Below are 66643 nucleotides of genomic sequence, written 5' to 3' on the forward strand. Positions count from 1 at the left end.
AAGTTATGTTATACCATGAGTATAATCCCCTTTTTCTTACAAAGTTAACTATGTTTTTTGGCAAGATAGTAAAAGAAAATCCTTCTAAAATACACTGCAGTATGAAAATACATCAACTTGGATTTCTAAACAAGCTTCCTGAAGATCTAGGAGAGCAAGTTAATCTTCAATAGGCTGCAGCAGAGAAGACTCTTAAATGCAGGGTTTCATTTTTCCTACTTACTCTAAGAAAACAAATATTTGTATTTGTTCCTAGAGGCCCTGCTCTCATTGACGCACTTAACTGTTTTAATAATTTTCAAAATACACTGTTGGGTTTTTTTTTTTTTGTTTTTTTTTTTACATCCCCACACATCAGTTTGATTAGCATAGAAACAAAAAAGCTAATAAATATTAAAAAGCTGAATAGATGCTTTAGTGGCCACACAAACACCAATATTTAAGTAAATTAATTCTTGTTTTTCTTATCTCTCACAGTACACCAAAGAAATGTGAAAGCAAACAGTAAGCTTTAGAACATAAATTGGGATAGAAAGCGACTCAAGGGCTAGGAGAAAGCATCTGCATAAAATTTTGTTGCATAGTAAGTATCAAATACATTAAGTAAATCGAAGGAAATTCAGTTGTAAAAGATTCCTCTCAACTACCATTTGTTAAATTGGAAAAAAAAATAACTCCCAAGAAAAAACTGGACAGTAAACCCCAAAATGTTAGTTTGACAATACACTAGTACTACAGACTAGCAATTAATTAATCATCACCAGTCACGGCAATACTGTTAAATGAGAAAAAGGACCTCAGATAGTTTTGCAGCCAATCACAGAACCATAAAGAGACGCTCTATAAAACAAATCTTTAAGATTTTATTACATTAGCAGATAAAGCCACTTCTTATTGTAGCTGAAACAGCACATAACAAAGCCCATTTCATAACTCTGCACTTGGACACCACTCATTTAGAGAGTTCTCAATCCCTTCATGCTGCAGAACATTTCACCCATACCTGCACATTGTTTTCACACCTCCCTTACCCTCCAGCACTGTCCTTTGAACAATGTAACCTCACTACTGCCTCTTTGTCCTCTGGACCTGCAATACTGTAACAGTTTCTTGAGAAAGCAGCATGTAGAAGAGTTAGAAACAGCCATCTACCTAAAGATGAATGCTTAAAATACTTTTGAGCATTACTGCACTAGTCCCCCAGATGATCATATCAAGAAGCAGGGCAACTTATTAACTAATGGGCAAAACAGAGTAAGTCAGTAATCAATACCTGAATTCTAGATCAGTCTACAGACAAAGACTCATTGTGGTGCTCTCCAACAGAGACACAATACATTTTCATTTAGATGATACATTTATTAACTTAGAATGAAAAACTTTATGTACTTCAGAGTGCAAGAAACATTTGGACACTGGACCTCGATACAGAGAAATAATGTCTTCAGAATTATTACAGCAAAAAACACCCTCTGTATGGTATTACATATCAACCAAACAAGCAATAACATTTGTTAGGGAAAAAACATTCAGTACCATCAGCAGATGCAAAGAGCAGTAGAGAAGAAAGTAGCAAGGATCTAGCTAGACAAAAAATGTTCCTACCTTTAGTAAGATTAGGCTCTTGGCAGGACTCAAGCTAGTATAAAGAGCACTAACTTTTAGCAGATGCCTGTCTGATACAGCTGGCTTTGGCTCCAAGCTGCTTGAAGTTGAGTATAAGAGCAGCATCAAACACATTATTATCCAATTAGCATTTTGTCAAAAGCTACAATCATAATGAATGACATTTATTTTAAATCAAGACACAGACTTTCAGTTCCACAGACCCGGACTTTTTGTTTTACAGACCCCAGAATAACTAAACACTCCCTGCCTTTTTTCATCTTTCTCCAACACAAACCTGGCAATGAATAGTTTGACTGAGAGGGTATGTACGGTGAAAAGCTGAGTAGGCTTACAATCAGTTTTTTGTTCTTTTTAACAAGATAAAGTAGCATACCTTAAGAGTTTCAGCGTTAATGTTTAATTAAATCAAGACAAAAAAATCCCCAGAGCAGTATTTACATATAGTGTGGCATGTTGAAATCCATCTACCAGCCATACTACTCCTACATATCCCATCTTCAACTCATACCCTGTTTTGCATAACATTTACTTAGAACAAAACAAAGACCAGTAGCTGCTCACAGAGGCCCAGAGCCTAGTCTATGAATAAACCTGGCTAACCTAGCATTCACACTTACCCCTTCTGGTGGTTAGGATTGAAAAGGTGTTTATTCTGTGCTTGAAATTGAGCTGTAATAGGATGCAGTACAATTTACCAGCCATTAAGTTGAACCATGACCACTTGCTTTTATAAAAAGCTGTATTATGGATCCCAACATTTTAATATAAAAATTTAAATATATACATTTTCCCTGAATTGTTTTGTCTCTAGCAATTCATTCTGTGTAAAAGTCAGAGCAAGGGACTCTTCCTGGAGATATTTAAGCATTTAATCCTTACCATGATTTATCATTTGGGTGACAGCGTCACAAATCATTGTGCTATAAAGACCAAACGCCTCTATACCTACTCAGTCACAAAATTTACCATGATTGTAGGGAATGGGCAAGAGTAGTTTCTTGAGTAACACTCATTTTATTTTAGAAAATAAAAACGTGGTGACTGTACAACTAAAGCACAGAAACTATAGCCTTGAATCTCATTACTGAAAAGCCAATTGGAGAATGTATAAAGACATGTTTTCAACAATAAATTCAAGATGGTAAGGGATTCATAACAAAACAAAATCATACATTACAAGAAGACAGCTTTAAAAGGTCAGAAACTGGGGTGATTTTTGGTGCTGCATTTTAAAAGTTTCAGTATCAATTTTAATAATAAAAAAATAAATATTCATGCTCTATTACCAGTACTACCTAAAGGCTTCTCCTATGGGGGGAGAAAAAAGGTTTTTCAGCAGATAAGAAAGTATTTTAAGCATGGGACATGAAATGAAACATGGTGAAGAGAATATGGGTCCCTTTTCCTTATTCCAAACCTGGCTTTAATGTTCTCATGAATCACTCAAGAGTCTAGATTTCAAGTGTACATTCATTCCAACTCTTGAAAATATAAAGGTCTATGGCTATTACAGAAAGTATTTGAAATCAAATATTAAAAAGATAAAACAGCAACATTGCACATCACTGGAAAAATAAACTGGTGCATACTATTTAAAGTGCATTACTTCACCATCTACAAAAACATACTGCAGAAATTTATCCAACAGGTGTAACTGATGCATACTGTAAGATTCTGCAGCTCTAAAATGAACTGTTATCTGAAAAAATAATACTAACAATAAATACAAGCAACCTCCAACCTCCTCTGAGGATCAGACTATATAAACAGATATGTCAAATTTTCTCTCACAAAGAATTGATTTCCATCTGCATTAAATAATGATAAACTGGCTACAGCAACTGTAGTCTTAAGTCACTGTGCAACTCATAATGCCATTCAAAGATTCTGAAGGTACTTTTCATGATTCTTATTTCAGATTACAGGAAAAAATACAGTAAGTTTTCAACTAATATAAAATAATTTTGCTAAAATACAGGTGTAATAGACCTTATTTAATGTGTATTGCTTTTTTAATGAAAAAGAACACCTTCAATAATTGTTTACAGCTTCAGTAATTATCTAGGTAAAAAAAAAATCTTTCCTTCTGCACTTATCCTTTGAAATAGCCATAGGAATGTTATTAGCAGTTAAGAGTGCAATTAACTGTGGGAGTACATTACGGCTCAATCCTGTTCTCTGCTACAGCAATACCTACTGTACAAGTTAAAAGTTACCTGTAAAGATTTTACAGGTACATAACAATACTATATGGGAGGATAAAGCCCAAAGTGCACACCATATTGCTTTGGTGCCCGATGACTAGACTGAACAGAAAATGCTTATTACAAATATCAACAGTGCAACCTAAGAAATTTAGCTTATTAAAAATGTTCAATCAGAAAATTAAATATATCACGGCAATAATGAAACATCATAGGACAAAGAAAGGGTCTTTCTTTTAAATTCTGGAAGAAACGGGCTGCTTGATGAAACCTAAATACTTCAATAAATCAGTTATATTTGAAGAGCAAACCCTCCACAGATTTTTTTTTTACTTTTCAATCTAACAAACAGTAGTAAATCCTGTACTGCATAGAGTTACTTTGTGAGAACAAATTTATGAAAAGGGGCAAAGAAAAAAAAAAAGCAGCATTACTCCCCACCCCATCAGAGTACAGCCACACAGGGCACAGCTGATAGTAAAGAGCTTCAATGCTAAATTGTAGGGCATAAGCTAAACTGAGTATGTACAGATTGAGAAATAAGTGAAAAAGATCCAAATGTCCAAGGAGAAAAGGGGTATAATCTTTCACACAGGATACACTAACAGAAAGCTGTTGGGAAATTATTCCTCTAGCTAAATCCCTGGCTTGGCAAGTAAAAATAAGTGGCATCAAGGATGGGAACTATGCAGGAAGTGGGGATCTAAGACTCTTCAGCCATCTGAAGCAATGAGTTGATAGCTGCATCCTTGTTCCCCCTCTGAGCTTCAAGAACTGAGCGAATTACTTCCCTGTCCATGTTGGGAAACATGTCCTGAATAGATTTCAGGTCCTCTTCATTACACAGGTGCTGAGGATTGACCGCAGGAGGTGGTATTGCCAATGGTACCATGCCTGGACTACAGACTGCAGGCATCCCTGCAGGGGAAAAAAAAAAAAAAAAAAAAGGGAAAAAAAAGGGAAGAAAAGAAACCAAAACATACATGAGTGAGGGAAAAGGAAAAAAAAAACAAAACACAAAAACCAAAAAACCCAACACCAAACCCAAAACAAAACCCAGTTCAATGGATATGAAGAAGAAAGCAGCTCATGACTCAACCCAACCCAGCAACTTGAGCTTTTTTTTTTTTGACAGTACTACATAGTCCAGGAAAATAAAAATTCAACAACAAAAAAAATCATTGACATTATACCTAGGCTGTTGCAATCAGAATACATTTTTCGGAACAAACCCCCTGCACAACTTATGTTTCAGAAGTGGTAAACTACACTATAATAACATGTACAGCTCAAACTTAGTTAAAACTTGCCATCAACCAGGTTTACATATGAGCCACTACCCAAACACGAAGCACATCACAGAAGGGTGTGGTTGTTTTTTTACCCATTCTCATCACTTTTTACTTCCTAGTGAATTTATATCACCATTAAAAACATGGGTTTACATCAGCAGTATACATAACATATTCAGAAATTCAATGAATGCCATCTCCATTGCATTCAAAAAAGAACCCAAACACAAAGTACTTGTGTCCACTAAGAGACTGGATCACACTCATAATGAGATTTAAAGAAATTTTTTCCCTGGTTAAAAGTTCCATACAGTTCAGCTGCAAAGTCACAGAGTGGCAAAAGAGCAATTCCTTTCATACCCATAGGAGTATACACTGCTTTTCCCTATTCCTCTGCCAGAGGATAAAATTTATGTGACATTTTCCACAAACTATTTGTATGTCTGTGTAAAATTAAAGTGTTTTAGAATTTTCAAATTCCTGTTGAAAGGAAATACTAGGCAAAGGTTCATTTTCATCACTTAACTTTCATCATTAATTAAGCACAGATCCATTGCTGAAAAAACCCTAGCATTTATTTTTATAAAACTGAAACCAGGTATAGTATATACATCTAAAGTCTTTTGTTATCACTTCTGAAAATGCCCTATTCCACTTTCCTCAATAGTTTCAGACCCCTGATTATTTTAGTCAGGCACCTTTGTTGCTTTTCCAGTTGTGCTGTATTGTTACTAAGGTAGAGCAAGGAGAATTACCTGCATCTAGATGCAAACATGGCCCCACTTCATACAGCAAAATGTTAAAGTTTTTGTATTTGTTCTCTATTTGCTTTCAATCACTTTATCCACTGTTTCAAACACTACTCCTCTGGTATTTTCATGGAATAGCCTATCATAATTCAAAGATGTTTATGTATGATAATGACCAACCAAGAAATGATGAGTTAAGGTTTTTCTTTACACGTAACATTTTACTACCTCAATTGATTTTATTTCCCTTTTACTATACCGAGATCCTTCCACAACCAGCTGCCATCATTACTTAGAAAAGCACTGAGGTTTTGTTTTGATAAATTGTCTACTAGTCCTCTTCCCTCGATTAGTTTTTTAAAAATATGATGAACCCCACCAAAGGCCTCCCTCCATTAGGGGACGGTTTGTCACTTATTTTTATCTGTTCATCAGCTCTTCAAATAGCTATTAAACCACAAAAGGACCTTTATTGCATCAGAGTATCATATGACAGGAAGAGTCCTTAGCAGATAACATTAATAACATTTTCAAAAACGCAGCTGACAAGGTGATACATAAGACCACATCGTTCTTACCAACATACTCATTCACCTATAATTCCTAAGGTATAAGCTTTCCCTACATAACCACGTCACCTCCTCCTAAAGTTTACCTAGTTAGTTTTTGTTTTAAATCAAATCTCCATAGGTTTTAATCAGTTTATACAACAGGAAAAATGATTACTTTGGAATGGTCTAAAACAAGAAATAAAATGGAAAGAAATCAGTCTGCTATCCCCAGTTGTCTGAAAGCAAGACTATTTAAGCAACAGGTTACATATTGCATTTGGTAAAAACAATCCTAAATACTGGGAATAAACGATATCTTACCTGAAACTTTTTACTGATCATTTTAACAATTACTGTTAAACTCTAAAATCTGAGGCTCTTTCTGCACAAAAAAACAACAAACCAACACCCTACCCCAACTCACCTCAAAATAAAAAGGATGGAATATGAGGGCTGCTAAGAAGGACAAACCCAAACACTTTTTTCTTCTCCCATTATGGTCTCACATTCAAACTCTGGGTTTTCTTTTGTACTCCCTTACATACTTCTATCTTTATAGTCAACTACCTAAACAATACCAGGTTTCCTGCTTCTTTAGAAAAAATAGTTCTCAACTCCTTACACGAGTGCCTTTTTTTTTTTAATTTGGCATACATTTAGTTAGAGCAGCTAACAACTTTTTTAATATAGCTTTTAGTTTACCTGTCTAACTTTCTGTGACCTTCATTACTTCTCCTTAAGTTAAACAGAGGGTTAACTATTTGTGTCAGCACTATTATACCTCTTCAAAATAAAATACTTTTTAAACCAGATTTCATATATTACCCAGGAGTACATCAAAAGCTCCTTCTCTTCTACTGAATTCTGATTAACTGATCAAAAAGCGTAACACAAAGCAGATCTACAACTGACAATTTTCAAGTGTGCCTTTTTACAGTCTAATCTCTTAGCATAATGACTAAAGCACTTACACATCAAAAATATTGCAACTATACTATATTACTTCTATTTAGACTTAACATCTTCCCCCAAAAAAGCAAAGAGCAATTCCAATAATTACATTGTCTCTTTGAGATTTTTTTTTTAACCTGCAATTATTTCATCACTCTAACTTGTACAAATATTTCAGCATCTCCATTATTATCTTTTCTATCCGATTTAAATATGCTATATTAAAATTCACATTCAAGGTTGGATCTGCTAAACCCATCATAACTTTCATCAACTCTGGCTGACAAGGTACGATAACTGAATATAGTTTGACTGTATGCACTGCAACTGTGGTTTTACTTAAGGTTCTCTTTGCTATTTCTTTCCTCAACTTGCACTTCTGTCGTATCTTAAGGTATGAATCCTGAATAGCAAGCACTCCATACTAACCAATGTTTTCTAATTTTTATTTTAAAATTCTGCTTGTAATCATCTTAAGTTTTATTATAAGCAGAAAAGGAACCTAGATGCTTTAAGTCATACATGCTGCATCTATTAAAAAATGTTCATGCTACCAGCTCAAGAAATGTCTCACCATAAATTCACTACCTACACAATAGAACTATGGCTTTGATCAGCCATCTGCATCACAGCACTACCAACCAATCAAACAAGTACATCACACCACTACCAACCAACTGCCAAGCAATTATCTAGCACTTCTTCTGCAGCAACGTAAACTTTAGCTCTAGAGATTCTTATGCCACTTGAACTATGGTCACTGGAATTCTGCCTGGCACAGTATGTTTGAACACATGGCAAGTCAGACCATGTGTGCACCCTGGGTGCAAACCACTGTGCAGTCCTCACCAACACTGCAAATACACTCTACTCAATAATCATATCCAGCAGCATTTCAGCCTACCTGAACTCACTCCTCACACTTCCTACGATCTACGTATTTACCACAGGTGAAAAAAATACATATGTCCTAAAAAAATGAAGCTGCAAAGCACCTGGAAGAACAGAGAAACTGAAGTTATGTTTCACTTTTAACACAAGCTTCCTAATATTCTTTAGTAAGTCATCAGCACCCTAACATTAATCATTAACCAGCCTAAGTGGGAACTGCCCATACAGGAGGTCAGTGTAACATACTAATCCAAATAAAACAAGAGGCTCACTTCTTGAGGACTACAGCACCCTAACAGCTTTACCAATAATTTGCCCTGTTATGGTCAAGGAAAAAAAAAAAAAAAACAAACAAAAACTCACACCAAACCAGCACACAGATTTTTTTTTTTACTGCTTTCATCAAAACAAGATAATTATGACGTCAGACATCTGCACCGCATTGTTTTTCACTAATGATTTTAAAAATCCTTTTTCTCCGCTCTTACAGTTCTAAAATTAATTTATGCTGCCTAAAACTACACTGTACACAAATGAAAGTTAGTATCACTGATGCTTAATTAATACCTCCAGGATGTAAAGGCTAACTTTCCATAAAACCCAATATTCAATCTTTACAAATACCAACTTCAAAGAGTACCTTGGTGTGTTGCTTTGTTCCACACTCAGGGTAAAAGCATCCATATTTCTGATTTACGAAACAGTAAGCAAGACTTAAGCATAAACTTAAAGAACTGTGCACTAAAATTAGCAAATATACATACATATGCATTCATTCAAGATAGTTATACTAAACTTCAGAATTATCAATGCTCAGGAAAAAGCTGCTTTACATCCTGAGCACCTCCTTTCCCTAACAGGTTAAACTAAACTAAACCACATAAGAATCCATTATCAGTGGAATTGCACACTCCTGCGTTGCTCTCGGATGTTAGGCAAGTGTTACATGTCAGAAGAATGAAGCATTGTTGTCCAATTCAGTGAAATGGCAGTGGCAAACATGCTAGCATAAGCAATGACATTCCAGTACATGAAACAACTATGAACAATAGCAAGTCAATTGCTACAAGCAGCAATGGAAGCATCACAGCAGAATTAAGAGGGTAAACGTTTTCTAACTGCACACAAGGCATTACACACATTTTATTTTTTTGTCCAGTCAAATGACCTATGTTTAATTTCTTAGCTCATTATTCTGTCCCATGAACAGACCCTTTCAGATTAAACTCAGGAACTTTCTCAGCACAAATGCTTTCATTTAAATGAAGAAATCGGCAACTCCTTTTTTAAAATACACAAACAGGTCTTGGTGACATTTGCTTCGAAAAAAAAAAGACAGTGCTAAAATATGCACGTCACCATCTCAATTTTTAAAGTGTTGTTTCTTTGCAAACTACTAGGAAATTGAAGCATATGGACCCACAGAATAACTCTACAATTCCACTGCTCTGAGTAAACCAAATACGTTGTGACAACCACATCAGTTTTATTTACAGCACCTTTCTGAAATTTAAAGCATCAAGAAATTACATTTTATCTCACAAGGAGTAGTTCTAGAATTTTCTGAACATACTTTTGAAGTATTGAAGACCGATGCTTTTATCAAAGTTAAGGATGTCATAATATCTCTGCACAGTTCAAAATCAAAGGGGTCATAGTAGTTAAGTCTAAATAGAAGGACAAAATGGTTTCCTGTAACATAATTTGCCTTTAAAATAATAGTCAGATGCTTAACTTGACATGGGTTTTATAGTTTTATTAAATATGAAAAAGGCTTACTTGAAGATTAACAGAAGGCTGTTTGTCTTCTCAATGTTACTGCTACTTCTTTGCTTTCAAATTTACAAAGAGTTGTGACATTACCTCCTTCTCTCCAAACCTTGCAATAGCAGATCAACTGTAAAATCTGTTTCTCTTCTAAGAAACCAGTACTATCACCTCACTGCCTCACTGCCACACACCACCTTCAGATGAATATTAACGTCACATTTCATGTATCAGCACCATTATCACCAATTATGTTAATCATTAATAGCTTGATGCTGAGCAGACGCCTTTAAAGAGTTTCCAACAGGTTAGAGGGACTTTAACAATTTCCAGGAGATGAATTAAATTGTTCTATTGTGACATTCAAGTGGCAATACCTTGTGATGCAGTCTGCTGTAACAACTGAAGCTGTTTGGATGAGTTCATGCAAAGATTCTTGAGTTCATCATAATGGGAGTGAGAAAAGAGCTTGGAAACTTACCCAGAGCAAAGTATTCAAGCCCTAAAGATAAGTGAAAATGGAGAGGCAAGCGGAAAGGAACAAGATATGGGAAAGAGATATTAATCTATTTTCAAAAGGAAATGAATCATTTAGTGTCCAACGGTGAATGTTGGGTAAACTGAGGCAATTGGATAAAATCTAAACTACCTAATGTCAAAATGCCAATGCTGCTGGGATTCAGTCTCCCAACTAATTTGCCTCAGGCTCTGAACAAGTTTCCTAAATGGATTGTTTGTTTTACAGAAATGTCAATTAGAGGAAATGTTTTCAAAACAAGAAACACACCAGGTGTTTGCAGCAAGGATTATATTTTATAGCCCACAAAGGACAACATACATCTATAGTTTTCTGAATAAGCAGCAAAAAACATCACAAGCTCGCCTACTAAACTCAATACAGACACCTAAAGGAGTAATGTACATATACACACAACTTTGCCTCAATTAAAAAAAAAATAATTTGTATTCTGGACTCTGAAATACAGGTTTTCAATATATTTTTTACACAGGTGTTTAGAAGTACAAATACACTTCCTGTGTAGGCCACAAATACTTAGCTGGTAAGAAACGTAGCTTGCTTATTGGAACTTTTTTGCTTACTCTCTTTGATACATTATCAGTAAGATCAGCTTGGACTGTACACAACCAGTATACCACAATATCCTACAGCCTAAATTAAGTAATTTTTAGAAAAAGAAATAGGAAGAGGTAGATAAACTCAATTTCTAGAAAAGCAAGAGGACTGGTAGGTTCAAATTTTCCCAAACCAAACCCATGGCAGCCAATTTGTAACAACTAGTGCTGCTGTTAGAAGTGTTTTATTTAAAAAAAAAAATTGAAATTAAGTAACATGGTGCAAGAATATTCTATGGCTATTTCTGTTCTCATCACAGGTCTGTAACATTTACCATCAAATGTGGGAAAAAGAGCATTACTTATGCTGGCATTTCAAGCTTCATCTGCTTACCGCAGTGCTTGCTACTACCATTTATCTCAATCATACACAAGCTGAGGTATGGGAGGAATTAGGTGGTTTGACTTTAATGAGAAGGGTAGTTATGTACACTAAGTTTTGAACAGAAATCTTCCCTTAGAGAAGAAACAGCTTGGCCTTCATAACACAGCTATATTTGACTGAGCACGATCTCTGTTTAAGCACAATTTAGACAAGTTAATAAATAACTGGTCAACTGTCTGCACAGCATTTTAGTCCGCCCACTATATTTCCACTATAGATAATACTTAGAATCTAACAGTCTTGCCAAAATCAGAATCCCTTCCATTTCAGATGTAATAAACTATTTGGTGCTGCTCTTCCACTCTTCTGAAGGAAGCAAATAGAACTTGCTTATTTGACGATACTCATTTAACTGGACAGGTGAAAAACACGAACTGAGCTCAGGTTCAGGCTCCTGCGGAGCCTACTGATGTCCTACCATTGCCCTTCTTGAAGCAGCCTCAAAAAGAGAGGAAACTGTACAGGGTTCCAAAGAAAGCGCGGCAAGAGTTTCCCCAGAAGATACGATCAATTCAGCTGGGAAGGGAAGGCCTGCAATTTGCATACATCTTTCTGAAAGGCCTTCCAGAATTCAGAAGTAACATCTAGTTCAGTATATTAAAAAACATGCTATATACTGACAGTACTATGTTTTCCAAGATGCATATTAACTACTATTTTAATTTCAAATTAAGCTACACCATTAAATGTATGAAAGAGTAGAAGTATTCTGAAGTCACTTTCAAAATCCAAACCTAACCATCCATCTAATTATTATGAGACATTGATTAGCGGAACAGGCAAAAGCTTTAAAACTCACAAGTGCTTTTGAGAAATTTTGATGGTGTCCACAGAAATTCTAGAATAGCAAGTACAAAGTAAAGTAATATGTTAAAAAAAATAAATTAGGTCAAGCATCGCTTGTAGCAAGTTTGACATTTATAAAGTCAAGGAGGTACATTCAAGCATTCCCAGAACAACAAAATAAAAGTTCAAATCCAGGGGTGGGACTCTGCAAAGCTTTAAAAATACAAGTCATAGAATCAGGAAAATTTTTAATGCAGAAGATTATCATAGCGATAATTAAAACAAACATGCTGAATCTTTGCAGAGGGCAATGCTCCAACATACAGATCAATAAAATTGTTACACAAAGGCAAATTCTTACATGCTAAAATGCGAGGCATTACTAGCACTTGCTAAATATTATTTGTTCACCTGTCCAAGCAGATTTAATACGTATTACTGAAAAGTGAAATACAAAACTTACAGAACACCAAGATCTGAGCACCAAGATACACCACTGTTGGATTTTTTTTAGCTTTGAAGGCCTAGTATCAGCTTTATCTGTTCACTTATAGACCTAGTTTTAATGAGGCCTGAAACTAGTCACTTCATTTCTACTGTCTGTACTCTGCACAGTAATTCTGCAAGACAAATATTTTCATTTTTATCTGTTCAAGAAATGCTATAGCATCTTCTATTACATTGCTGTAAGTACCACCCCAGCTATTTTCCTTTTAACCATACACAAGCTGGTATGTTTGAAGTTCAGTATATAGGGATGAGATGAACCTACAAGAAAAAAAGATATGGCATCTAATTCAATCAGAACAGCTACACAGAAGCCTGGCTTACCACAACGGAATCACACTTCAGGATGCACACATTGAAACTAGTTCCTTAGCAAAACAAACAAGACTTAAATCCTGACAATTCAGCTATAGAGATAAAAGCACTTTAATTTAAGCAAACTGCATGTTGTCATAAGGGAATAAAGTACATAACCAAGTTTTCCACATTTTGCCCTAACAACTCTCTAAACATGGAAGCATGCTTCTTTATGTTACATATCAAACCTTTTGAGGGGGTTTGCTTTAACACAGAATGAAATTTTAAATCGTGAGTCTTTAAAAAAAAAAAAAATCTGTAATCTGTGCCAGCTCTTAGCACTACAATTATGTCCCACACATTCTCTCACTCACTCATAAACTTGTGCACAAAGAAACACAAAATATGTAAATTTGCATCTTATTTTCCCTAAAAAAGACACACATTACTGAATACATATCCTTATAACAAACCGCAGCTTTTAAAAGCTACAGATAAAACACATAAACCCCACAACTTTACTTATTAATTATCTAAGTAGGGCAAATTCAAGCTTATTTACATACTTTAAACTTTTCATCCTTGTTAGAAAAATTACAAAATTTAACATCTTTCTATACAAGTCCAAAACTTACTTGGCATAAATCAAGAGAACTGACAAAACCTGCTTTAGGTCTTCTTTATGTATTTAGATAACTACCTGAGAGTTCCCTAACATTTTTCATTTACTGCGCTATACACATGGTCTAAAGCAAACTTCCAGCAAAGCATCTTCAAAGACCACAGAAGATTAAATCCTTTTATGGGCTACTTAAGGTGCAGATCTGACAACACAAGTCATTTGGTGCACTTCCTTAAGTCTGAGGTTTCACGCATGGATTGCTACCACTTAAATAGGCACACACTGTATTAAGAGTACAGCCTGCTAGATATTCAGTGACCTGACATAAGCCTAAAATAAATACTCAAAGAGAAGCCTTCAATCTACTTGTGCCAACATTTTAATTCATTTAATCAAGCTCTCACTGCTCCCTTAAACAGGATGAAAGACTGAAAGCAGACCTACACTTAATTTGCTCACTCTTCTCCCCCCAAAATATGGGAAAAGTGGTTATGGATAAAATCATTTATAGCTGTCTTTACATTCTGAAGGAGCAGGAGAAATTTGGTCGTTAATTCTACAAAATCCTTCATCTGGAAGTTCTGAGTCTTAAAGGAGAGAGAGAACATACCTGCTATAGGTACATATCCAACTCCTTGCTGATACACAGTGGGCATCAGGACTACTGGCTGGGGCTGCATCATCATGGCAGCTGGCAAAGACTTGACACAAAAAGCACAGATCAGAACCACCCAAGAAATAGAAAAAAAAAAATAAATCAGCAATTAAAACAGTAATAGCAAGCAAGCTGCCATATTGCAAATCCATGTTCCATGTTACAATGAGTATATTCAGTGATAATCTATATTAAGCAAAATCTCTGACAAATTTACTGAACACCGTCCTTTTAAATGAGTTAATTTGCCTGTAAATCAATACAAACACATCATGTCAAACTAGCCTTTTGAAACAGTTTGATAAATTTTGTCACTGAAGTGAATTATTTTCAAATACGGGTTTAATCAGCTTTCATGCTTTATTTTTATGAAATGAATATACAACATATTCATCATTAATTAAATCTTAGAGCAAAACCAAGTTTTATTATAAGCAGTATACTTCTCCTAGAAACAAACTTTAGTTCAAATCAATTATTTTTGAGGTAAATTAATACTTTAAACAAAATATCAATTTAACTCCATTCCCTCTTACTACCACAGTTCCTGTTCAGTTTAATCCTGGAAAATATTAAATGGCCAGATTCTGTGTACAGTACATCCATGGGCAGACAGTTTTAAAGGTATATTCCAAACTCATTTTTGCTAGGGGTGATGGAATAACTGCTCAGATATGGTGCAGAATGTGAACTTCAAACAGCTGGAAACATCCATTCCCAGTTGTAGACTCAACAGTAACTTGGAACTTTTGATGATGTACAAGCGTAATAGGAAGTATTCAGGGCTGCACATGCTACAGGGCTGCTACTTAAGACAAAGTTGACAGGTAAGAAGACACTCCATAACCTGCTAAATGGACCAATGTAAGTCAACAGTTAGGAGCACAAAATGAACAAGAATGGAAGTAAAAAACGAAGCCATTGGAAAGAGAATTCAAAATAGCCAAGAAAAACCTAAGACAGAGGAGAGTTTCCATTACTTTTGCTAATTTCTTATCAATTTCTAAAGTTTCAGGGGAAAAGGAAATTAAGTTATGGTTAGATTACACAAAGCTGTTTTAAAATTATTATTAAATTAGAAACTACAATGCACCATTTGACTGGGGATTTCTTTTTTATACTTGTGTTAGCACAGGAGCAACCTGTATTTTTGTCATCACAAAACCAGATAAATACATACCCATTTACCACATCACCAAAAAGCCTCAATTAAATTAGCACTTTTGACTGCTATTCCCAAAGTATAATTATTCTAAATGCTAACACACATAATCACCAAGTAAGAAACTACTTCAATCTAAAATATCTCCCTTCCACTAGACATAAAGCTCTCCCTCCCTCTTCTCACCCTCTACTTGGCTTACCGTATATGACATAACCAGATTAATCATTCCTTCCTTGTCATCACCTTGCCTTCCACTCAAGCTATACCATTCATCCTCCACGTTTCCTTGTTTCAGAGATTCAGGAATTGTAATGTGCGTCCAAGCAATGCGGTCATCCATTGAAAAGGCCCGCTGGAATATAATTAAAAAAAAAATATAAAGTTGACACTCCTGAAATAAATATAGAGAAATATTAAAATCATTTTTGTCTAACATTTCCTTCACCTTTATGCTATTCCATTTTGCCATTTTTAAGTTACTCCTTTTGCAGCTACTGAAGTATCAGTAATATTTTAGCCATCTCCTTTCAAAAATGAATGATGCTTTAAGTGGGATTACAGATTGATTACAGGTACTAAGTAAGAAATTGAAAATCTGAAGCAGAACACTTCTAGAAATATAACATGCCAACTTCAGCACAGTCTGCATGCATCTAGTGACATCATATCAGAGGCCATTAAATGAATGTAAACAGCTTCTGTTTACATTACTACCATGGGCTGTGAACTCCAGTAATTCAGGAGCAGATGCAAGTACTGCTCTGCCACCTCTGTTGCAGCCATGAAACAGATACTTCAACCAATTAAGCAAGCCCACAAAATAGTACCCAAAAGCCTCCCTTGTATAATGAGCACACTGCTGCTGTGGCGTCAAGTTTTACTACACACAGTAAGACAGGCAGCAAAAAAGAGGCAAACAGACTTTGGCTTCAGTTGCGGCCTCTTAGTTTCTGCTAATAAGTCCTAGTCACTACAGTCTATACTTGACAGCTTTATTCTCAGCATTTCTGAGCTTGAGAAAACTTCCGAACTCCTCCTAAGTTAAGATAACACTGAAAACTTTGACTAAACCAGCACTGTATAAGCAGGCTATTTTTAATAGGGACAGTGCAAAATATAAGGCTGCAGGGTATTTTGATACTGAAGGGGAGCTTAAACACCACTCAAGACATTTTTGCTTCTCTTCTTTTGCAGGGAATGCTGCTAATTCCCCATATCAGCTACCAAAGGAAAAGTAACAGCTCTGACATTCTCAGGGAAGAGGGAAATATATAGCAATTCTGACCTCGTCAAATATCTCTAGATAAAAAGAGTCCACACCCGGAGGAACAGTGCACTGAATAACTTTGTTCCAGCGCGGGTTCTTGGCTCCATTATGTGCTGTTGGAGTTTCATACACAGCATACCCCAGCCGTATTCGACAATATGGATCCATGCGCGTCATCCCATAGTTTTTTGCTAATTTTGCCTGGAAAGAAAAGAAAGCCTTTATTTACATTAACTTGAGAAGTTAATCACTATTAATTCACAAAGAGAAACTAATATTGAACAAAGGACAAGAGGTGGATATTTCTGAGACAGACAGGAAGGTGGGGGGCACCACCAAGGAAAAACAGCATTCAGATTAAAACATAAGCCAATTGACACCATTAAATGCCTGGTAGATGTTTAAAAAGGAACCTTATTTTTATTGTCTGTTGTAGAAAATACAGATCTTTACCACAGCTAAAATAGGTTACCTCATACCAAATCAAAAGACACACAATTACAAGGAAATAGTAGCAAGTTCAATTTTTGCCTAAGTATCTGCTCTCCAATATACAATCATAAACTTAATGTGATCCATAGCCTGTCCTTTTTCACTGAAGTACTTTTAAACTATGAAATACAGAAAACCAGTACCTTCAAAAATATCACACAATACAAAATCACAAACTGCAAAAGCAGTTCAACTGAGGTAGAATCTAAATCTTGCTTTTCAAAATTATTGAAAAATTTACTTAATCCAGTGTGTACTTTGCTATTACTTAATTCAGTGGGCAACTTAAGTTCTACTTTACTATAAAAACACATGCTGTATAGAATCGGAATATATAAAACATGCTTTTTCTGTAACATCTAAGGAATAGAACAAAACAAGTTGATAACACTCCTGAAGACAACACTCAGTACTGTTACACAGATATGCCAAAGTAGAAATTGGACTTTTTAGACATGCTGTTTCTCTGACCTGTACTAAGCAGCCTGTAGTTGCCATTATGTAAGACAAGTGACAAAATATGGTGCCTAGGATGCCTCCCACTTACAGGACATTTAAAGAACTGAAAAGTTGAGACTTGCATAAGATTTAGAAGCAATGGCAGCAGCTCTGGCCTGAAAATCCCTTTTCTCCTTCAGTGCACATACTGGTTCAGCAGTTCCTACATTAGATCTGGTGAGAAAGGTCTCAAACTGTTTCTTGTAAATGTGGCCTTAACTATTAAAGTAGGAAAGTTGGCACTCAAATTATGCACTCTCTAGACTCTGATGTCCTGAAATTAAGCAGTTTATCATAAAATTTCACCTAAAGAAAAGTACACTATCAACTGTGCTTAGACAAACTTACCACTGTTTCTATATATCTGCAAGGAAAAAAAAAACCAGGAAGTTGCCTCCCCAAAAACATTTTTTAATCTAAAGCATGCTGCTCTTACACTTTATCAACACATATTTAAATACAAAAGCCTTACACCAGCTTTTCATGTTGCACAGGTTAACGATGCCATCCTACGTCTCCTATGCAGAATGCTACATGTCCCAGTTATGCAGCCAAGATTCCCACAGCATTCCTGCATAAACTCCCACGCAGTACAGAAGACTATCTCTCGGGATACCACAGGATTGTACTGCCATTCACAAGGGGACAGGTTTGGATCAAAACTGCAGAGGTCCCCTCTAACCTCAGTTATGCTGTGATTTTATAATAAGTGGTTATTTACAGACATGGCATCACAAATAGCCATTAGTTTTTTATTCTTCAAGCAAGATTTTTTTTATTGTCTGCACAAACACCTTAAAATAAACAAGGATCAAACCTGATCAAGGCCAGTATCAACTCCATCAGTTCACCCATCCAAACAGTAACCTGGATGTTTCTGTACAAAGACACTCAAATGAGATGCAAAAACTCTTTCCTGAATACTGTACTGTCTGCCCCCTTAATTGCTCCAGGAACATCTACTATCTATACTGACTGGATCAACAAACCATGACAAAAGGCACTTTAAGCTGTCCAAGCAAACAGCCAAAGATGAATCATCTATGGAGTAGCATACAAGTTGCTAGAAACTACCAGAGAGTTAAGAGACATGGTATGTTGTTTGATAAATAGTTTGTATTCTTACGGGCTTGAGGTTTAACCTGAATCATCTATTCCTAGCTCCAAAAAAAAATTATACTAAAGCTTCTTCCACCATGCTCCAAAAGCAATAACATTTTTCTGCTGCTTCCAGTCTTAAGCTTCTCTGAACACAGACTGGGAAACTCAGAGCTAGAAAAAGGGCTGCAACTGAATGCAATTGATGAGTTCAACTATCTAGACTTTAGAAGTAATAAGCCTTGAAAAAGCATTACTCAGTTTTCAAAAGAAGGATATAACCTGTGAAGGAACAAACTACCAGCTGAAAGACATAAAAAGGAAGGATCAGTGCCTCTTTTCCTGACAGACCTTATATAGGTTTACTCCCCAGTAAGGGCCCCACCATGGAAGCTCTAGCCATACACATACTATTGCAGACTTGGTGCTGAATCTGAGCTAAGCATCTCTTTGGTATGTTTATACAGAGAAACTTAAAAACAGCGCCTGTAAATAGATGAAGTGTGTTAGTTAATATGAAGGACATCTTGTGTGCTAGTGCAGATAAACAGAAACGTGTTGAGACAGACTAATTTTAAAACCTGAAATCCACTACCAAGAGGTAAAAGAAAGGATAACAATGGAAAAGAGGAAATAAAGAGCCAGGACTACACACTTGCAATTAATAAAAAAGCTTGCATAAAGCACTAAGAAAAACAGCAAATGCATTAGAGGAAATAGGGATGGAACAAAGCAGTCACTTAAGGCAAACTGCAGTTCCCTACAATATTAAAAAAATAAATAGATAATTGAAGTTGCTAATGTCTTCCAAAATTAAGTGTTTCTACAGGAAGCCTTAACAGAAATTTTCAGAGAAACCTATTCACTGCAAAAAAAAAAAAAAAACAGGAGTTTAGTTGATTATGTGCTATTAATAGCAAAGTTTACAGGCAATTGCTGCACAATACAACCAGGAAACATGAAACTGAACAAAATGCTCATGCCACAGAAACATAAGCTAAAATTTGAAAAATTATTCATTCCTTATATACAAGTAATTTAGTAACTCAAATTCCAACACAAAATCTTTGTGGCCACTGGTCAAAAAAGACTGTATTAATTAATAAATGGTACAAAGATGGTACAATTTATACCTGTACTACAGTAATGCTGAGTCTGCCTACTGTACCCATTGGTCCTCCATATTGTAGCTGCTGAGCTGCCTGGGCATCCAGCTGGATTTGTTGTTGCTGCTGGGTTGGGGTAATGCGAAGAAAATCTTGAGGAAGCTCACCAACATACACCTTAAAAAGGAAAAAAGAGACAAATTTTCAAATCTAAGTCTTTCACTATCATGATGAAAAAGAGATAAGAATGTAAATAAAGAAAAGCTAGCAAAAACATTCAGCAGAATTTAGTCTAGTTTAGTACAAAGAACTAATTAGATTACAAAGCTGCCAACTCCTGTAGAGAATATTCTCATACTCACTTTCAAAAATGCTAGTTTCCAACATAAGCCTCCAAAAAAAAGTAGTACATACAAAGGCTGCTGTGCAGCTAAACATTTAAGCAGCCTACACAAAAGTCAGAGCTATAGAGTTTTATATCCCATTCACATATGACACCTGATGGCACCCTGCTCTTTCACTTGTCCACCACTCATGTTGCATCCAACCATTCCTGTGACAAGACCTAGTACACTGCTTTATTTGAAAGGGTCACTTCCACAGTCACCTTGAAAAATTAGAAAGACACTTCCTACAAACCAAATCTTTTAACATAACTAAGAATTCTTCAATATCAAAAAGTTTTTCAAATGTTAAACACAGCCTGCACCTAACCTTAGGGACAAAATCCTACCATACTCCAAACAGTAATAGGCAAATTCAAAATCTGGTCTACCACAAGAAAGAGCCATAATGAAAAATTCAAAGTAGAAATATACTACAGGAACTCTGCCCTATGTGCCAATAAGCATTAGTAGTCACTATGTATTTTTCTCTTATCTTTACAGCAGGGGAATGTTTCTGCCTAGTTACTTGTTAACTACTGTTAATTCAACAACCATTCAGGTTTTAAATGCTCAATAAATATTATCAGTAACATATTTAGAGAGATCATCACATTAAAATAGCAAGTATATTATAACTAAGTTTTAAAAAGCAAAGAGAGTGGCATAGAAAATACATAATTAAGCTGTACTCCTTTCTGTTGTCTATAGAGTTGCTTACATATTTAATACAAAATGGCCACCTTTTCAAGAGAAAAAATGGAGCAATTTCTTATGTCGCAATCCCAGGCAAGGTTACTCAATTTTGTATCTGGCAGATGCATGCCTACAGAACATAATTTAAGAAGTTAACAGGCCTCTAGGGTGTAGCTTTTGAAGATCAGATGGCACTTGTATGTCAAGATTGCATCTTGGAGACAGAAAGTGCAGCTCTTTCCAAAAATCACATTTTGTATGACTACTGCTATTTGAGAGCTTCAGGATCCTGGCAACAATAGGTGTTACATGCCAGAAAGGAAGTTTATGAAAAAGGCTAAAGAGGAAGTACTGAATGCTTGCTGCTAGGCTATTGGGAGGGAGAAGAGGGAATCAGTTTTGCTTACAAGCATCTTAAAATATTGCAATTAGGATCCTAAATAGCTTACATTTAAAAAAAAAAGGGTGGAGGGAAATGGGGGCAGAGAGGGGGAAGACTAAGCTAAAAGACAGTGCTAATATAAAAAGAAAGCTTATCTAAGGCTGGAAAACTAGACAGGGTCTTGTAATAGCCTTCTCGTTAGAATACATGTTATAAAAAAGGAGTTTGTTTTAAAATTAAACATAATCCATTTATATTTGGAACAGCACCAGAATTAACAAAGCAACAGCATTTACAACACAGCAGGACCCCTCCAACCCCTGACCTCCAAGAAGTTTCAAATCTGGTAACAGTATTTCTAAGGACACATATCATAAAGATTTTCCATAGTCAGAAGCAATGGCCGCAGCCCTGAAATTACATTCCTATATGCACAAGCTCCCTCTGTCAACTTAGAAAAGAGGATAGCATATTTTGCCTCCACCATCTTAACATGGACATTGAAATGCTTAATTCATTCACAGCAGAAGTTCAGTATCATTCACTTTTTAAACTTTAAGACATCCAAGTGCTGCTCCAAAATAAAATACATAAGCTAGTATCTCTAAGGTCCAAAAGAAACAAATTAAATTTGTAAGGGAGACCAAAGTTTACTTAGAGCATCTAAGCTGATTTTAGGCCATTCAGTTATCTCACACAAAGCTACGTTCTTATCATGGAATTGCAGACAAACACAGTAACTGAAAACAGCTAGTGTTACTAAATTCTCAAAAGACCCAGGTGGTAAACCCCTCAAAAAAAGTAGAGTAGGGAACAGATGCATACACTCCCATCCTGAGTGTTCAGCTCTGACAGAGATCTGGTATATGTCCTGCTGATATAGTCAGCAAAATATCTAGAAAAGATGCTTATTGAGGAAGATAAGACTACTCAGTAAGTTCTTATGCTAATTATCAGTTGATTCCATATTGATGGCAATAAATCAGTAGTGTGCCATCTTTTTATCTGTAAAGAAAATAAGCTAATTTATACCTTCCTCAAAGCATTTAAAAGCAGGCACATAATTGCCACCTCCCAACCCAAATCAAAAATATAAAATTACATAACAAGAGGTGAACCACAATTTTTCTTTTTTAAATATGGAGAACATGAGTGACAAGCTTGTATCACTGATCCTACTCAACACCTATTTTAAACCAAATGCACTTCCCTCTACTACAGTGTTATTTAAGGAAGAAAGTGAAATTCAAACCTGCTTTGCCATCAACTTGAGAACAAAGTATTAATTCCATTGGACATTTGAATTTTCCTACAACTCTCTTCAAGCAAGACAGCAACATGACAGGGCTATGACAGAACTACAACTGGAATACAAATGTTGAGCAGGCATTCATATAAAATAAGCTCGCCTTGTAATTACTTCCCAATAAACTTTACTGACAGCACTGTGTATCAAAAATATGAATTATCTAGAAATAGAATATTGCCCTTCCTATCTGCTAGCCACCCAAGAACTGGTTTTCAGGATCTTCTAAGTAAAATGCTGCAGGTATAAAAATTGCATCTCAACTTCCTCAGATTGAATGTGGCATGATGTTCTACAGCTATTTGAGCTAATTTAGGACTGGGCTATCTCAGTCTCACCTTTGTAATTCTTTTCACACCCATTTCTTGTGCAACATTAAACAAGGCGAAGGCAACTGTAAAGTATGCTTGTGCAGGGGGCTGAGCAGAAGAAAATTTAAAAAGTTGGCAGTAAAGGGAAGAGGATGCAAGTCATGAGGACCCTTACGTCACTAGCTGAACATCTGAGCTACTGGTACCTACATAGCAGAGGGAAAGGGAATGCAGAGCCAAAGACAACCACAAATGCCCTGACTCATGGAACTATACACTGACACGATACATTCAGGGAACCAAGGCTTCCACACCAGCAATTACCAAGAAACTCTGATAACAGGTTTCAAAGAAGTTTCATGTTAGAGCTTTAAATACCTAGCTACTCAAAAAACTTGTAATGATTACTGTTTTAAAGAAAGACTGAGTGAATGAGAGGTTTAATGCGAAGTGTCCCTGCCCATGGCAGCTGGAATTGATGATCTTAAGGTCCTCTCCAACTCTAACTATTCTATGATTCTACGCTTTGCACAGCAAAGAAAAAATTAGGACAAGATAGGACTTCTGGATGCATCCTAAAAACAGTTAACTGATGTTTTTTCCAAGGCTATTCTCTATCACCTTTGTAACAACATGGAGATTTGAGGAAGTTCCCTATAATCAGAGAAAGGCAAATCTCACACCTAGCTTTCAAGAGGGCAAGAAGAATGACTTGAGGAACCACAGGCAAGTCAGCTTAATTTCAGTTGCTAAGAAATTCACAGAGCAAGTCCTTCTGAAAACCATTTCTAAACACACAAAGAGAAAAAAACACAGAACAACCACCAACAAACAAACCAACAGGGACTAGGAATAGCCAGCCGTTACCAAGGCTTTAAAAAGAAAATAAAAAGTCCAATGAGCCCAACTGCCTTCTACAATAAAATTATTATAATCTGTGAATAAAGAGAGAGCTGCAGATACCAAATCTGGGTCATTACAATCCAAATAGGTGGACCACTGGATGGATGAAAACCAGCTGGGTCACTGAGCTCAGAAGGTGAAGTTCAGTGGTTAATGACACTGGAGATGGTCAAAAGCAAAGTTTCTGAGAGGCCTATACTGAGATTAATTTATATGTCTAGTATGTTTCCTTAGCAGTAACCAGAGGTGAAGACAGAATGCACACTTACCAGTTTTGAGCATGACACTAAATTTGAGGGGGAATGACTGGGATATTTGAGAACAGGACCAACCACCAGTGCCAGAGAATTCACTGACAGGCATCTAATGAAATTCAACAAGCGAAAGGCCTGTATTTTGGAAGGAATAATCCTTGGCACTGGTACAGACTAGAAAACAACTGGCAGGGCTGCAGCTGTGCAGAGAAAAACATGTGGATCCAGGTGGAGAGCAAGCCAGACATGAATAAGCAGAGCACTCCCACAACAGTGAAGCCTAACAGCTCACTACACTGCCTCAAGAAAAGCCTAGCCAGCAGGCTGAGGAAAGCAATTGTTTCCCTTTACTCAGCGCTCATTAGACCACATCTGAAATACTGCATTTGGGGCCCAGCAGTACATTAAAAATCATAAACCTGAGTTAGTCAAGCAAAGATCCACCAAGATGGCCCATGGGAAGCATTGTGAAGACAGGCTAAGAATTTGTTTAGAGTAGAAGAAACTTAGGATGCACTTTGTAGCAGCTTACCAGTGTCTGTGAGGAGAGAAAACAGTCAGGTTCTCTTCTGAGATGCAAGGCAAGAAAAAAGGAGACCTCAACTGTCAAACTGAAATGGGAGATTTGCCATGAAATAAAGAAAAAATAAAATATCACCACAGGGACAACCACAAATCAGAACAGATTTCCCAGCTAGACTGCAAAAACTCTTACCTTAAGAAGTGTCCTATTAGACACTTGGTGAGCACCCTGGTCTGAATTAAACACTGACTATATCTTTAGCAATAGGCTGGACTACACGGCCTCCTGACACCCATTCTAAGCTGAACTGTTCTATGATTCTACAGAACTTACTTTATAGCATGACATATGCCCAGTTAAACTCCTGTAGAATTAATTGTAGCCAAAAGCTCTACTTCAAATTTTCAATTTAGAGATGGACAAATAAGAGAATGTAACATGTTGGGGGGGTGGGGGGGGTGGTGGTGTTTGCTTGTTTGATTTGTTTTTTTGTTTAGGGATTATTTTCTTTTTCCTAATGTCACCAAAGTGTTGTGGACTGCAAGGTACTAGACACCACTTCTCCCATTCTTATGATTTTTCTCCTGTTACTAGAAATTTTCCTGTCTCATTTGTCACTTCCATACATCTGTCTACCTGCAAAGGTTTTCTGATTCTATAGTCTCAATCTTAATAGTATTTTCTCCTCCCAAGAATGTCACCTATAGGCTTGACTAAGCACTCTGCCACAAGCTATTGCCTCTGAATTCTCCCAGCACAAATAAATTTGTCCAAGACATTAACACTTGAATATTTTCCAAAACATTCTACAGTGCAAAAGCACAGCTGTTAATAGTTTGGTTTTACTGAAAAAGAAATATGAACTATTTGACTGCAATCAAAAAAGATGCCCTTCTTCACTAAATCAATAATTTGAATTCCCACTAAGTATCACAGTACTGTATACAAACAGGAATTAAGGAGAATGAGCACCTATATACACCTCAGAATCATGAAGCATTTACAGCATATTTGAGCTAACATACCTTTGGTCTGCCATCAGCGTAACAGAGGAATAACATTGGGAAAACCATTCAAATACCTCAAAATAAGGAAACCCACAAATTCACATTAGGATTACAATTAAGGAGAATGAAAACTGCTACCAGTTCTAGGAACAGATTTCTGAATTTTTCTACTCTGCCACTAGATTGAGCAATACAGATCTTTCCTCCAAGTCTTGGTTAAACAAAAATGTCACTGGAAGCAACAGAAAATAAGTCACTTAGTGCCTTAAGGCACTCTTATCTGTGAGAAAGTTTCAAAGCTGCCCTCAACATTTTCTGTCAAAGGAACACGTGCCAGGGATCTGATCACATCACTTAAAAATTGCTTAACATTTTGCTTAGAAACACTCAATGAGGTCTTTCTCCCTTAGCTTTTTAAACAATTTCTGAAATCCAAATTGATTGCAGCAATGCATCTTTATTAATTTTCCACCTTCACAGATCAGGATTTGAAAATTACATACATCCACACCCTAACATGAAACAAAATATTTAATAAAATATTCAATTATACCCAGAATTATCAACACAAATTTTTTGGTGATCAACTTTGATTTCAAAATTGCTCATGTAACAGCATAACATACATCAATACTGGACAACACAAACAGGAATTGCTTCTTTGTCACCTTTGTTCTGAAAAAGGTAAAAGTTCTGAAGACTCTCAAGACAAAACTTCAAGTAAAATCAGAAGCATAAATAAATGACAGTATTAGGACAAGAAAAGCAATCATAAATAAAGCCTGCCTACTAGAAGATACCAAATCATCATAACAATTACTATTACTGAAATTAGCAGCAGAAATTTAAGTAGTCCTAGTTTGGTGCTTGATCTGTTTTGGAGGACCTGATATATTTGCCAGCGGGGTGAATAAACACAGAGATTGATTCCTCAGGTAGCCAAGCAGATATAAATTTATAAATACACACTTGTAAGGTTTTGGTGTCTCAGACTTAACCTGGAGCCTGATCAAACTGTTTATTAATACCTCTCATTTGGAAAAGGTATCATGTAGCAGCCCTTAGCTATTCAGCTGTAGTTTAGATTTCAAAAGCTGTTCTGTTCTTGAAAGATCACAAGATGTGAAAACATGCTCATGCCAGAACATCATGAAAACAGCCAGAGAAATTATGTTTTAACAGGATATTTACCAGTAATAGACAGGATGAATTCCAGCTCTGTTTCATCTGAAAAACTAAACAGCCATCAGAAAATTTAATTACCCACCAAATAAGCTTATTGTCACAAACTAGAAAGCACAGGTATAAGAACAAGACTGGCAACCATATAGTAGCATATTTCATTTTCTCACCTGCATGAAACAACCTGGAATATTTTCTTGCCTGTTCAGAGACAGATCATGTCTCTGCAGCAGCAGAGAAAATGTTTCCCAGTCCTTCAGCACCATTTAGTGGCTATTCACTTGTAGTACAGCTGTGTATGTATAAATAAGTAGATTTCCATCTCCTGCTCTAGAGAGAATTAAGAAAGGCTGGCATGTACCATCCCAACATCCTCCCCTGTGAATGGCAGCTTAATATTATGCAATTTATTCATTCATTTAAAAACATTCAAATCTTTAAAGTGGTTAAAACAAGGAAGAAAAGCATGTGCAATATGTTAGGAACACAGAAAAAGAAAAACAGAACAGAAAGCCAAAGTTGTACAAGATAAATCATCACACACTTTTCAATATGTCAGGCTTAAATCAATTTTAAATAACTAAAGATTGTCAGGAATTATACAGGAGCACCTGAGTAATTCTAAAATAAGACATACAGAAGAATAACATTCTAAGCCATCGAGATGCAGTTCCTTTAAGTTTTATGACTAGGCAGCTATGATATTCAAGCATCTGCAGAATTATAGCCATGTTCAAGGAGTTTTCACTAAAATCTTGTCTCAACCCAGGAAGAGGATTTCACCAGGCTAAAACAAGCAGACATTGGAAGTACTCCACTCACTACCAAAATAAGGTGTTTATCACCACATGCAAGTAAAACAAAAATAAATGCCAGTCCATTCCAGAGAAATATCTGCAGAGTTTCACCTCTGCAAATCAGGACTGCACTTGGGCCTACTGTTCAGATTTAGCAAAAATTATTTCTTTTATCCCTACTTCCCCATCAGTTCCTTCAATCTCCCCAACCTTTCCCAAACAAACTGAAGGATAACTAGAAATTAAGTTACTTTTAAACAAAGTCTATATTTTCAGGTATTTATATCGAGCTTTTCTGAGCAAAAGCTTTTACATAGTCACAGAATTCTATTCTTGTGCATGATTGGTGTGATCACCATTAGCTCCCACACACAAAGCCTTTGGAGATAGCAGCTACCTAATTCACCACAGATTCAACCAGAACAGCAGTCCTTGTCTTTTCATGATACCATCAAGAGAGGACAAAAAAAAACAAACAACAACAAACAAACCACCTTTTATTCCAACAAGAGAAACACCAGTACAATCCGTTGTAAAAGGAATCTATTTTGGGAGACCAAAATATAAGGCATTTTAAGGACTTAAATTAATGATCGTGTAATACTGATGTCATGAGATAGCAGTAGACAGTGATGCAGTTTTTCAAGTTTAGTAATTTAATAATTCACTCCTCTGATCTTTCATCAAGGCTTCATAGACACACACACAAACACACACAAAAGCAGCTGCTTCTAGGAAATAAAATACAGGAGTTTGAACTGCAAGAGCAACGATACATCATCAGTTACCGCCTGGTACTTCCAGACAGGAGGAACAGGGCAGCAGAGACTGGATGTTACAACGCAGTTACACACCACACAACAGAACATCCCAGTGTTGGGAGAGATTATTCTAGGGCAAAACTAGACAACAACATATTCCCAATAAACTACCTACGCTAACTCCAGAAGATTGTTAATGTGGTTTTAAGGCTGCTTAGCTCCACAACCCGTAACAAACATGTCTGAATATGCCTTCCGGCACGTTTCACGTTTCAGCTTTCAGGTGACAATTCCAGAGACAGCTACCTGAATCCGCCAGCCGAACCACGAAAACAGAGAGCCCTACTCCAAAGAGAAGGAAGCTTTGATTTAATTTAAGCCGTTCGCCCCTCTGGAAGGCCCTTAGACAAAGAATGGGGAGAACAGCCTCTTCAAGTCCTACACGCAGCTAGGAGGGGCTCTGCTCTGCCCTCCCCTTTCTCAAAGCCTTTTCGCAAAGCGGAGAACGGGGAGACAGGTTTTCCTTCCCTTGGCCCCTCCCCGCACCACGGCAGCCTGGAGAAAAGAGGTCTTTGCCTTCCCCTCTCCCTCTGCCACGGGCCGTGAGCGGGGGAAGGGAGACAGCCAAGAAAGGTGAGTCACCCTCGCGCCAAGGCGCACTAGCAGGAGCCAGGCCGAGGGGGAAAGGGACAGAAGACGAAGCCCAGAAGGGTCCCGGCCGGCCCCACCACCCACTGCGTTGCAGGGGCACGAACTAACAACAGCCTCCAGAGGCCCCTGCGGCTACACTCACCGGGCCGCGCTGAGTAGTGACTGTGGTCGCCATGGCGCCTTCCTCGGGCCCAGATTCTTCGTTGCGCCCCGCCAGACCGCCGCCACTACCACAGCTTCTACCGCTACCGTTACCGCTCCGGCGGCTACCGCCAGCCGTCACCCAGCGCGACGCTCGCGAGTCAGCTGACCACAACCCCGCCCCCAGCGCCGGCCGCGCCTGCAGCAGCACATTCCTCCCCCGCCCCTTCTGGCGCCTTCCAGAGCCGAGCCGTGCGCATGCGCTGAGGGAAGCGGGACTGGGACTGGGACTGGGACCGGGACCGGAACCGGAACCGGACCACCACCCCTCTCTCCCCCCTCCCCCCTTTACGCATGCGCCTAAGGACTCACTGGGAGGGGAGGGAGCGGGACGCGCGGAGCCACTTCTGCGCGTGCGGTGTGCTGCTCTGCAGGCGCCGTGACGGGAAGGAGTACTGCGGGGGTTCTGTTGTCGCTAGGGGATGCTGCGAAGAGTCATAGGCGGTGGGTCCGCCATCTTATGGTGGGAGGGAGCTTTCTCCGCCGGCTTTGGGGAAGTCGACCTCATCTTGCCGAAGGAAGAGGTGTGAGAGGTTGTGCTTAGCAGTTTGTGCAGCGCTTCCTACTAAATTTTCTGCCAGAGAATGCCATGTGTGTAAGGAATGGCTCTCTGCCTTCTCCGGCCTGGCCTCTGGACAGCTGGCCTGTTGTTAGTGGTTTTCCAAAGTGGAGACTCTGACCTCCTTCAGCTTGCTGAGCAAGTGCAGCCCTGTCCAGATGAACAAAAGCAGCTTTAATGTTCATCCGAGTGATACTCTTGAGAGAGAAAATCTGATCATTTCAAAGCCTATTTAACATAGCTGTTTCCTGTTGTTACGATTTGCTGCACTAATTTAGCCCTTAATTAAAATTCTAACGCAGATTTTGGCAGCTGGAAATAGAACAGTGCAATTAGGAATGCTCCAAATATAGCACCAGCTTTTTTTTTTCTTTCCATGCTACCCTAACTCCTTGCAGTGGGAACAGCCTCATCTTTTTCCATGTGTCTTGATACTCAGGAAAATGAGTACTACAGGATATAATTGATTGGGACCCATTGAATGAATAGAGTTGATGCCAGCTGAAAGTCAACCAGCCAGCTGAAAAGCTGTGACATTTTCTTACCCCTATCAACAGTTCCGCTGCTGTAAGCAGAACTCAGGTCAACCTACAAAACCATTAAAGCAGCAAATCACCCTTCCGTTCTTCCTGCCACTAGACAAGAAATCAAACCTCAAAAGACATTGATTTTTTTTTTTTTATTTATATAAAAAAAAAACCACCCTTTTTTTAGTTTTTTAGGTTTTTTGTTTAAGGCTATAAACTGTTGACATAGAGTTGGCTATTTTGTAGGGAGAAGGGGTTAAGTTTCTTGGAGGATGCTAAAGGGCTTAGATTTTTTCATTGCCTCCTGTATACGCCTTTCAGCAGAGATAGTGCTCTACATGAAGGGGCGATGTAATGATGCAATGTAAATTAAGCTAAGTGATTAAGAACATCCAGCACTTCATAATGTCAGATACATGGCTATCTGCACAAGGCTTCCGTACTAATACAGTTACATTAGTTTATAAAAGATGCTATCCTGATGTGGCCTCTTTCAGAAAATTCAATTTCCTTATATATGTGCAACAGAGTTTCAATGATTAAGTGATACATGTTTCCTGAGCCAATATGGTTAAAACAGTAAGAGAATGCCATAGAGGTAATGTAAGAAGATCAGTGCTTATCTCCATCACTACAATCTTTACATCATCGGGCCAGGTTAGAGGGAAGAGTGTTAAGAAGTCTCATTGCTATTCTTATTTGTATAACCATGTAAACTGGGAAGTTTGTTTCACTTACTGTGGATTTCATTCTAAGACCTGGTCTAGTCACAACAATTTCAAAGAGATCAGACATCAGAAAACATTATTGACCCTATAAAATTTCTATCAACACAGAAAAGTGGTAACATTAACAGAGATTCTTGAGATTTGTTTTCCTCATGCAGAAACACATGGTGACTAGAGTGAATGTTGTGCCTTCCTGACAGCACTCCCATTGTCTAACTGCATTTTTTATTTTCCTGTTTTATTGTTATTCCCAGGAAATCCACATGGCACCTTATCGTTTATTTTTAATCTATGCCGTAAAGGATTTGTTGTTAAACAAGCCCCCACTCTCTCCAGGGTAAAATATTTGAAGGTGTCCTGGAAACTCCACAAAAATGCCGGCTTTGCCATCTGGTGGACATCCACCAGAACAGCAAGTAACCTTCGACCGGGAGGGACAAGTCGTTTCGTTTCCCTAAATGCGGCATCACCACGAGTAGGAACCACTGCTGCAAAAACATTAGGCGGAGCATCTGTAGCAATTAAAGTGGGAATGTAAGCCATGGGAAAGGTGAGAGAACAAAAGTCATAAACCCCTGTTATTTGCAACATATGGGCATCATTAAAAAAAGGTTGAAAGGTAATTAAAGAAGCTATAATGACAATAAATTGTGTTTATCTTGTAATAAAAATTTAGACATCACTTTCCCTTGTATCATTCATTCATTCTGATTCCCAGTCTCTTCTCTGTTCTCCCCAGTTCTTTACCTGTCCCTCCCAGAATTTCCCCTATCCCGATTTTCTCCTTTTTCCCCTTGCCCCATTTGTTCATTCTTAAATGCTTCTGCCCCTTTTGCATATCCTCTCCATCCTCTCTTTTGCTTTGATGCTCTGGTAATCTCCTATGTTTTTCTATTTGACTTTGCTTCCTGTAGATTTGTCAGAAGCCACATATTCCTTGAAATTTCTCCTGGAGCTTTCTGTTCATATTTTTTATAACCTTATTTCCTTGCTCCCAGGTACTAGCTGGGAACACATGTTTCTGAGTTCTCCATGCTGTTTCCCCATTATCCAGGCCAAATGCCACAGATGAGTATTACCTTTGCTGAAACCTTTGCCTGGAAGGCTCACTAATGCTGTTTATTTTCTGTAATCAGTTGCTTGTTTTTATGAATTTTCTAAGAGCTTAATATCCCTGAATAAAAATGAATTGAAATTGGACAGCAGGTTGGAGATGGGTAGAGACAAACAAATATACGTCCACATAGCGTGGTTGCTTGAAAATTATCAAATAAGTATCATTCTGTCTGCCTTCAGAATCTGAAAGCACCTGTGCTTTTCCTCATAAAAGCAGAAACTAATGTCTCATGGGGGGTGGGGGGGGGTGGGGGGGGAAGGGAGAGGGAGAGAAATGCACATGACGCTGTCCTCACTGAAAAGCAGTTACAGCAGAATTCATGCCAAATTGATTTTGTGCTTGTCCCCAAAACCAGAAGGGACGCATCGAAGGCTGAGGAGACTGATGCTGTGGGGAGAGTGAGGGAACGTGATGCTCAGTGGGATAGTGTCTAAGTTGTGATAGGTATTTATTTAGCACTCAGCATAGGGGTCTAAAACTGAAGTCTGTCAGATCTACAAAAATGTAAACAGCAGTGATTAGTGTGGTGAGAAGACTACAGTTGTACCTCTGTAAAAATAGTGCCCTTTTAGGATGTTCAAGCCTCTCAGTTTATTTAGGTAAGATAATAGAATCCTGCAGTTAGAATGTGAACTTCAAACTCTTAGCTGATCTCTTTCCCAGGGATAGCTCACAAGTGAATTGGGTGGTTCCATTTTATGCATTTTTTTTCTGTCAATAATGAGTATCTGTCATAATACTGGGGGAGTTCCCACAGTCATTTGAACCCTGTTTGTTTATTGTGGCTTACAAAGACAGTGAAGTCACAGGGATGTGTTTTAAAATGCACTCTTAGCTGAACTAAAGCTGATACATAAAAGCAGAGTAACAAATCATGGCTGTAATTTTTTAGTTCACAGATATGCACCTGGCACTGCAGAAATTGCAGAAGTCACCTAGCAAAACAGTGTTAAGTTTTGTAGGTGTTACAAGCATGCAAGTATATTGTGGGATGGCTCTGCATTGCTTTACATCCCTGGCTTGGTTCTCAGGCAAGGTCAGCCCTTTTCGCCGTGTCCTCATAGGATTTAACATGACAAAGAGAAACAGCATGTTTTGCAAAATGCAGAGCCCAATTTCAAGGTAATTTCTTATGCAGTCTCCCAAAGCTGACTTGAAGTTAATGGCAGGCAAGGGTAAGAGTGAAAAAGGCCAAAGGGATCCACTGCTCTGTGGATAGAGCCCATGCTGGAGTGAAAGTGCAGAAAAAGGAAAGGGATGTTTCAGGCTTCATGCTACAGAAAAGACCTTGGAGTCCTAGCATGCCAAGAGCAGCTTCTCGGGATGTATGTGGTCTTATACAGGTGCTGGACATAGCACTGAACACACAACAGAGTGCAATGCTAATCTTCAATTTATGGTACCAACTCAAGCTTGGTGATGCACAAGAGAGCTGAAACAGTAACATGGAAATCCCAGATGGCATTCAGACTGGCTGTAACAAACAATAATTTTCATTTCAATAGCATGCAAGGTACTCACAGTACACTGCAAACTTTAATTAATCCTCGCAGTCCAGTTGGGATGCAGAAAGATTACATCCCTCATCATGACATGGCAACTCTGTAACAGCACACAGTAACACCACCCAGGAATTTCAGCCAGGATGAATACTGCATGGAATCTATGAGGGAATTCGATTGGATAGACCGAAGAGAGAAACAATTAAATACAAACTGGAGCTGAAAATCAGCATTGCATCCCTGCCGATACCAGGCCATGAAACAGAGATGTTAAACAGCAGGCAACTTACCCACCATTGCAACCACCACATAATTTCATACTCCAGCATTATAGCTACTGATTGAGCTAGATGAGTATTGGCAAAAGTGTTGTTTGAGCAATTGCGGGGGATTGTAGCAGAAAAGCAGAGAGCACTGCTGAGCAGCTAATAAGTGGCTGTTCTGCAGTCATGCTGCACTCAAAATAGCCTTCCAGCAGAGGAAAAGCAAATTCTATTGGCTTCAACACCTGATTGAGCAACTTAATAAGGACAAAATTGAAAGTTAGAGCTGAATCATTATTTATTTTATGACTGTATCTTCATCACACAGTCCATTCCAAAATGGGAGTTATCTTATTTCAAATCAAGCTTGTGCCAGGTTTTTCTGTAGCTTCATTCAGCACAGAGGTGAGGGGAAGGTTTTTTGAAAGCAGTTTCAACACAGTAGCTGCTTCAGAGGAAAGCAATCTACGATCATAAGGAGGAATTTTTCTCCTTTTCTCCAATTCTCCCATGCTTTTCCCAACTTGTATTTCTTAGGTGTATTTTTAATGCACCAGGAAAATGTTAGTCGTGCAAAGACTGTATTTAGTGATAGTTGGGTAACGTGAATTTCAGGACAGCACTTCAGTAGAGATAAGCAGTTGTGAGAGCAAAATGTTTCTGTCCTGTCCGCAACAGACACAGAGAACTGATTGTTCCTCTCACTGAAACTACATTTTCTGTATTTGAAAACAGCTATTGTTTTACCTCTTAGTTTTCTCTGAAGTTTAGCTGTTTAAGTGAATTTCAGTATAAACGCAATTCCTTTAGCTTTTCTTTATAAGTATACTTTATGAAGCCTGATAATTGTTGTCTTCCTCTGTTTTTTTCCCAGTAGGACCATACCATCCTTGAGTATTCAGAATTGGACACAGCATCCCATCTGTAGCACAGAGAGCTTCAAGGAGAGCTGAAGAATTACTTAATGGTTTTGTAGGTGGTAACACTGTCTATAAATTGCAATAAGGGTTTGCCTTTTTTACAGGAGTGTAACATTGTTTACTCCTGTTCAGCCTATGATCTATGTTAATATCCAAATCTTTTTCTGTGATGTTCTTACATAGCTTGGCATTCCTCACCTTATGTTTTTGCAGTTTATTATTCTTGCCTAAGTGTGGCAACCTATTTGTTTTTATTGAGTTGCCTCAACTCCTCCTGAAGTTGTTCCACAATATATACCTGTTGTGTTTGATTGGCAAAAATACCTACCCACAGTAACTGTGAGTAAACCAATGTGTATTTAAAAAGAAGCTGCTCTATTCTCTAGAGAGAAGTCTAACAAATTAAATATTCACATCTTTTTTATTGAATCAGATTATCCTTTTTTATCTATATTATTTTTCAAATAGGAGAATTCATGCTGCTTTGTTTTTAAGAAAGACCAAATTCAGAAGTCATTATTTGAAAATACAGACTAAGGCAACTTAGAATTTGACATTCTAATCTCACAGAAGGAGGATGTGCAGCATTCTCAGTTGTGCTACCAGTATTTGTACCTAGTTCCATGCCAGTCAGTGAGAAGATATTGTAGGAATCCTGTTCACTTGCTGTAGGTTTTTTTTCATTTATTTCCTTTCTCTTTCCCTTTTCTTTCCCCTTTCCCTTTCCATTTCCCTTTCCCCTTCCCTTTCCCTTTCCACTTCCCTTTCAATTTTCCTTTCCCCTTCATTTTCCCCTTTTTCCCTTTCCCTTGTCCTTTCCCTTTCCCTTCCCCTTCCTTTTCCCTTCTTTCCCTTTCCCCTTCCTTTTCCCTTCTTTCCCTTTCCCTTTCACCTTTCCCTTTCCCCTTCCTTTTCCATTCTTTCCCTTTCCTTTCCCTCTCTTCCCTTTGCTTTTTCCTCTCCTCTCTTCTTTGCTCTTCTCCTTTCCCCTCCCTTTATCTCTTTTCCTCTGCTCTCTCCATCTTCTTTCCTCTCCTCTCTAATTTTTCTCAGAAAATAAAATAAATCTGAAGGAGAAAAAAAAACCCACAAAATTAAGGAATTGGTTTTGTCCACTCCCCAGATTTCCTCTCACCAAAATATAAATTAACATAGAAGGAGAGAAATTATGAAAAAAGAAGAGTAAAATGGCACAGAAAGAAGCAACCAGTTCCTTCAAGAAGTTAAGGATAGCCCCCCCCCCCCCCCGCCCCCCGATTTCTTCCAAATATACTCAGTTTGCTCATATGTTTCCCATTTTATCTAGTATTTTGTGTAGGCAGAAGTAGCACGAATGTGACTCTCTGCTCAACATAACAAACATTTCCCACTGGCTCAGGTAAGGTACAATTCCCCACACTCACAGTAATGTGCAGAAATACTTGCTGTCCCACTCCATCCCCAGGTAAGCAAACATTGTTCTTCTGCTTATGCAATTTCATTATAGAAATCTTTGCTTATATGCAGCAAAATCTCCTTTCTCCTATGTAATTTAACTAATTTGTTGTTCCTTCTCAATAAGAAGATACACATGCAAATCAATATTCTATCATCTCTCTCCAACTGATGTTTCTACAAAATAAGCACTTTTTGTGTGTGTGTGTGTAAAAGGATTGAAGGGAGAAGGAATTCTGTGAGTTAAATGTCATACTTTCTCCCACTGGGTACTTCAATGTTATAGATACTTGTTTTTGTAATTAACAGTGACTATTATGAGGACTCTACAATAATAGTGGCTTTCAGTAGTGATATTTAGCAGGTTCTTCCTCTGGTTGGCTCTCCCTCTGTGTCTTTGTATTTGGTGCCAAAGTGCCTGCAAGGAAATCATTATTTTCTGTTAGCTGTTTAATCACAAACCTTGCAAGGAAATTTGCTATTTTCCAAACAGTGCAGAACTAACTTCATTACCACATTGACACGCTAAATACACTTGTCAGCTCTGAAGTCCCATCTTCTTAAAAGTCCCTAGCCTATATTCCCTGTGGAGAAGATTATTTTCAAATAATACAATAGCCTGATTTACTATATCCATCTTTCCTCCATAGCTTTTCTTGCTGAATGTGACAGGTTATGGGGAACAGGGTAAGTTGCACAGAAATACATTTGGTGGCTGCAGTGAAACAATTGGTGTATGTACTGGCTCTGTTTTCTTTGTGGTCAGATCCTCAGCCTCCTTTGAAGTCAGCAGTGATGCCCGAAGAGGATCTGGAGCTCTGTTCAAGCAGGTACAATGGTTTTGCTTCTCTGCAGAGCTGCCTTACCTCAGCCTCAGGGAAGTCAACAGGAGCTGCAGGAGTGCAGCACCTCCAAAAATGCAGCACATGCCATAATTTTTTCTCGGGTTTCTTCCAACAACCTCAAAATTGTTAGGGTACTAGAGGCAGTGCTGAGGAAAAGCAATTAGATACTCATCTGTGGCTTTAGTTCTCAAACATCTGGACTGGATGAGTCTACATCTGTGGCTGAGTATTTAAAGCATTTAATGACTCCACTGATCATTAGGTGTCACCGTATAAGGTGTCACCTGAGTGTTCTGTCACATAAGTGTCTGAGTGAAGAAGAAAATTAATTTTCTCCCTACAAGGGAGACTTCTAATGAGGTATTGGTCTTGTGTTTCAAGCTAATTGCTTTGAACAGAAGAGTAATATTCATCTTGTTAGACTTCCTGAAGATCTAAGCTTAGTTTCCATAGCTCTATGATCTCAGTAAATAATTTGATCTCACCACGCTACCTCTCCACTCCCAAACAAGTTGGTATTAACACACCTATTGCCTGTCACAATTCTGTGTGCTCAAGTGCAGGATCTCTGTGTCAATAAACATGCATAGACTGTTTAGCACAAAAAGTCATTTTGGCCAAGGTCTTCAGCACTTACTGTAATATGAAATCTACATAATGTAATTTACAGGAAGAAATTATAATCCCAGTATTTAGAAAGTGTACTTAATTCCTTTCTACCTTCTGAAAGACTGGAGAAATACTTAGAAAAATGGAAGGTGCATAGTGTTGTCACCTGACTGTAATTGTACAGAATTCCCTAACAGGGATTCAGCCCTACAGCTATATTCAGAACAAGAAAAACATGTGAATTAAAAAATGACTTTGCTTTTTTATGTGTATGATAACCAAGCACACAGTTTTGTTATTTTCCCTAAAATAAAGATGAGAAACACAGAAACATTATAGGATTATCTCAGCCTTCTCTACGTCATTCATAAAGACTGCAAATTGTAGAAAGGACAGTGTTGCATATGTGATATTTTTGCCTCATTCTGCTTCTTTATCCCTGGTTTAACAGAAAAGCCTTATTTTTGTATGATGTGTAAATAATGCTAGTAAAGCAGTTTATAAAAGACAGAGATTTGTTTTCTCTCTATGCAGAATTCATCACATTTATGTTATGTGAAGTAACAATATTATACTGTAAATACATTTACAAGCTGTAATGCTGCTGTTGGCTCCTACAGAAGCCTCTGAAGTTTTTATGTAAGCCAGCCTCAGATTTCATGTGTGTTATGCATACAGGACAGCAGCTGAAGCTAGCTGAGATCTGTTGAAAAATGAGGTCAACAAAGCTATCTACCCTCCTGCAGCATTATCTTCTGTCACTCTTCTCAGGTCATATTTCTGAAACCCTTTTTTGTGACATGTTGCCTTTTTAACTTTGACCCCACTGAACATCTGTTTTTCTCATAGCTTTCCCTGTGGTACTGAGCAAAAGACTTGAGTAACATCAGTCTGGTTTTGCACAGCTGCAATTGTCAATGAATTGCCAGCTAATACAGTTCAGGCTATCTTCACACAAATAACACCTTACAGGCAGCTCATCTCTCATTATTAGTATTATCCAATAACAACAGTACTTAAATGTCTCTATTTAGTTTGGGTCCTAATTGTACTAGGCATTTTCTCTGATTAAACTATTTTCATGTGTTCATAAATTGTTATGTCTGATCTTGTTGATCCAGGGTAAAAGATTCCTACCCTCAGCCTTTGCCACAACTCCTTCTCTTTTGCGCCCTCTACTTTGCTTTTTCAACTATTTCTCTTACCATTTCCTCCTACAGTCTGTAAAATTATTCCAGTTTTAAGCAAACAAACAAACAAACAAATGCTCTCATGTATGAAAAGAAACATACTGTTTAATATTACTGCCTCATTATTCAGTTGGGGAACTGAGATTTGGAGTGATAAAGTAACTTGCCAGAGGAAAAGGAGGAAAGATGCAGGAAGAAAATTTAGTTCCTCTGAATCACAGTGCAGCATCTTAAGTAGAAACCTTCTTTGTTCTGACTTCTCCTTACCTCTAAGCATTGCCCAGTCTCTTTATGCTCAGATTTTCCTTTCCTAGACTATCTCTTCTGATTTCAAAGGGTGACTTGTCACACAGGACAGGCACAAAGAAGATTAAGGGGTTGTTCTAGGCTTTTCATGTCTGGATTTTTTCTCCACTGCCACTGCTACAAGCTACAGTGAAAATTATGCCCTGGAATCACAGCTTTCCCTTCACAGTTTAAAATTCTGCCCCCCCCCCCCCGGTATCACATTTGTTCACTGTACTTTTCGTTTGCTAGCTCCTGCCTGGCAAGCCTCATCTACCTGCTTTGTGCATAAATGTCAGGGATAATTCTGAAGGCTCAGCGTGATTACCAGTTGGCCAGCTGCCATGTTGGTCCTTAGGATTTAACTTGCCATCCACAAAATGGCATGCGTATATTTATTTGTAGCTTAAAAGTTCCTGTGCCTGTTGTCACTAGATGCATAAACAAAAGGTTTCAGCCAAATGTAAATACGCACTGCCTGAATTAATGTTCACTAATGAAATCCCTTCTTAACCAACCTCAGCTAACATACTAAACCTTTCCACGTCTTGAAATTCCTTCACACTCTTCCTCAAAGTCTGGAGAAAAGATATACTGCAATGTGACCCATAGGTGAAAAAAATTAGAAGCTGTCAGTCTAGTTCAGAAGCAGATTCGAGGATCAAGTACTGTGTATTGCCCACTTTCGGGCAGATTAGCATGAACTGTAACTCTGTCTCCTTTGCCTGAGGCAGTGAGTTCTCTGTTGGGTTTTTACTATTGCAACTATTTATTATAAAATAGGTCCAAAGTTAACAATCTAATTAAAAAAAAAAAAAAGAGAAAAGCTACACTCAGAACCTAAAGTTTACTTGATTTCTAAAACAAACCCACATGAGCTCATGTATTAATGCACAGCATGTCATGGTTTAACTCTGGTAGGCAGCTCAGCAGCACAGAGCTGCTCACTCACTTTCTCCCCCTTCTCCCCAACAGGATCAGGAGTAGAATGAGAAGGGTGGAAGTGGGAAAACTTGTGCACTGAGATAAACAGAGTTTAATTATTTTTAAAAAAGGGCAGAGGAGGGGAGTACAAACAACAAGGAACCCCACAACAACAACAACAAAAAAAAAAACAACAAGAAAAACAAGTGATGAAAAACAAGTGAAGAAAATACTTGCTTACCACCAACCAACCAATGCCCAGCCAGTCCCTGAGGAATGGCAATCCATGCTAATCTCCGCTCCCCAGCTTTATATGCTGAGCATAACATGATGGCTTCACTAAGGGGAAATCCTGTCTGACCAATTTGGTGGCCTTCTATGATGGGGCTACAGAACTGATGCACAGGGGTAGAGCAGTTGATGTCATCTACCTGGACTTGTGCAAAGCATTTGATATTGTCCCACACGACATCCTTGTCTCTAAATTGGAGAGACATCAATTTGATGGATGGACCACTCAGTGGATAAAGAACTGGCTGGATGGCCCCACACAAAGAGTTGTGGTTAACAGCTCAATATCCAGCTGGAGACCAGTAACGAGTGGTGTCCCTCAGGGATAGGTGTTTAACCATGCCAAGTGCAAGGTCCTCCACCTGGGTCAGAGCAATCTCAGGCACACTTACAGGCTGGGCAGAGATTCAGAGCAGCCCTGCAGAGAAGGACTTGAGGGTGTTGGTTGATGAGAAAATGAACATGAGCCAGCTTCAGTGTGCGCTTGCAGCCCAGAAAGCCAACCGTATCCTGGGCTGCATCAAAAGGAGCGTGACCAGCAGGTCGAAGGAGGTGATCCTGCTCCTCTACTCTGCTCTTGTGAGACTCTACTTGGAGTATTGTATACAGTTCTGATGTCCTCAACGTAAAAAGGACACGGAACTGTTGGAACAAGTCCAGAGGAGGGCCACGAGGATGATCAGGGGACTGGAGCACCTCCCGTATGAAGACAGGCTGAGAAAGTTGGGGCTGTTCCGCCTGGAGAAGGAAGGCTGCATGGAGACCCCATAGCAGCCTTCCAGTATCTGAAGGGGGCCTATAGGGATGCTGTTCATTAGAGACTGTAGTGCTAGGACAAGGGGTAACGGATTAAAACTTAAACAGGGGAAGTTTAGTTTGGATATAAGGAAGAAGTTCTTTACTGTAAGGGTGGTGAGGCACTGCAATGGGTTGCCCAGGGAAGTTGTGAATGCTCCATCCCTGGCAGTGTTCAAGGCCAGGTTGGATGAAGCCTTGGGTGAGATGGTTTAGTGTGAGGTGTCCCTGCCCATGGCAGGGGGGGTGGAACTAGATGATCTTAAGGTCCTTTCCAACCCTAGCTGTTCTATGATTCTATGATCATATTGTATGGACTATCCCTTTGGTCAGTTGGGGTCAGCTGTCCCAGCTGTGCCCCCTCCCAACTCCCTGTGCACCCCCAGCCTACTCACTGGTGTGAGGTGGTGTGAGGAGCACTGTGTGAGCAAATTACTAAATTGATGTAGGCAGCTCTGAAGAGCCGTTATAGCTATTTTTAAAATTGTAACAGTCCTTCATTTTTATGAGTGAAGAACGGGTACAAGATTTGCACCAGTATATAAAATATACTAACTAAACAATAGTTGCGACTGATGAAATAGTAGCTGATAAAACTGAGAAGTGCAAAGCAAACTGCTAGTAATAGCAAGAGCTTTAAGATATTCCAAATGTAACAGAATATATTTTGGGTTTTAAGGAACGGGAGAGAGTCCTTCAGAAGTTTGGCTTCCACAGACTTATCCAGTGAGGAAGAGTTCACCCAGGGTTTGTTTGCATTCACTATTGCCAAAGTGCAGCTTCTCCGGCTAATTCTTCCAGTTGTTTTTATACCTGCATAATACGATTCCTCTGAACTTCTCTGATCTTCTGAGAGTCTCCTAGTATGTTCTTTAACTGGTGAGCTCAGTGCTTCTCATGCTTATACAGTTTCTCCTTCAATTCCTGCCTGATTTGCAAGCATTCATAGAATCACTGAATCATAGAAGGATTCGGGTTGGAAAGGGCCTTAAGACCATCTAGTTCCAACACCCCTGCCATGGGCAGGGACACCTCACACTAGACTGTGTTGCCCAAGGCTGTGTCAACCTGGCCTTGAGCACTGCCAGGGATGGAGCATTTACCGCTTCTTTGGGCAACCTGTTCCAGTGCCACTGCCCTCACAGTAAAGAACTTCTTTCTTATATGTAACCTGAACTTCCCTGTTCTAGTTTGAACCTATTACCCCTTGTTCTATCACTACAGTCCAAATGGCTTTCATTTCCAAACATATTCATGTCTAACATATCTATCTCTTGACATATTTTATTATTCCTATACTGAGAAATCTGGCAGGACATTTCCATGATCTCTGCCTTCTTTTGTTCACTGATTTCATCCAGGTTTTTATCCTGCAGTTCTAATTGTTTGATTTTGTTTTCTCTATCTTTCACTATGTTCTTGGCATCATCTACTTCTCTCTGTAGGTCTGCTACTGATGTCCTCACACAGCTTGCACTGGCCTGCAATTGCCTGTCCCATCCTTCAAAGCTTCACTTTTTTTCAGTAAATTCTGATTTTCAGTACCCAGCGCTACTGCTTTTTCTTTAAGATGCCAACTTTGATTCTGTAAGTTTTCATTTCTCAAAGATAGTTTATTAACCAGAGAGGTTTCCATGTTGGAAGGAGAAAGCATGGATAAGTTGGCATGACACTGCTGAGTTCTGAAAGCTTCCAGCCTGCCCAATTGTGCTCACTGGACAATCCAATGCTGTTTCCAACTGCTCCCACTGCCTGGCTGTGGCTTGCAAGAAGTTGTGATAAAAAAAAAGTAACATAATCAGGTCTTAGTAAGAAAATTAAGAGCTTTAGGGTAAAATGCCCTCATTAGAAATTAGTTAAGAGTTAAACAGTGAGCAGAAATATATCATTTTCAAAACAGCTGACCATGCTAGGTTTGATGCTCTTGGTATATTTAATGAATGAATGTTCAGAGGACTGTAATGAACAGTGAAGTGACCCCCTTTTTTAGATGACATAGAAATTTTAAAGGCACCTCAACAGATGGTATAATAAGAAGTACATTTTGATAGATAAAAAATACTGCATGTTAGAGCAATTCCAGCTGAACTGTAGACAAGATTCTTAGATAACGGTAACCATTTAGGATGTAAATGTGGAAATCATGGTGGATAGATCAATCAAGGAACAATCCCCATACCATTAGCAGCAGCATGGAGAATTCATACTGGATTTTAAAAAAAAGAAAAAAGATAGGTGAGTCCCACCTTCACATACTCCAATACTTGGAGCAGCAAAGTGGGCTGTATAGAACTGTCTACCCTATTCTCCAGTGGAGACCTGTGGCACCTTTAGGGCATCCATGAGTCGGAAGAATTAATGAGGTTTCCCAATCCAGCTCATCAACCTTCTAAGTTTCTTTATTGTGTCTGTCAGGAGTTCATTTGCTTTGATAATGAGTGTTCTGTCTGGGATAGAGTCCACAGTTTCCATTAACTCGGCACGCATTCACACCAGATCCTTGATGTGATGTGTTATGCCTCTCCCAGCACTCAACTGAACTCCTGTTTGACATGACTTGTAACAGGCTGTGCACATCCCCATGCCAAATGTCTCCTCTTCATTCTCAATGGCTGAAGTGCACCAGTGACAAAGATACTTCTGTTTTATTCCCCCCCTCCCCCCCCCCATTTTGTAATACTATGGAAAAGGAAAGGAGAAGGGGAAGCAAATATTCATGAGATGCAGCCTGAGCATTGCAGGAGGATTTTATTCAGCTGCAATATACCTTTTTGTCTGAATGAATTTAGGTGAGCTGTATTAATACGAAGCTTTTTTCCTCCTCCACTTTTCTTCTGCTTATTGGCAATGTATCTCACTGTTGTTTGAAACCAATTAGCAGGTGCATGGCACTGCAGAACCAGCAACTTTCCAAAGGATCTTCACTGTCTCTGCTGATTCTCCTTCACTACTGTTATATAATCCTCTCCTTCTGGATGAGTTATTCTTCCATTTTATGCTGTTCTAGCATGAAATTACAAAACCCCATGCTGCAAATTAGATTTCTGTAGGGATATCAGGTGTATCAAGAAAAGCAATTCCAAGTGGCCTCAAAAAACTGCCTTTTTTAAATGTCTCTTGTATGGGAGCATCCACAATCTTGTAGGGAAAACAGGGAAAGAAAAGGCAATAGGGGCAAGAAAGATTGTGGTATGTTTTGCATTGTAAAGTTGGAGATTGTTAGCCTTCTTTTCAGTGTGCAAAGTCCTTACTGTTTTAAATAAGTCTGGGACAAGCAGCAGCTCTGCATGTAGAGCAACTCATTTCTATTAAAATATCTTTGAACAAGTCCCTTTAAAACACACTTACTTCACTAAGGAGCAAAAAGTGTGGGGGAAGAGAGGAGATTCAGAAATGTGCAATGAATTTCTCCAGAAGGAAAACCTTGTTAGGAGGATATAAGGTTATGTCTCAACTCATTTTAACCCATACATGATTCATTCATCACAGCTAACTGTCACTAGCTGCACAAAACCCAGGGGAAACAAAAGAGAGTGATAATCACTGAAAAACCCTGCTGATGTCACCTCAGGTGGCTTCAGACTGCCTCTTGAAGACTCCATGTGGCAGTTACAGAAGTGCAGCCTCCCTGCCTGTGTTGTATATCAATTCAGGAGAGAAAGACAAACTCGTGTAGACAACCATGTGGGAATTTTGCAATTTGAGTAGGCTAAAAAGGTTCAGCCTTCAAAACCAGAAGAAGGTACTCCTTGGACTACTGTGGCTTGTCATAAAACTGGGAAAGAAATACCTATATTCAACATTAATTAATCTATTTGTATTAGTAGAACAGAAGTCCCAAATTCTAATTTTCTGTTTAAAAGGAAGTTGGTAAGTCAGAGAGTTACACCAGAGCCAAACTGGACCTGCTGTATTTAAGGGAGTATTCACAAGGTTTAGTAGGAGGGAGGAATAAAACACACAAGAGACATGGAAACACTCCATAACAAGTGAAATCATAAAGGTTTTATATGTTCTAAACTCATTTCTTATTCAAGAAAATGACTGTTCATGTCAAAAGGAAGTTGGTGAAGGAAATGAAGATTTGTCCCTAAGTTAATTCCATGCTTCCCTTGCTTTGGAGTGATAAGCACCAAATTAACTTTGTGCTAATCAAGAGGTTAGAAAATGTTATAGAGATGGATGACTTCTGCAGATTATGGTAAAAAGAAGTATTTATGACATTCAGACAATATAAAATTCTGGAGACCAGTAACGAGTGGTGTCCCTCAGGGATCAGTGTTGAGACCAGTCTTGTTTAACATCTTTGTCGCTGACACGGACAGTGGGATTGAGTGCACCCTCAGCAAGTTTGCCGATGACACCAAGCTGTGTGGTTCAGTTGATAGGCTGGAGGGAAGGAATACCATCCAGAGGACCTTGACACGCTTGTGAGGTGGGCTGGTGCCAACCTCATGAAGTTTAACCATGCCAAGTGCAAGGTCCTACACCTGGGTCGGAGCAATCCCAGGCACAGCTACAGGTTGGGCAGAGAAGAGATTCAGAGCAGCCCTGCGCAGAAAGACTTGGGGGTGTTGGTTGATGAGAAAATGAACATGAGCAGGCAGTGTGCGCTTGAAGCCCAGAAAGCCAACCGTATCCTGGGCTGCACCAAAAGGAGCATGACCAGCAGGCCCCTCTACTCTGCTCTTGTGAGACCTCACCTGGAGTATTGTGTGCAGTTCTGGTGTCCTCAACATAAAAAGGACATGGAATTGTTGGAACAAGTCCAGAGGAGGGTCATGGGGATGATCAGGGGACTGGAGCACCTCCCGTATGAAGACAGGCTGAGCAAGTTGGGGCTGTTCAGACTGGAGAAGAGAAGGCTGCGTGGAGACCTCATAGCAGCCTTCCAGTATCTGAAGGGGGCCTACAAGGATGCTGGGGAGGGACTCTTCATTAGAGACTGTAGTGACAGGACAAGGGGTAACGGGTTAAAACTTAAACAGGGGAAGTTTAGATTGGATATAAGGAGGAAATTCTTTCCTGTTAGGGTGGTGAGGCACTGGAATGGGTTGCCCAGGGAGGTTGTGAATGCTCCATCCCTGGCAGTGTTCAAGGCCAGGTTGGACGAGGCCTTGGGTGATATGGTTTAGTGTGAGGTGTCCCTGCCCATGGCAGGGGGGTTGGAGCTAGATGATCTTAAGGTCCTTTCCAACCATAACTATTCTCTGATTCTGTAATACATCAGTACATTTCTCTTAAAATAGTTTTATGATATTTCAAACTTTACGTGCATGAGAATAGAAAGTCTTGAGAAGCCTTTTCTTTCCCTCCTCTCTTCAGATCCCTGTATCCTCTATCCCCCTTCTCAGTGCTTCACCACTTCCATTCACAGAACAGCAGGAGGGAGAAACAAATAGAAAATCTTGTTCTGCTTTTCCTTTTAGCATATTCAATACTTGACCCAAGAAATCAGGAAGCAATTAAAATCTTCTGTTTCAACTTCCCATCCTGTTCAAATCCTTGCTCTAATTTTGTTTGTCTGAAACTTCGCTCTTTTAAAAGCTTGCCAGTGTGTGTGAATGTGTGTGTGTGTGCTTACAGACATATGTATGCCCTTGTTCTTTCAGTCAAGTGTTATTACAAAATGTCTTTTCATTTCTAAGAGGGTTCAGTCATCTTTGTAGTAAACACGTCCTTTAACAAAATTCTCAACTTAATGCTTTTCAAAATGTCTCTAATGATTTCTAATTTACTGACATTTTCCCTGAGCCCCTCATCAATTTAACTATTCAAATTGCTAACACTGTTAATAATTCCTCTGTCTCCAGCAGACCCACTGCAGACCTTGAAATCCCTCTGCTGCCTCTGCAGACAAGAACACATCTGGTTTTGCATCCATACCATGCTGGATCAGAGTATTTATTAGCCTGGCAGCAGTGTCTCATCACCATGCAGTATGATGATTAACGGCTTCATTTGCACCATTGCTATCCAGAAGGGCTTCTCATGGGCCCATTTCCTCCCCTCATTTCTACCTTACAGTGGTGTAATTTTACTTATTTCAGCACATAGAGAACAGCATGAGCACAGGGGTCTGTCTTTCTAGGGGGCTGTGGGGAAGATTTTGAGGAACATTTGGAGCTGCATGCCAAATTGCCTTCCCTGCCTTTGAAACAGTCCAGATGTCTGCATTTCAGGGGAGATTTGAAGGGGAAGCAGATGCAGGCTGACCTGTCTTCAGACAAAAGTTCAAATTTTCAAAATGGCCCAGTGCATCATGCTCTGCTGGGACTTTAGGGCTGAAGATACTGAAACAAGCCAGGCATGACTTTGCTGCATATCAGCTGAACTTTGCTAATTGCTCCTACCCTGTAGTATATAAAAAGCATTTGGAAATGTCTTATCAATGTCAGTTCAGCCTTTGGAGTGTTTTGCATTTCTGCTTTCTAGACACAGCTCCCACTCTGAGGTAGCTTGTTGAGTGGCTTACCTCAAAATTTCCTGGACAGAAGTGCTTGTATCTATGGTGGTACACATGCAGCTACCAAGTGATGTGACAGGTTCCTAAAAGAGGCTCTCCTTGTACATGCAGAACAAATTGCTGAACTGCCTCTGCTGATGCTGCAACAGTCAATGAAACTAACCAAACAAACTCAGACAGGGACTGGATGGTCTGCAGCAGACAGCCAGGAGAGTGGTTGTAAAGAAGCAGGGCTTCAGGAGAGAATCCCTTCAGAAGTGCTGCCCAGTAATTAGGGCATGAGGAATTTCAGGCAAAGATTTCTAGAGTATATTTCTTAACCACAAACTTCCTCTTAACCAAGTTACTTAAACCTTGTGCGTCTTGGTTTCCTTGCTTGTGAATTTGCAGTTCAGATACCCATCTTGGGGTTATATAATTGGCTTCTGCTCACAAAATTCTTTGTGATACTACAAAGGATGTTACTGGCTATGTGCAAGGTGTGTTTTTTGAAGAGCATATGTGAGTTTTTAGTCTGTCTTGATAGCTGTGCATTCTGGAAAACTGGAGTAATAAAAATTTCTCAGCAGCTTGAATGGGTGGTCTCAATATCTCTAGAGTTATGGATAACTGTGAAAAGTTCTTCACAGAAAGCAAAAGTCTGACTCTCTGAATAGTGTTTTCGCCTTGAAAAACAATTTTGCTTTTGTGGAAAACAAGGTTAGAAACAAATAGGAAAATAATGGCAGAATTAAGTTTCATATTTTCACTCAAGTAGCTTTCTGAGGAAGACAAAAACCATCATTTTGTAGCCCTGATGACTTCCCATGTAGACTCCAAAGTTCATAAGGAAGCTCTAAAATCCCTATGTGGAACTAAATTAATCCATTCCCATGTAACACTTTTGAATTGTATTATATAGGAGGAATTGGAGCAGAATCTGGTCCTCAATCAGATATTTTATGAAAATATGCAGACACAAATTAAGAACTTCAGGCCTAGATCAAAATGTAAAAGTCACCAAGCAAAAAAAAAAAAAACAAAGTAAAAGCAGCCACACCTTCAACATCTGATAAACAGGGCTTTGAGCTGTGAGGAACTGCTAGTTCTGAGATAAAAAGTGTCACTGAGAATCCTGATGGATAACTTCTTTGCAAGGCCAGCCCTATCAATGGGGCTAGCAAGTGCAGCAAAACATTAGGGCCTGCTAATTGTCCGCTGAAGATGTATAGGTAATGCCATACTGGAGATTTGCTGCTTGCCTGGGGCAACAAAGCCCTTAGAGCTGCCAGCCCTTCTTCTCTGCATCTTTCAGTCTCAAATGCTGCTGACTCTCTATTGCTGAGAGGATCTGTTTCCCCATATGTATTAATTTGCAATATTAAAAATAGCTCCTGCATGCCTAAAGACTGAGTGAAGAGGGAGGTATTCTTCTCTTTTATTCCATCATCTCTGGGGATTCCCCATAGCCACAATGCCTTTTCAAACAAGCTCAGAGCAACAAGTTTTAACATTAGTTAGAAACTTATCCTCACAATATACGGAAGCAGGCAAAGAAGGTTTTGTCTCCAGTGGGTGCAAGCTACTCCATAGAAGGGGCAAATCAACTTACTTCTCTAGGAAACAAAGAGGAGATTGTCTGGTGTTCAGAAATCAGGCCATAATGCATAAAGGCATTTAGGTGATTGAGTCGAACAAGTTCCCAAATGCCTTTGTGGATCTTAGTGCATTTGTATGTATATGCTATATGGCTTTTTTTAGTCCTATATAAAAACCTATATGACTTTTCTTAGTCTTAGGAAGAGAAGGCAGAGAGATCTTACGGCTACCTGCAACAACCTAATTGGAGGGTATAAAGAAGAAATGCCCCAAAGGAGAGAGGAACTTTAGGTTACTGACTTCCAGACACTCGAGGTGTATCTAAAAGATGACTGTACCTCTGTCTTCCTTTTTCTGACATCCATTCCTTGCAGACACAGGGAAAGCACTCATTAATCTTCCTCCATTTGTTTTCTATATTTCTGGAGAATTTTAAATTGACAATTTGGCCTTTTTGACCAGCTCACTTTCCCTTGCAGGGAATTTTCTCAGTTCTTTTTTACCTTTGAGACCTTGTACACTCAAGCTATTTGCAACATCTACTTTACATTACATTCAGCTCAACTGATTTGGCATTTCAGGCTTCACAGCTCCTTGCCCATATCTTGACTCGGAAGACCCAGCCTTAAAACACAGTCCTCTATATTATGACTGCAAGCAGGAATTACCTATGCGTTTTTTATTCTGCTTCTGCTCTATCTCTGGATCAGCTTAGTTTCTTGTCCTCATTGTCTTCATACCCCTTAAAACACCCTTTTTTCTGTCTGTAAAAAAAAGGACTAATAAGAATGACTTTAAAAAGTGGACTCCACCTTGATAGTAACAATCAGAAGCATCCTTGTCATGATTAAGCATCCTGAGTCATAAACGTGCTGCTACCTGCACATGCCAGACAAATAACTAACAAATACAGTGTAAGATTCTGTAGGATATGTCTCCCTTACAGACCACTCTGCTGATGTGAAACATCATTGTGTGAACTTCCATGGAAAGGGAAAGAACACTGGTTTTGTTGCATATGGCAGAAGTAACAATGGGGACTCTCAGTTTAACAAGCCCAGTCTACACAGGAAAAGAAAATAATTCTAAATTAACGTAACTAATTAGCAGCCTTAGATAATGTAATTGCCATGCAGAACTTCACAGTTTTATTTAGCATTATGTATTAACTACTATGTAATTATTAAGGCACCACACTCAGCACCAGCAACTTAATTATCATTAGTATTGCACCAGTCTCAAGCTTGAATGCTGACGATTAATAAAACACAATTATTTATACTGTGATTGTGTCATTTTAATTAAATTGAAAAAGCACTTTGTTTGCTTTTTGTCACAGTGTTAATTTTTTAAATTAAGGTCAGATCTTTTTGTCAAGCTTTTTTTTTTTAATCTCTAATTGCAAGTTAGATAGACTGATCACTTGTCATCCTGAGAAAACATTGTGACTGTTGGTGACAAGTGAATCTTGGGGCAATAAAACAATCTCAGTGGTCTCAAGTTACGCCATCTCAATGCCGATAAACAATACCTTGATATGTTATTTCTATGATTCTTAAGTAACCTCAGTGTATGTAAATCCCATTTAATTTTCTTTCAGAATTAGTCTCTGCAAGGGTCGGTTTGTTATTACATTATGAGGATGCTTAGTAGGCCCTGTTGAAAACAAAGAATTTACAGACCAACAAGACCAAAGGTGAAAGGTAAAGTGTAGGCTTACCAATGTAAAATTATCTGCTCATTGTCACCTAATACGTTGCTGCCACAGCCAGGAACATAGTCAAGGCCTCCCAGCTCTTATTTCTGTGTTCTGCCTGCTAGATCACATCGCCCCTCATGTTAGTAAATTGAGAAATGCCAAATGTGTGGTGAGGCAGAGCCTTAGTCCCTATTTTCATAACAGGGTTCCTGGCCTTAGTAATAATTAAAGCTTTTTTAATGCATTTTTGTAACTCCTCTGACTTCAGGTGATTTCTTTTTTATTTACACAAGATGGATCAGGCCCAGGATTAATAGCTTTCCTCAGAGTGCTTGAGCACAGCAATATTTGCTTACGTAGAGGAGGAATGGTTTCCCTGCCATTACCCAGGTAAATTTACTATGAATTTGCAGCAAGTTCTGCCCCAGTTTTCGCCCTCTGAGAGACTCTCAGTGCTAGCCATTAGAAACTTTATAGGTAAGCTTCAGTTTCTTTTTATATAGCCAGAATTTAACTTAACTCAAAATGTCAGTGTGTTTGCCTTGAGGGAGAATAGAAAGGAGAATTATCTAGTCCATTTCAGGGATTAGTCTTACTTGTGCTTTCTTTATTGCTATATCTTCCAAGTTACAGGGCTGGAAGCCCAGAGGTTAAATGGATGAACGCTGGATCAAAAGCAAGGTTTTTAGGAGCACAGTGAGTGAGGATTTGTCAGGTGGACTGACTGAAAGCCATGACAGACAGAAAATGAATACTGGAAAAGATCCAAAGGGGGAAAAATATCTGTCAGTTCAGGAAAGAAACAGGTTATGGAAAGGAGGCTGCTTTGCGCTGGGCTGCTTAAAACAAAAGCAAGGAATTACCGGACTTTGGAAGCTGAAGGAAGCAAACATGGAAGCTAAGAAGAGGGAAGAGAAGAAAACGTCATAATTCCAGTGCCCCTTAAATATGATCTACATGTCTGAACAACAGTGAAATGACTGACTGCCAAGAAAGGGGAAACCAATTGCCTGTCCATAGAGACAATACAGATATCTCTGGAGCTGTATGTTAAACTTGTGATGAAACAAACAGGTAAAGAAGCTTTCAGTCTATAAAGAAGAAAAGTCTGTTTGCCATGCAGATTTGTAAGCGTGTGCATCATTTCTAGCTTTTAGAGAGGTCTAGTAAAAAAGACTAATGCCCAAATCTTTTATCCATATGGGATGAGAGTAGGTCAGTAAGGTATAAAGGAAAACCATCACAAAAACTGATGTTAAAGCAGATCAACAGGTAACAGGAAAGACGAGTCTTTTGTGAGAAAACTAATACTAACTTTCGCATCCACTTTCAAATTCCCCTTTTTACACTGGAAAAATCCTCCTTTTTAAAGATGCAATTAGCAATAATTGTAGGGCTGGATGTTCTTGTCATTCGATTCTTCTGCTGCTGTAACTTCTGTGAAGCTGCTAGGGATTTATATACGCAAAAGAAGAATCACAAAGCCCCCTACTCTAGGGATCACTTGCCTATTGTTTTTGTTGCAGATCTCTTAATCTCTGGAGATTATTCTTCAGTTACTTAAGCACTGGCTGAATTTCAAGAAATTGTAATAATGAGCAGGGTGAGGATGGGGGATTTCCAAGCATCAAAAGAAGCATTTTCATTTTGTCCTGAAGCAGACATATAAAGTTAGGGATGGCAGCTTGATTCCTGAAGCTATTGGAGGCTTTAGGAATGACAGTACTTGCCAATTTAGTGAGGAGATAACAGAGCTGATTTACACCAGCTAAAGACAGGGCTAGATTCTCTAGCGCTGCACAAACATCACAGAAGTGTCCTATATGATGGCCTCATTAGCTTGGAAAGATGTCAGCTGAATTCTACTGCTTAGATAAAACAAAAGGATGCTAAAGTTTTTCTCAGTCATATTTATTATCAGTATTCTCATCTGTATCTGGTGAAAAGAGTGTGACCCTCTCTTACAGAGGTAATCCCTGACAGACTAATCCTTATTTCTATCACTTTAAGATTACTTAGCTGTATTACACTTTTATCTTAATGCCCCTGGGAAACTCAAGCTGAAGAACAATTCTATGACCAATTTTCAAAGCAGCATCATGACAAAAATATTATTACACCAATATTTCTGGGTCTATAGCAGCTGCCACTGAGTTTCTAAATAGAGTTAAAAATACTAGGATCAACCAGTAAATCTCTAAATTTATGGGATATGGTTACCAGAGGGACTGCCTCTTGATTCCTTTGCAAATGTCCTGGCTGAGATTTCTAGGGGTGCTTCAGTGGGAATTCTGGACTATAAATCAAAGAGTTCACAGAGAGAATGCTTTTCACAAGGATGGGGTAAGGGCTGGAGATACTTGGATGAAATCTGTATTTTGTAAAAAAAAGAAAGGAATTGATTACAATTTTACAACAAATTACATATATATGTAGTTCATAGGGTAGGAATAAACAGTAGGGCATGTGTTTTCTCTGCACAGGTGCTTTTATGAACTTACATCCATTTAATTACTCCTATGTACTATATGCTTTTGGGGCAAGAGGCAAGTGATTTTCTGGTGCAAAGCACTGTCACCTGGAAAATTCCTCTTTAGTTTCAGTGGCTTTAAATCAGACTTATTAAAAGGAACAGCCATAGCAAAACCCTTAAAAGAAATCCAAGATACTTAAATGTTGACAACTGCTCTACAGAGTAATAATTTGTTCATAAAGCACACAGAGTTCCAGAAGTATGATCTCCATGCAATGAATCAGATAAATCTTGACTGCTTTGCATAATTGTTCAATATTTTTCTATTACTTTCATTTTAAAACTTTTTATTATGACTACTTGCACCTCCACATGTTGTCTTTCATGTATTGTTTGGGATGTAATACACTTCTCATTTTTTAAAACTATAAAAAAAAAAACCAAAACAACCAGAAGAAAATAAAACCAAAACTAAATTATTCCATTACATGGTTGAGCATATTCATCTTTCATTTCACAGTGTTTCTTCAGAAGAAGGAGCACTGCAAAAGTCTCAAGATCCATGTTTCATTAAACAGTAACTAGAAACACAATCATACCTAAATGCATGGAATAGTAAGCCACATCTCACTTGAGTATAAACAATATTGGGTTTCATGTAAGCCATGATAAATCAGAGAAGTACACACAGCCCTATGGTTTTTTATGCTCAATTGCTTTTGCCACAGCTCCTTCACCAGTTCTTTGTAGGCGAATTCATAGGGAAAACAGAAAAGAAAATGAGCATCCCCTGACCCTCCACCTTTACATTAGTTTACTTGTTTCTTTAATTAGGTTCAACTTTCGTTTATTTCAGTTAGATCTTTCCTAGTTTTCACTGACTTATGGTTTCTATTGTCTTGGCAACAGAGCAGTCCTGCTCCATCTCTCTTTTTCAGTTAGCCATAGAGAGCATTAATACCAGCCATTGTCTTCCTGTGCATTTATTAGTCCTCAGAGGGCGTGATGGAAGTCAGAAGTCGAGTATTCCTGGGCCAGGGTCTCACTGTCAGCACAGACCTAAATGAAACATAAACCAATGCATCTGTTTCAAAGCATATTGTACACCAATCCAAGTAGATTATTTGGCCCCTTTTGGCAATGTAGCTATTGGATAGCATTTGAAATAACTGAGGAGTTAAGCAGTCTGGTTTTAGTAACTTTAATAAGTAATCCCTCTGGGCTCATTACAGCTAAAACCCAATTCTTGTACTCTATTTACATACGCCAGTTTGAATTTCATGGCTGTTTCTTGGTTCCACATGATATTTCCCCATTTGTTGTCAAGGCTGGGAGGTGGGTAGCAAATGGAGCTGGGAACGTTAAGAAGCGGACAGGATAGGCTCATGCTTAAGGTAAACATTGATACTCTGGGATTGTATTCTTTCGCTGCTACTGTGATAGACCTTGGATGACATACTGCAAGATAAGAAGTCAGATATTTGACATGAGTTCATTAATTGCTTCCTACTCCATAAGTATCTGATCAAATGTGTTAAGAATTTGCAGCTAAAATTAGCATCAATGAGAACTATTTAATTTATAATGTCTAACACAAAGTGAATAAACAAGTTGCATCTAAATCACTTTGTCTCAATTTCCATCTGGAAAATGGGACTAAAAACAGCTAATCTAAGGAGAATGTTGTTGGAGAAGGCAAGTGTGAAGTATTGGCATATTACGGTGATGACTATTGTAGGAAAACCGATGGGAAAATTAATAATTGCTTTTTTACAAGGATTTGATAAATATTAAGTAAATAAGCAAACTCTGCTAATCAAACAGTAGCAAAGATAATCAAATTAATTTTTGTTAGCTAAAGTTAAACACTCTTGAACTAAAATTGGTATAGCCACCCCCAAAAAAACCTAAAATCCTGACATAAGATTGTGTTGCAATACAATCAGCTTAAACTGGGGAACTTCCCAACTTTAAAGCTGCCTGGCTTTGTAACCTTAGTGATGAAGCTATTGTTATTAATATGAAAAACAGCAAACCCACTGCTGAATACAGTTCTGAAACATTGCTTTTTTTAAATGAAAAACTTATCAGCCTCTATGCAGTATGTAATAAGACTCCATGCATCATCCCCAAACTTATAGCATATAAGCTCTGAGTGAATTTTCTGATAACTTACAAGTAAATCCATTAAGTAGATTAAGTTAAATTAATTAAAACCAGTATCTTACCAGAGATCTGTCATCTGTGATGGCACTTTTGAATTGGGCTTGAATGATCTTCCTGACAAATATCACAGATATATCCAACTTTTTTGATAGTAAAAAACTATCAAAATCCCCTCTTCGAAGGGAGGCAAGCAATTGTTATGATTATTTAGGTTAGTAACAAGCTTGAGTCTAGCTAGCATGTGTCAGCATTTGTGGAGATCAAGCAAAGGAAAATGAAGAAGGGGTCTGAATATCTTTGTCTGAACATGGAAAAGCAACTCTAAAACTGCTAGCTGGCGTGAAGACTCATGAGAGTAATGAACTGGAAGTTTAAATGATGATTAAGTTGAACAGTGTCTGCCAGGAGGACACAGAAAGCTCTGTCACCAGGGCAGAAAAACAAAACTACAGTTTAAGAGACTAACAGCTCCTCGTACCAACATCCTCATATGTTCTATATTCCCAGAAGACTTGGGAGCAATGCAGGTTTCCTCAGAGCACACTGAAGGAGCAAAAGCCTAGGTTAAGCACTGTGTCTGATTTGAATGTCCCAAGAGTGACATCTAAGTAGTGTCCTTGTCTGGAAATTGCTCTAAGAAGCACTCCAACTGCTTAATTCTAAGCTTGCACTTAAATGCATGACTGAAATTCTGCCTGTGACTCTCTGGATTGTAACCACTTTCTCATTGTCAATATTTTGTCTAACTTTGCCCTTCTTAGGCTGTTGCTCCTTAAGGTGCCTTTAGACAAGAACATGGTGAAGGTGATATTCTTCCTAGAAAGACCAAGGGGCTCCAGTTTGCTTTATGTATTTCCTGCTTTCTCTTCACTCTTTCCATAGTGCATCTTTCATCTGTAAATCTTTGCAAAGACTCTGCTCACTCTGTCTCATGTCCTTGTGGCTAAGTTGCTGTGTTGAGCAAAGAGATGGACCATACCTCATTCCCTAATGCTGCAGAGATCCCATTGCCAGATCTGAGAGGCTGTAGAAAAAGTACTTTGTTCACATGTTGGGGATCCAAATAACACTTCATTATTTGCAGTCTGTCTCTTTCATGGACACCCTCTTGTCATGGGGAAAGAGCTTGCGTGCCCTTGTGAGGTTGAGAGCTATGCTGGTGGTGGCATATGCCTCCGGTAGGGTCTCCCATGCCAGACAGGTCTCAACTGAAGGGTCAGACAAAGTGTGTCCATGGGCAGGATGGGCTCACTAGCCTTCGGGCAACCATCCTAGGAGAAGGACAGCTACAACTTCAAACCCGGGCAGATGAAGTTTGTTTAGCCTTGTAAGGCCATCCATCTAAGAGAAGGATACTCTAACCAAACGACCTAAGGACTTTGCTGTCACCATCCAAGCTTGCTAGGCCCTGGCAGATAAACCTCAGGTGTAAAGGGTGGGGCCAGTTCTGTGCAAGCTGTGCCTCACCTAAAAAATCCACTGCGTGGGCCCGAAGGGTTTACTCATCAGCGTGCTTGTAGTAAGCATGTGTAAAGCCCTTCCCAAATCTTCGTTCGCAAAGTCAAGCCGTCATTTGGAGTCTGGCCACAAGCGATGGTGGGGTATGAGAGCTTTATTGACAGGCAGCTGGCAGTAGAAGAGAACGACAGTATCCCTGTATGTCAGTTTGACTCCCACAGAGAGAAGCCACTTTGATACCAGTTTACAGACTGGAGCTGAAAGTACAGTTTTTTCATGCAGCAAAACCAGAGGCCTCGGTACTTGCCTCCTTTCTGTCTTTGGAAATCAGTGGGAATACAGAGCTGTAAATTACTAATGAAGTGAGATGGATATTTTTACAGATAAGTTCTAACCCACAAGGTAAGTCAAAATTCTTATAAATGGGAACAGTTGCTGCATCAGTTCATGGGGATGTACGGTTTAATTCCTCAATTTGTATACAAACACTAAATCAATAGGATTCCTGTGTATCCAAAACTCACTCAAATCAATTATCTCTACTGGGTGTTAGATTAGACTATTCCTGTGAGACAGATAGTGTGTGTGTTGACTGAAACAAAAACCATGGATACTATGAAATGTACTTTGAAATTGAAGATATCACATAACTGAAGAATAAGTTTACGTTAAAAAAAAGCAAACTTATTAAAAGAATTGTCATTAGCACTGTATTGATAAAGATAACCTTTTCCATTTGACTGGCATCTGTCCACTTATGCTTGCATTGCTATTCTATCTGTTCCTAAATCATGTTGATTTCTATATTTATTCACATGTCTAAAAGATGACGTGAACAACTGGCGATGAAGGACAGGTGACTATTGTCAAGGCAACTGAAGGCAACTGATTCATTAGCTACCCCAATTTGCCTCTCTTTGTGTCCTTTTAAGTATTCCATCCTCACTGAACTTAAACTCCCATAAAGCAACACCACCATCTACAGCCCAAAGATCAGACTCTCCACCATAATTGCACCTCTCTGTCCTGAGCTCAAGCTGTGTCAGATGTAAGAGTACCAGATTTCTTCTGTTGAAAGTATTCAGTATCACTTTAATTTTCATTATCCAAAATTAGAGGTTGGTTTAAAAACAGAAACAAACAAACAAAAACCAAACAAAGAAAATGAAACACTTCAATGCAACTTGTTTAAAAGAAAGATTCTTCTCTGCGTCTTCATCCTGCACTCTGACTTCTGCAGTACAGTACTACCCATGATAACATAGAATTACAGAAGAGATAGGATTGGAAAGGACAATGAGATCACATAGTTCCAACCCCCCTGCCCCGAGCAGGGACATCTCCCACTAGACCAAGTTCCTCAAGGTCCTGTCTAACCCGGCTTTGAACACTTCCAGGGATGGGGCATCCAGAACTTTTCTGAGCAACCTTTTCCAGTGTCTCACCACCCTCAGAAAAACACTATCAGAAAGACATGAAATGCCTTTCTATGGTGCATAGTAAGCAGAAAGTTTTAGTTCCAGGGCAATGCAAATTCCTCAGAAATTGGTGCTTCTGTATTTCAGTGGAAAAAAAACCCACCTTTGTTGGAAGTTGTAACTCATTAGGTGCATGTTACTGGGAGAGACTTCTTTTTCTACTACTAGAAATAGAAACCACAGAATAAAGATTGCTTTACCACTATCATTTTCCAGTGATTATTTCTTACTTTTTTTTTGTGCCATGTTGCCAACCACACTGTGGCTTTGGCAGGCTAAAAGGGATACCTCCTCTCAGTTTCACAAAGGTAGTTATCAGGCTGCATTGCACAGCTGAGGGAACTATGGTCTCCACAGTGGCAGTGATAAAGCTAGAATCTTGTTACTTGCAGATAATAGGAGGTGAAGGGAAGTGAGAGACTCCACAAATGCTATTCTGTCCCACAGCCTTTACCCCTGCCTCCCCAAAGTAGTAAAGCCAATTTCTTGGTGGCTTTTGACTCCTTGTCTGCCCTAGAAGGCTCTGCTAGTGCTTTTTGTACAAGTCTAATCTGGGAGACACAAAAGCTTCAGTATAGAAAAGGCCAGTGACTACCTGAATTTACTGTCTGTAACCCTGGCTGTGCCTATTTATGCACCATGTTTTCTATTGTCACCACATGTACAGTTATGCAGAACAACGCATACAAATTGTTCTTAAGATGAAATCCTAAGTCACTCAAGTTGCTGCTTATAGCTTTCAGCACCAAGATGATAGTTTATAGCTTTGGCATTAGTCCAGTCAAGAAAGCTCTGTTCAAGTCTTCTGTAGTGTGTTTTCACATGATTATTGAATTCATGATCAAAGGGGGCTTAAATGTTCTGTTTAAGTATTTCAGGGAACTGCAGGTAATAGCCATTTAAATTAAAAAGAAAAAAAAAGGCAAAAAATAAACAACCCAAAAACAGACACCCAAAACCCAAAAAAAACCCAAATGTGTGTCAATTTACTTTGCTTAAATAGAAAACTAAAGGTCCACTGGACAAGGGAGTTTCTTTTAGTGAAAAGTCACAGGAAACTTAATAAGATTTCACTTCAAACAATATAATCCATGAGGTCTGTGGTACCTGATACTAATTTACACTAGATGAAAATCTGAGTTTGTTTGTTTATACTTCTAGACACCTACAATATTCATGCCATGCTATATTACACTACTACTTAAAGGAGCTAGAACTGATAATAGAAAATGACTGTGTACACTGGAAAGTGATTGACAATAAGTTGTGATTAGATGCAGCCATAGGGATCTGTTGTGCAAATACCTAAGCAATCAACAGAGAAGACTCAGAAGAATTGTGAAGATGCCATTCACAGAGAATTCATTCTCTAAGGAGCCACAGATGTCAGCAAAGAGAGCTCAGTGGCCTGGTTTAGCATTCTGGTTATTACCAGTAACTGCAGTCTACCCAACCTTCAGGCTAGGAGGACCCCAGTCTTGTCAGAAAAAAATAATTTTTGGGGTGGATCTCTACAGTATTAACTGCAAAACCTGGCTGCAGTCTGAGATAAGGACTCCCGCCCCAAGCTGTCTTCAGTAGGACTTTTAAATTTGCCACTTTGACCACTAGAGGGTAGTAACATACATTTGCACTAGGTGCCTCATGAACAAGAGAATGGAGTAAGACGTGAAAGATCATAAAAGGAAAATCTGGTGTACAGAGAGGTGTCAGACCTCACCAAAGTGTGTGTTGTGCCCTTCATACATGTGTCACTGTATCGGCAATCATTCACTACTGTGAATCTATGAGATCAAGAACTATGGGCCAGCTAGGAGATCCATCTGTGAAATTCCATGTTTGAAGTTAGTCATATGCATACTTGTTTTCAGGATGTTGCCTTAGACAATAGAGAACAGGAAGTAACATGCTACATTATTTTCCATAGTTGTATGGGTAGCTGGGAATAGCTTTAATGCATTGTACATTACTGATGCTGGCATGATTTCTGTGTGAGAGGGCAAGAAATTTTTGACTTGTAATTATCCAAATCTTTAAAGGTGGGGTGGAAATTTTCTTAAGCGATCTTGGTATTCAAACATCTGACTTGGGTTCACACAGAACTGACTTGCTGTCAAAAAGCTAGCCACGAGTCTGCCATATAAACAGGTACATTTTGCAGAAGTATCTCTCAAACAGTAGGATTCAGTATAGTTAGTTCATAAACCTGAATCTTTTCCTGTCTTTAAGTCTCTTATTCTCATCTGTCTTACTCTGTGTCCCTGATCCTGTTTATGCCACCTAGAGCTCTATCTAGAGCACCTATGAGTGACAGGTATCTTCAACTGTTATTACTCATAGCACAATTTTTGCCATAATGGGAACAAGAACAGCATCTTAACCCCTTTGGTTTTCAACTTTTCATGATTCTGTGTTTTACAAGCAAAATTGTTTCTACTTGTCTCCTTTGAGATAGTCAGCTTGATTTCACATCATCAATAGTCAGATGGACCTCATGGCACATACAAAGCTGCTAAGCTTTAGCAGAAAGTATTTTGGTTTGGGGTTTTTTCTTGGTTTTGAGTGCCCAAAGATTTCACAAGCTTTGGCAAGAAACAGAGAACAAAAGCTGCCCTGTGGCTTTGGAACTGAGACTCTAAACTTGTTTTCAAGCTCGTTTCAGTTGTACACTTCTCAAATGATGCTGGGTAAATTATTTTATCTCTCTGTAGTACACATCTGTTTTTGTGAACTGGGGAGAGTCATTGCTGGGAGAGGGATTGCCACATACTTATGTCTGACCAGTACTTCTTAAAATACAGCTCTTACTAAGGTTTGGACCTCTACATCAAATTATAACATAAAATCTAATAATCTGTAAATGCTGACACGAACAATGCACATGAAGCAGGAATCCCCCTTTTCAGAAATGTTTTTTTCCACCAGAATGGAAATAGTGTTAAGAGCAGGTCTTGACTTTACCACCACTGATGTTTATTTACTTGATACATTTTTAAAAAGTGTATTTATACCTGCTCAGGGCCTGCTCTGGAGACTTTTTAGAGACATATGATGCTATTTCCATTTAAGTTCATTACAGTTAGTTTGCTTACTTCTACAATTCCAGCTCAGGCCTATTTCATTAGTAATTCTTTCCATGTGAGTTGTGTGTTGTTCATTTTAGGTATATTTTGTTTTTCTTAGCATGATAAATGGAAAAAACAATGAAATACCTCTTCTGTGGCCTCTCTCATCCTGTGCCTTGCAAGTTCTGGGACTGCTAATGACAGTCTCTGTGATTTATCTGCTGGGGTGATGTTGTTCTGACCTGCAATAACAAGGTACATCATTGTTGGCTTGCATGTTATAAAAATGATGCACAATACATCTAAAAGTTAGAATAATACTTTGATGCAGCTCTTTGTCAGTCCTACAAATGGTTGCAGTTAATTGATGCTATAAAACTTTCCTTCAGGCACTGGTATTCAGTGTTCACACTAGGAAATGGAGTTTGATTCTGACATTTTAAACACCGGTGGTGTTACCTAATGAAATAACTTGGGGTTTGAAAATTCCCATCAGTAAAAGAGCACAAAACTACTGTTGAGTTAGGGTATTTAAAAACATCTTTTGAGCACTGGGAGAAGATGATACATTGGATAGACACTATTATTTTGCTACTCTTTTCCTGCAGACACTTTTAACTTGACCAGGGGTCTACTGTCCCATTGGTGCATCCATGCAGTTTCATCACCATTAACGGAAGCTATGTGCATGAGCTGATGAGGGCATACATGGAGTTCAAAATACTTTTTTTGTTTATTAAAAAGTGTCATACAAGTCTTGTGAGAGAAGCCCTTGAGACTTTTTTTTTTTTTTTTTTACCTTGCCATAACAAACACTGTAGATTTAGCAAACATTTCAGGATTTCTGCAGGATACATTTTTTCATTTTGTATTTTAAAGATTTGCCATTATGAAATCAACTAGCTCCATCTCAAAGGGCTGTGCGAAGAAAAGAGACAGAGGAGAGGAAAGTCGCCCAGCTGATGACAAACTGTGGAAATACCACTGGCTTTTATCTTATGTTTTGATAGTGAATTACAGGATAGATATTTTCTTACATGTAAGTGTATAAAGAATAAAGATGGCATTCTGAATTTTGCTCTTTATGAAGCCCTCAAAATGACAGCCTATCTACTGTGCCCATTTTCTTAGGATTTCCTGAAATTCTGGACACTAAAAAAAAAAAAGAATGACAGTTAGTAAAGATGTAAAAAGATCATTGTGGAAAAGGCTGAGAAAAATAAAACCCTTCTGGGAATCACTTCTTATAGTACACTCTGTACTGCATCCGAGGCAAGCCCATGCCTAGAGGGCACAATCTATCCTTAAGTGTATGTGACCTACTAACCACAGTGAAAAAAAAAGACCAGGTGATCTGATTTACTGCTGTTCTAAGAGAATAACTTTTCCTTGGCAGGAGAAATCTGAAGAAGGCACTCATACTAATGTGTGCACTGCTACTCCCATAGGAACAACAGACCATTCTTCAGAGCCACAGAGCAAAACTGCTGAAAGGTCAGCGCAAACTGACCATGTTAAAAAAAAAGATGATCCTTCAGTCCTGCTGTTAGAGTGTTTGTTGTTCTCATTTCTAGGCAGGTAGAAAAACCCAACATGCAAAGAATACATTTCTGCTACAACATCTCAAGGATCTCAGACTTTTCAAGGCTCTCCAAGTATATCATAAAGAGCAGGATAGAATATTTTCTGAAAAGGAATGAAAAAAAGAAAATGAAGCTAAGGGCAATAACTGGATTTCAGACATCTCAACTTTGGGCTGCAAACTTTTAGCTAATTAAAATAGGACCGTTGTTTAAAAGGGCAGGGCACTTTTTGGTAACTGGGCTTCTGCCAGTGGAATGGCGAGTATCTGTGACACATAAACTCATGGCAACTGTTGGTCAGAGTGACTTGCCCAAGCTCATGCAGTTTACCAAAAGCAAAACCTGTGTAACGGGCAGAGTCCTATTTTCCAAAGTTTGTTTACTCCTCAGGTTTGTAACAGTTTCTTCCTGTTTCAGCTGAATCATTTAATCTGTACAATGCTGTAGTTGATTTCAGCTTTCTATAACACCAGCAAGTGGGGATTTAAAAAGCACTTTGCTGTTCACCTTTCGGTCATCCTCATAACTTTCATCTGCATATTTTATTTTGCTAGAGGCTTTCCCAATAGAATTTCCCAACAATGGTGTTTTCTCTGAAAAGATGGATCACCTATGAAGCTAGGAGCTGTGACCTTCTGGTGCTTGAATGGTTCTACAAAAACTTCAGAAACTGCCTTTACTTTAAAAAAAAAAAAAAAGTCATTAAAAAATAGGTTTTAAAGAATCTGAAATCCCCTCCTACAATTCTTTGCTCTTTTAGCAGGCAGGGAAAGTGCTTTAGGTTTCAGTATTCTGGACTGCCCTGTTCAGTACCTCATGGATTTTGGAGCTGGATTTTTCAGGTTTTCATCAATAATTGCACTTTTGTATTAGCAGTTAGCATAACTCGATTGTCTAAATATTGTTCTAGTATCTAATAATATTGTACTAATATCTAATAAATATTGCATCTAGTGCTTCTACTCTGAATGTGTTTGAGCCTCTTTGTTACTAAGCAGAAAGGCTCTGAAGAAAATCAGTTACTGAGGTATTTCAGCTCATGCTTTTGCTTAGTTTTGGGGGCTTATTTTTCCAAATGAATAAATGATTGGTGCAGTTAGGAAATATATTTTAAGGAAAATTATGTTGTTTTTCCTTTGTGATATAAACCCAGTATTTTGACCCATATAAATGACCACTTGCACCAATTAATAGGTCTAATTATGCAAATCTTCTGAACAGCCTCTTCCTTCTTGTCTGCAACTGGTGGTAGAAGAATCCTGTAGCTGCATTTGATTAACAATATCCTGTTGACCCCTCAATTTTTTCTTCAGTTCTTTACTTTTTTCATCAGATGAAACTATTCCTATTGCTTCATGCTCAATTCCACTGCCAGGTGTGTTGGCTGTTGCTAAACTACACCTGCTTTGCAGCCTCCATCTGAACCACTGTCCTAAGTCAAGGAACTACTTCATGTGATCTGTCTTCCTTAAAAGTTTATCTTTTGCACTTTCAACTGCTATGGGAGGCAATTTGATGAATAGATACAGATCTGCTCACTGGTGCATAGTGGCCTCAAGTTCTTGGCTCCTTTGCTCTATTTGCCTACTGCTTAGCTAGGCACTCTTTTTTATTATTTTTGAGTAATGCCTTTTGTTTTCTGTGATACTGCTGTGAATACGAAGAACAAAGTCTCACTTTTGCACATCATCAGTCTCTCTGTCTTTTACCACATACTTCAGATAGCGTATTTTTATGGAGCAGAGGACCCTTTATTATTTGCCATTCTAACTCTTTCCTCCAAAATTTTGTGGGAACCTAGGGCTGGATGTCCTTTTCTCAGATTCCCAATGGGTGCTAATCACTACATATCTGTGCACTTTGCTATTTGCCACTATGTGTCAAATGGCAGGTATACTCTATCTTCCAAGCCATGGCCCACCTTCAGATGACAAGTCCAGTCTGAGGGTCATTTCTACAATTCTCCCTGCAGTAGGAATGTCAGGTTTTGTAACCAAGAAACCAAGTGCTTTTTGTAGTTAAAAGACAAATTACCCAACAGCATAACATATACAACGTTAAGCTGCATGACAAAAGCCCAGGAAGGAGCTTAGAGAGGCAATATAACAGGAGGGAGGTACCCAAATAATACCCTGAAGGCCTATTCCCAGACCCATCACAAGGGCCATCAACAGAAGCCCACATAAGCACAGGAACTGAAACCAAGGAATCTCCCATCAGCTTTTAGACTAGGGCTCACTGCTTAGGGGTGGGACACATTACAGGATGCAAGGGAAAAACAGTTCTGGATTTCACAGGACTAATTATGGGATGCTTATGTGGAGGAACCAAAGGTGCAGAAAGGGAGAGACATTTAGGTGATTTGGCAAGGGACAGGAGTGAGAAAATAATAGTAATTTTTTGCAAAAAAATTAGTAGGTAAATAAAAGGGCTGGTTAGATATACATAGTTGGCTAGTCAGAATACATGTGTATCTATGCCCTGTGCCTGAACAGCACAGTCTGTCCTGTGTTCTTATTAAACTCTTCTCTAATTCTTTCCTGGATGAGGGGTCTCTTTCTGTGTGCATATGTGTATGGGGGTGTGAGCCCAGCAGCTGGAGACATCACAGGCTGAAGAGCCTGTGTGTCTGTGGTGCAGTGACTGATCAAGCATGGGTGTGCAAGTGAGTGTGTGTGTGATCACTAGCAAAGATCAAGTCAGATCAGCTGCTGAAGTGACATCAGAGTAAGGAGATTAGGGAGTTTCTATGGGCTAGCTCCAGATGAGAAAGCATTTATGCATCTCCAAGGATGAGAGCACTGGGGAAGCAGGGGGAAGTGGGGTACTGGCCTCACTGGCAGGTGCCAGCAACTGAGCAGACTGGGATGAGGGGGCAGCTACTGCAAAGAGTGACTGTGAGTCATGTTGCAGGAGGTATCCACCTTGTGCATATTCATATATATTCTCATTAATAGACTTCCATTCTGCTCAGCCAGAGAGAGAAGCAGGATAAGGCCATCATTGCTTCCTATTCCCATGAGTGCTCTGGGTGTCTGTCTAGGAATTGTGCATCGAGCCATGCTATTTAACTCAAACTGTGCCTCTTAGCTTCCTCTGGTAGATATTCTGTGGTCTAGAGAATTAATATTTTTACTTGCTAATCCCAGTTTTAAGCTACTTGAAAGCTCTGTAGAGAAATGCAGGGATATTCTAGGACGTCAACTGAATGTTCCAGTGAACCATCTGTGACAAAATTCTAGAAAATTTACTTTATTTAGTGTATTTGACATCATATAACTTCAC

At 38.7% G+C, this 66643-nt stretch overlaps 1 protein-coding gene and 2 long non-coding RNA genes across 4 annotated transcripts; 1 reads left to right on the top strand and 2 right to left on the bottom strand.

Moving 5' to 3' along the window:
* Positions 1–1338: 1338 nt before the first annotated feature.
* Positions 1339–29564, bottom strand: TOLLIP (toll interacting protein). 2 transcript variants are annotated; one of them, XM_062609344.1, is made up of 7 exons: positions 29345–29564; positions 20074–20223; positions 16871–17053; positions 15785–15937; positions 14376–14466; positions 10516–10536; positions 1339–4751 (listed from the first exon to the last, which is right to left on the bottom strand). In XM_062609344.1, the coding sequence occupies exons 1-7, from the start codon at positions 29375–29377 to the stop codon at positions 4537–4539; spliced, it is 846 nt and encodes a 281-aa protein (XP_062465328.1). In that variant the 5' UTR covers positions 29378–29564; the 3' UTR covers positions 1339–4536. The 2 variants fall into 2 exon arrangements, with proteins under 2 accessions (XP_062465328.1, XP_062465329.1); XM_062609345.1 differs by lacking the exon at positions 10516–10536 and having other exon boundaries at positions 29345–29560.
* A 657-nt stretch (positions 29565–30221) lies between these two features.
* LOC134158923 (uncharacterized) lies at positions 30222–35448 on the top strand. The gene is made up of 2 exons (XR_009962954.1): positions 30222–33456; positions 34977–35448. It is a non-coding gene; the product is annotated as an uncharacterized LOC134158923 (long non-coding RNA).
* An 18591-nt stretch (positions 35449–54039) lies between these two features.
* On the bottom strand, positions 54040–62658 carry LOC134158924 (uncharacterized). The gene is made up of 2 exons (XR_009962955.1): positions 61923–62658; positions 54040–55066 (listed from the first exon to the last, which is right to left on the bottom strand). It is a non-coding gene; the product is annotated as an uncharacterized LOC134158924 (long non-coding RNA).
* Between the last annotated feature and the right edge of the window lie 3985 nt (positions 62659–66643).

The sequence above is a fragment of the Pezoporus occidentalis genome, unplaced genomic scaffold (genome assembly GCF_034315485.1).
Source record: "Pezoporus occidentalis ecotype Australia unplaced genomic scaffold, CSIRO_AGI_Poc_V1 ctg137, whole genome shotgun sequence".
NCBI lineage: Eukaryota > Metazoa > Chordata > Aves > Psittaciformes > Psittacidae > Pezoporus > Pezoporus occidentalis.

Excerpts from the sequence above, each read along its gene's own strand:
- TOLLIP (XM_062609344.1), bottom strand. The coding sequence starts at position 29,377 with ATGGCGACCACAGTCACTACTCAGCGCGGCCCG. Across the intron at positions 20,224-29,344 it reads TCACTACTCAGCGCGGCCCG|GTGTATGTTGGTGAGCTTCC; the intron begins GTGAGTGTAGCC and ends TTCCTTTTTAAG. Across the intron at positions 14,467-15,784 it reads ATCTGGTTATGTCATATACG|TCTTTGCCAGCTGCCATGAT; the intron begins GTAAGCCAAGTA and ends TTTTGTGTCAAG.